Source organism: Saccoglossus kowalevskii, chromosome 8 (genome assembly GCF_978046115.1).
Source record: "Saccoglossus kowalevskii chromosome 8, keSacKowa6.1, whole genome shotgun sequence".
Lineage (NCBI taxonomy): Eukaryota > Metazoa > Hemichordata > Enteropneusta > Harrimaniidae > Saccoglossus > Saccoglossus kowalevskii.
Window position 1 is genome coordinate 8,437,624 of NC_140648.1, and position 72,089 is coordinate 8,509,712.

The window sequence follows — 72,089 nt, forward strand, 5'->3', positions numbered from 1 at the left end:
TATCATTTAGAACGTAATAGAGTATAGTATTAATAGTTAGATGAACGCTTGCAGGATATAATAATTGTCATAATGGTTGAGTTTACACCTAAAACTGTATGTTGCCATAATGCAAATTTCATTTTGTTATGTTGATTTGTTTATACTGGACATTTTTCCTTCGGGGTTTGTCTTGAGGTGTACAAAGGTAGGCATTCGTGTATGTCCGTTTCTTTCTCGAGCTGGTATAAGATTGATTTTTATATAACAACAATTAGTGTCCTTATAAGATGTCAACTGGGGGAGTTCAGTATATTAATCCATAAAAACCTCGTCAGACGATAAATACCTCACATTATTACGTCATCATTGACATAAACATAAACAACTTAGAAGGCACGAAGGTGTCTGGCTACGTAATAAACACGGCGAGTCCATATTGCAGCGCAACATTACCCTCACCGCATTTTTTAAACTAATTTTCTAAATACAGCGATTTAAAGTAAGTTTTGTCCTGGCACACCACGTTCCTTATGTTGTCGTATGTTGCACGTCAACGTTGACAGATTCAGAAATATGATTTAAGTAGCGGGTTCACTATATGGAAAAAAAATAAACCTATACTTTGCGTTAAATGCCAGCAGTGTTCTGCCAGTGATGTAAAATATGGTACAACTTTTAATTTCCGATCAATAAATACTAAGAAGAAATTATGGTCAATTAGTAAGTGACTTATTTTGCCTATGTCTAATATATAACAATAACAAGCATGACGTCATTCAATTTTCATGAGTTATTATTTAAAGACTTTCGTTACCTGCCATATGGTAAGGTCGTCATCGTCTTCATCATGCTCGGGTATCGATGTTTCCAGCCCAAGAACAAGATTTTTCAACACGTTTGCTTCGTGTCCCCTCGAGGAACGGCTTGGCTTCTGCTGCTGGGGTCTACGTTTAACGTGAGTGTCATTGCTGGGCACACTGAGACGGGTTTCACCTCCAGGGCCCCCTTCCAGGTTGTTAGTCCTCTCCAAACTTGGATTATTCGATCCGTTGCTTTTTGACATGTCTGGCGTCCGGCGTTCGCTTAATGCAATCATATTTGAGTGTTTCGTACGTAGAGCCGGAGTTTAGTCTCCATTCAGTCACAGTTAGATTAAAACAATGTAAATATGAGTTACTACCTATCGCATTATGCCCGTTGTAAGAATTCAACCACTAGGTGTGCACTTGCATTTATCAACGCGTAATTCCACTACACCTACAGCACTGGCGTGATTATCGCGATACCTTACATGTTTACCTTGTTGCCAACGCAGTAATCAACGGCTCGCGTTGTGTATAGTCATCGGTCCGTGTCTGGTTGAACCGTAGCGTATAAATCATGACCACGAAATGACAAAACCAATAATCATCCTGTCTCACCCTGTTTGTAGTCACTTTGGGTTTCACGCTTATAGACCCCGCAGGGTGTATACCACATATGTTAAGTATGTTGACTTATGATTGCCTCCTGGTACAGCTATTTGCACAAGGACGGCCTTTGTAACATGAATATTCATGAGCCTATTGTACACCATCACACAAGCCTGGACAAGCATTATGTCATATCACTTGTTAGCCTGATAAGTCGGCGTAGGTGGCGCCCTGGGTGGGGAACGCAGCAGTCCAGGGCGCCACCTACGCCAACTTGTTAGGCTATAGTCACTTGTGTACCCCAGAGATATGTACACGGCCGCGCTGTGATAATATAAAGGAGGGCGCATTTCTGGGTCAACTGAATCCCGTGAAGTGAATGAAAGCTAATTCGTCACATTTCTATCTTATTTTCACGATTGAATTTACATGTAAATACACGAATGGTGTGCAAAAACATCTGATAAAGTCATGTGATATTTTCTATATAACCCCCTAATCACACATTACGTCATCGAAGGACAAATTATAGTTTGCAGACTATAATGACTGTTTGAAATTTGGTGAATTCCGCGATATATCGATACATTCAGTCAACCATATTTAAAAACTCCTTTTGTGCTTTTTAGAAATCATGGGTTGACGCATCGTCGTTTTTAATTCTCCCAACCACATCTTGACAACTGTACTGTTTGTCAATCTCACACAAATTGTGCGATGCCACTGATAGAATTAGTACTGAAAATTGCACCAAAAAGTTACTAATATCTTGCTTTACTAGAAATATATCCATACACAAATTATTTTGTAATCGCATGACGGTAAAACTGTTATGGCTTGAAACGTGCACAGAATGTGGGATACAGATACACGTACTGAGTAAAACTATTGATATATTTACCATGTTGTATCGTTTTGGGCATTTTTGAACGTCGATAATTTTCTGTCGCCTTCTTTGGCGCGTGCCGGTAGTTTGCCTACACTGGTTCCTTGTATGATTCGTACGATATTCGTACAATTCTCAATGAATCAGTTTGACCAACAGAAATAATGACAACTTTAAATTGAACATAAACAAGAGGACTATGATGGTGTTTTATTAAAAATAAAAATTATTTTATTACACCTTAGTCAGCTAAATCGGTTAGATACGAAGCATTACTTTTTAGAGATGAACATACATACACTACAGAGGCCGAGAGTCGGTGGCGGTGTTAGCGCACAGAACTGTGATAAATGTCATGAATTTGTTTTTGCGTATCTGTTAACCGACTTAATTAGCTGATTATTAGCTGAATTGCTGTGTTATGTCTGTCATCGTTTAGGTCTATTTGAAGTTTTGGACGGAACTTGGCTCAGTGGTTTGGAACTAATTACAAGATACCGTCGCTATTCTGACATCCGTAGTTATTAATGTAGTGAACGATTAATCAAAAGATATGACGTATTCAGTACTTAGTGTGATTGGCTTTATGATTGAAGTTTACGCCTTAGAGTCTTTTTACTGCTTTGTAATTGGTTAGAGTTTTGAAAATGAATAAAGAGAGTTTGAGTTGGTCTTGGCGAATACTCCACGACAGACGCAGTCCGAGAGAGTCCAGGGGCGAGCCTTGAGGCAGTCCAGTCTTGGGCGAGTCTTGGTTCAGCCTTGTAAGAGTCTTGGGGGCTTTTCCCCAGGGCGCTGTGTCTTATAGAGTGCTCCAAAAGATCGACTAAGACGAGAGCTGAAGCGTATTTCGTTGTGTGTGTCTTATTTGACTGTAAAGTATAAGTGACTTTCCCGATCCCGTACCTCAAGGGGACGAGATAGAGAGACGAGACGAGTTTCCCCCGTGACAGTGTGGAGAACCCTGTGGAGAAGATTTTACCTATCACACGTGGTGTGAGAACCCTGGGCATTGTGTTTAACACACATTGACATCCTGAGAAGAGAAGTGAAATGGCGAAGGTGTGTCTTTCTTGTGAACCGAACTAACAGCTCCATGGCAGAGACGACTCAGAAACCGCGCTCGACGACTAACACCGTTACCAGTATGGCACCGATGTACAACGCTGAAGAGATGAAGATTTCAGAACCCCTTCGGAAGGACCAGTACCGGATAGGACTGTATAATTAAGAATTGAGCGACATTAAAGACAAGAAGATGACAAAGAACGACCCGGAATAACGCGACAAGAGAAGAGACGCTTATAGACTTTGATTCGAACTTTAGCTATCTGTGTATTGCTTAGAGAACTGCTCGCTGGACACTGTAACTGACACTGTGTAACTCAAGGACGTTGAACTCTTTTCCAGAATCCTAACCCTATTGTTCAGTAATGTAATGTATTGCTTGCTTTTTCTATCTTTTTTCTTACCTTTTTTTTGTGATGTCGAATTGTATGTATGTAAGCGCCCAGATTTTTGTTTTGAACTGATATTTAGTGACGTTCGAGGTCCTTTATAACGATTTAAGCGCGCTTCAGTGGACGAGTATTTGCAACACTGTGTTATGAGTTGTGAAGTTTAATGGAGTTTTTATGAGTTTATGAGTACGGAATATGATGGGAGGAATGATGCCCCCACGTGTTTTTTTTAAGAGTTTTAAGATTTGTCGAGTACAGAGATATCGCCGTTTTAAGAGTTGTTTTTGTTTACGTGTTGTTCTGGAATACTTCTGACGCTTTTTTTGAGTTGATAGCACCTTTGTAACGTTTTTTAATGTCTTTTTGAGATGAGAGTTTGGTGCGCTTATATACGTATTGTTTGATAACGCAAGCTTTTGTTCATGATTGACAGGATTATATGTAACTCAGTAGTTTCTATCGTTTTAGTCTTTTTCCCGTCTTTATTGCCAGAGGAGTAATGTGTTATGAAAGCGACTTTGTCTTTGCATTCTGTTTCCACGCCGTATGACTTGTGTTTAGATTAACGACTTTTGAGTTCAGTTGAAGTTTATAAGCGTATATGAAAGGAGTTTGGTTAATAGCTTTTTATTCATTGTTTATTAGTTGCCGCTTTGCAATGCTTTAACCGAAAGACGCATCCCTGGTAATCACGTGATCATGCTGTCGACTGCAGCGATTGGCTGATCGCTTGGTTACACCGCCACGCCTTAGTTTTTTTTTGACCTTTTGATATAGAGTTTGTAACCTTTAGTAACGGAGACAGTGTAGCGAAGGGTTATCTCAGCGAACCGTTTTGAGAAAAGTGAGTCGATTGCTAGCCTTTCCCTTGTGTTTTGATTCATAACCGTTGATATTTGCGACTTTATAACCATTGTATTTAGACTTTATAATCATTGTACTTAACTAGTGTGTTTTACTCTTTTTGATTTATTCCTTTTCTTAGTATTGTATTTAACCCGTATGACGATGAGTGGCTGACGGTATCTTTGATTTATGAACGTGTAATGCCGAGAGGCATATCTCAGTTTGGGTGAAGGGATGTGTCATGAATTTGTTTTCGCGTATCTGTTAACCGACTTAATTAGCTGATTATTAGCTGAATTGCTGTGTTATGTCTGTCATCGTTTAGGTCTATTTGAAGTTTTGGACGGAACTTGGCTCAGTGGTTTGGAACTAATTACAAGATACCGTCGCTATTCTGACATCCGTAGTTATTAATGTAGTGAACGATTAATCAAAAGATATGACGTATTCAGTACTTAGTGTGATTGGCTTTATGATTGAAGTTTACGCCTTAGAGTCTTTTTACTGCTTTGTAATTGGTTAGAGTTTTGAAAATGAATAAAGAGAGTTTGAGTTGGTCTTGGCGAATACTCCACGACAGACGCAGTCCGAGAGAGTCCAGGGGCGAGCCTTGAGGCAGTCCAGTCTTGGGCGAGTCTTGGTTCAGCCTTGTAAGAGTCTTGGGGACTTTTCCCCAGGGCGCTGTGTCTTATAGAGTGCTCCAAAAGATCGACTAAGACGAGAGCTGAAGCGTATTTCGTTGTGTGTGTCTTATTTGACTGTAAAGTATAAGTGACTTTCCCGATCCCGTACCTCAAGGGGACGAGATAGAGAGACGAGACGAGTTTCCCCCGTGACAGTGTGGAGAACCCTGTGGAGAAGATTTTACCCCTGATATAAATTTGAAATATTTGGTCAATGTCTTACAATACTTTGTAAATAAATAATTACATCCAATTGAAATGCATAACACTATAATGGCAGCACGTTTCGTTGAGTTATGTTAAATATTAACAAACCTCTGTAAAATATGGTAAACCCTGACTTAACCGGGAGATACACGACAGTGGCTTTCCACTGCACGTTCCACTGCACGGTGTGCGACGTGACGAGTGGCGGCGTTAGTCAAATATTCAATAACAATCGAACAATTCCTACTAGAAATGTGTCTACGCTTTGTAAGCTGTGTCTACGAATATGATAAAGTAATCCCCGGTATTCCTCACTCATGTAACTATGTAATACCAATCTCATTACAATCCCCTGTAGGTATAGGCTACATTCCATATATATATATATAATATTTATTGTTATTTTTTGTTTAATCACGACTTTTGTTTTGTTTTACTTGCTATCATTGATTTGTAAAGTTGTTATCGTATCCCGGTCGCATTAGTAGTCTTGGAGCCTATACATACATCAGATTTTTAATGAGATTCGATGTTATACTTCACCCATAGACCGTTGCTAGAAAATCAACAAGGTGGACCACATAATACTGAAGAGAAAATAAATATCTAGAGAATGAAACATGATATAAAAAAATACTATAAACTGCATTCTGCTTTCTGGGGGCATTATGATATTTTCCCGGTTTCCCGGCATATATATACATATAGATGGAAATGAAATTCGAAAACAAATTCATAACCAGTGAGTTTTCCAAAGAACCCCAGTATTATATTATATTGTCGTAATAATTTAGAAATGAGTATTATTATAATATATATAGTTACATTGTTACATTTCATAATTAATAGAATAACAACATACACGTGTTCGATGTCTTCAATAAGCCCATGTAGTCAAGGGTTATTCTATCGGTTAAACATCACCATTACAATTACCATTGATGACGAAGAACTTTGAAGTACATTTGTAGTACCGACACGTCATGACGCGCATTATTAGCGCCACCTATGGAGACAGAATTTACTGACTTGGGCTCATTGTAATGACGCCGAAAAACTTGATTTCTTTTATTATGATTGTTCAGACTTAAATTTTAACATCCTGTTTTCTGACTGACTGACTGACTGACTGACTGACTGACTGACTGACTGACTGACTGACTGACTGACTGACTGACTGACTGACTGACTGACTGACTGACTGACTGACTGACTGACTGACTGATTAACTACTGGTTAGTAGTTGCACGAGAAAATTGACATAGAAGTGTTATCTCGCGACAACCTAATTCGACAAATCTTTGGCAGCCCTAAATTGGGCTTCGTCAAATTTAACATCCAGTTTTTCTGCCATCTTCATCAGTACACTGTTGTTTAGCTCCATCATCTGTGTCATTAGTTTCTGCCTCTCAACTACACTGAAATGAAATTAGATATATAATATGAACGATTTGAATGAATAATATGTATTTAACCAAATACATGCAAATAAATGCAAGATTTTCTAAATAACGGAAACACATTAAGCCAAATAATAATAAGGAAGGAGGAGTCTAATAAATTGTATAGAACTAGAAACAGTCCAGTAAATAAATAAATAAATAAATAAATAAATAAATAAATAAATAAAATAAAGATGATAAAAAAGAAGACCATATGGATAATTTTTACACGTGAAAGTTAGCTATTATACAGGTCAGGCGGGGAATTGGGTTGACATAAGATGTGTTAATAAGATGTGTAAAAGTACGATTGATTAATTGATTGACAATACACAAACATGCATAATGCGTTGGCGAATTGTGTCATAAAATTCACCCTGGGGTCACTTTTGGTCAAAGAAATGGGTGTTTTCTTTAAAACATGGCTCGTGATCACCATAACAAAACATACCTAGATCTAAATTCTTCTATGTTTTCTTGCAGACTTTCAGCGTTAAGTCCTCCTGCTTCTTGCATGATTCTTTCCCTCTTCTCCAAGTCTACATTTCTTCTCGAAAAACATTTTTTAATCTGTAAATCAATGCGTTTTTGAGACGTTGTTATGGAAGAACGACTATTTCTAATTTTATTGGATTATAATAGAAAAAACTAAAAAACTCGGATTGCTGATTAGTCTCTACCAATAAAGTTCAAACAAGAAAAATACGCCTATTAACACTCAAATGCATGTTAAAGCGGGAAGGTCGTCACCTGCGCACGCACGGGAATTGAGTCACAAGCGACGACACGCTAAAAACGCAAAGTCTCATAGGTAGATGCTCGTTTGTAAACAATCACGCTATGGCCATCTGACGCATGCGCAGGTGACGACTCCCCCGCTTTAAGTTATACCACATATAATACTGTCTATGATGCCTGCTTGTAAACAGTTTGAAGAAAACAATGACATATAATGTGTTCTTAACCTAGCCACCTTCTATCAGAAACATAACACCCATTATTGCCAGATGCTTACTGTGCATCGTAATATCAAGCGATATCACAGCTCCATCAAAGGACATACCTTGGAGGAACACGATGTGCTGTAGGGTTCATAAGTCAACTGCGGCGTGTATAATCTCCGTTGTAACCAGGTTGGCATGCTGTCTTCCATTTGCTCCAACATGTTTACCTATAAATATATTGAATTAATATCATCACCGTATATTCGCCATGCAGATTCTGAAAATAATCGCAATATGTATGCAGCACGTGACAATGAAACGAGTAGTGGACTGCGAAACAAACGCCAGTTGCATGCCATCTCGGGGATCACTCTATATGCCGTTACTACCCCATGTGCGTTCCAAATTTAACGGGGAAAGGGGGGTGTTTTTCACCTACTAAAGCGGGCCCGCGCGGGAGGCAAATAGGCCTCCATCCCCACTTGATCACACCCCACTTGAGTGAAAAAAAAACGGCAGAGAATGTTCGTAATAGGAGTAGGATGTTCTCAAATATATGTCTGCAATAGGGGGGGGGGGGTTCTTCAATATGTCTGCTCTAGGTGGTACTACATTTACAGTGTGCCCGCAATAGTGGGTACGGTTTGGCAATGTGCTATTATTATTTTTTAGCAAGAGCGCACATGGTGTAAGGTTTTAATATAGAGTGACCCCCGGGCATGCCATTTTCTGATTCAATTGTTTCCCTCAACATCCATAAATTACGCCCTATAGTGACGAAGCGTTTAATAGCGTAAATGACGCAGCCCAAATCTTCGATATCATATCATTTACTCGTACATAAATTATGTTTTTGAAATATTTTACTCTATCTAATGACGAACGCGGTCGGGCTGAACAACCACACAACCAAACACAGTGATCGACAGAGGGGAACGACTTTGCCTTCACCCCTAGTACATCATTCTGACGTCACAGGAACGTTCCACCAATAGAGAGCGCGATTTATAGGACTACTTTATTTGAGTGGATATCGATAAAAAATTATCAGAATGTCTGGAATCCGTGGATAATATGCTTTGGCACGATGTCGTCCCTCAAATATTCAAGAATGCTCCTAAGAAGAGTTATTTTTATTGTTATTCCACATTTGGTCACGTGACCCATTGTTCTGGTTGCACGTTTATTAATGAAGACACTAGTTACCTCCATTTCTATTTTCTCAAGCGTTGCTCTCTTTTGAACTTCGTCGATATCGCCCACAGCAACACCAAGCTGAAAAAAAAAACATGCAAAATACCGCGGACTTTAATTTTCATACACTTGATCAATCGTGCTTATATTCCTGGCTGTGTTTAAAGCGGGAGGGTCATTACCTGCGCACGTGCGGGAATTGAGTCCCAAGCGACAATAACACACGCTAAAAACGCAATGGCTAGACGCTATGGCCATCTGACGCATGCGCAGATGACGACTCCCCCGTTTTAAGTATTACGAATGTAACGTAAATTGCAGCCGACCCAAGGCGAGCCCTAATTCACCAACAGCCATTACGCCCAAGCCATCGACTGGGACGCATCATTGGCGCAACATGAGACTTGTGTATGCGTAACGAAATATAAATAAACATATATTTACCAACAAATTCATGAGGAGTATCGGCATGAGAAATAAAAATAAAATATATAGAGGTGTTGACAAAGGATTAGCTATGAATCCCTCTTTGTGCTCGCGTCCATAGAATAAATCTCCGTAATCCAACTCGCCAACAGACATTACGCAGACTTTCACTAAACTCCTCCAAAATGTACTGAATTCGTCCTGTGAAAAGACAGACATAATTTTGTTAATTCAGAGCCCTCTGAAAGTGGCATTCAATAGTATAAGCTTCCAATTCGTAGATGTATACATAAAAATGCTGTCTATCGCGAGTAAAATATACACCCTCTATTAAACTGGATGGTAACATACAATGGCGTTTTTAGAAGAGACGGTCCCTATTTAAAATCGTTGTTAATCATACACACATATCTATAATCATGCGGCGATTGCGTTATTGTAAAGGTGTCACAACCAAAACCAAAAAATACTGCTTCCGTCCCTGAGACATTGGACGATTTGTGCACCCTTTTCGTACAAACATGAATTCAAAAACATATCGGAATGTTCGTCGTTATGAGTGAATTGTGTTGTGTGAGGACGATTGACCTCTGTGGTTCTCGTTTTAGAGTTGTGGAACAAACACACTTACCATATCAAAATACATCATATGCAATGCAAACGAGAAAGCGATAACGAACATCAGGAAGAGTATAACGATCTGTTGCACAAAGAAAACTCGAATGAACTACTAAAACAATATTCATGAAGTTGGTAAAACCGTGAACATTTGCAGTGTTGATGTTTATATACTGTTTTCAAATTTTATTGAATTAAGTTATAAATGATATTTCTCGAGATAATATGCAATAGTTACCTTTACAAACGACTTGAGGACTTTAAAAAACATGACGACGTATACACCAAACATGCTGATTCTGGTAATTTTGATGAAGAAGGACAGACATTTTCATTATATGTGGAGTTTTGTTGAAAGGGGACAGTGCAACGAAGTTCAACAACAAACACAAATAAAATCACCATATGAATGGTGCTGGTATATCTTCCATTGTAAAATATTGTCAACTCACCGCCTGAAATACAGAATTAAATCTAGCCAAGCACAAAATATAGCAAAGGATCCACTTTTCCATTGGCCGACACACGGACTATGACCCGGTGGGAATATGAAATATAGTGCAGTGCTGTACATGGCCCAATCCACCCAGTTCGATATCTCCATGAAATAATTATACCCCTAAAATGGAAAACACAAATAATTTCTGTCATTACATGTTTGCATTTTTTTTTATTTATCTTCCAAAAACAATGACATTAAAGCGGGAGGGTCGCCACCTGCGCACGCGCGGGAATTGAGTCACAAGCGAGGATAACAACACACGCTAAAACGCAAAGGCTCATTTGTAGACGCTTGTCCGTAAACAATAACACGCTATGGCCATCTGACGCATGCGCAGGTGACGACTCCCCGCTTTAAATGCGATTAGAAATGCATACTCACCGTCTGGATAAGTTCAAAGAACTCCCGTATGACGTTTATCACAACGTACACTGCAATATATAGTTGTAATACGAAAGTGACATCGAATACATAGTTGCCTGTCAGAATTATATTGCCATCCTGAAAAAAATATACAGACACAGTCAGCTGGAAAATAATAGTTGAAGATGCAACCAGTTTATAATCTATGTGTGGCCTTTAAACCACCCAAACAATAATAATAATGATACTGTGTCACGTAAAGTTGAACTAGTCAGGATGATTACGCTATTAAGTAAGATAATTGTGAAAATATGACTTGGAATGATAGTGAATGTTATGCAGTAATACTATACCTGGTCGTAATAAACACTTGTATTGCTGCCAACTGGTAATGGACATCCATACTCGTCAAGCCTCGCCGTGAATATATTAGGCACAACAAAACACAACGCAGTCAGTGCGGACAGGAAGGACAGATATATAATAAAGTCCAGGAAAAACAATCCACGACCAAACTTTTGCCTACAACATTGATTATTCATAATTACAAAGCAACCATTGGAATTGTGGCTTTACCTAAACAAGGGCGTGGACTTGAAATACCCAATCTGAATAAGTTTGTGGACGACACTTGGGGTACCTGATCTGAATAAGTTTGTGGACGACACTTGGAATACCCAATCTGAATAAGTTTGTGGACGACACTTGGGGTACCTGATCTGAATAAGTTTGTGGACGACACTTGTGGAACCTGAGCTGAATAAGTTTGTGGACGACACTTGGAATACCCAATCTGAATAAGTTTGTGGATAACACATGGGGTAACTGATCTGAATAAGTTTGTGGATAACACTTGAGATACCTGATCTGAATAAGTTTGTGGACGACACTTGGGATACCTGATCTGAATATGTGTGTGGATGACACTTGGGGAACCTGAGCTGAATAAGTTTGTGGACGACACTTGGAATACCCAATCTGAATAAGTTTGTGAACGACACTTGGGGTACCTGATCTGAATATGTTTGTGGATGACACTTGGGATACCTAATCTGAATAAGTTTGTGGACGACACTTGGGATACCTGATCTGAATAAGTTTGTGGACGACACTTGGGGTACCTGATCTGAATATGTGTGTGGATAACACTTGGAATACCCAATCTGAATATGTGTGTGGATGACACTCGGGATACCTAATCTGAATAAGTTTGTGGACGACACTTGGGATACCTGATCTAAATAAGTTTGTGGACGACACTTGGGGTACCTGATCTGAATATGTTTGTGGATAACACTTGGGGTAACCGATCTAAATATGTTTGTGGACGACACTTGGCGTACCTGATTTGAATATGTTTGTGGACGACACTTGGGGTAACCGATCTGAATATGTTTGTGGATGACAATTGGGTAACTCATATCAACACTCGTAAAGATGATGGATTGTTAACTCACCATTTTAGATCTAATAGAGTTCTGCAAACATCGTGGGTCAACAGGTCTCTTCGTTTCCATGATATCATAGTCTAAATAGATTATAGGAGGTAAATTTAAATATTGTTTATAACACCAGAAAACGGTCTTGTTGACATCGTGACTTTAGTTCACACATATCACAAACATGTAACACTGAATTGCACATATATCAAATATAATATTGCACATTTCATAAGAAGTAACATTTTATAAATTCCAGAGAGTTTGCTATATTGCTGGAGTAGGGCGTACTAGTAGTACATATGCTTGTACTGAAACAATGTGACTTACTTTGAAGGCAGTCCATTTCTTTCCAATTGCTAGTGATGTGACGGACGCTGGTCCTGGGTCTACATGCCGATAGTTATAGATAATCTTTAAAGATAGAATAATGCACAATGGTAAAACTCTACCAGAAATGTAACTGTAATTCAGGCAAAGCAACTAATTGTAAGATACATAAAATGAAATATTGTTTCCGAGCAGAATGATTAACAATCATAAAAAAACTGTAATCTCAGTGTTGACCCTTGGGTAACTAAAGTTGAAGTTATTGATATATAGTATATAGCAAACGTATTTTACACTGAAGATGAGACAACAGGTTTTACTGACATGTGCAATGACCAAAAAAACAAGATATTGGTAGGGCTTCGTGCAAGTGACTAGCGTGGCTACCATTATTTTAATATGTCTTGTATAACCCTATTTGAGTTAAATGGTTCACTTACTATAAGTATGAGTAATTATGCAAATTACTAACCTTCAGGTTAGGATCCGTGCGGTCACTGTGTGAAAAACGTACACACTTGTCCAGCACGATAGATGCAACATTCGGCAACTTTTCTATCAATCTATTAAATGTGGTAAATCCCTCTTTATCATGCTGCGAAATGATTTCCTGCCATCTAATAGGGATATGTCCAAAATAGACATTATAAGTCAAACTTTTGTCATGAGCTTTGTCATACAGCAATGTATGTGACACATTCACCTTCATGTCATAAAGCTATGTATGTGACACATTCACCATCATGTCATAAAGCGATGTATGTGACATATTCACATCATACCATAAAGCGATGTATGTGACACATTCACTATCATGTCATACAGCGATGTATGTGACACATTCACCATCATGTCATGAAGCGATGTATGTGACACATTCACTATCATGTCGAACAGCGATGTATGTGACACATTCACCATCATGTCTTAAAGCGATGTATGTGACACATTCACCATCATGTCATAAAGCAATGTATGTAACACATTCACCATCATGTCATAAAACGATGTATGTGACACATTCACCATCATGTCATAAAGCGATGTATGTAACACATTCACTATCATGTCATAAAGCGATGTATGTGACACATTCACCATAATGTCATACAGCGATGTATGTGACACATTCACCATCATGTCATAAAACGATGTATGTGACACATTCACCATCATGTCATAAAACGATGTATGTGACACATTCACCATCATGTCATAAAGCGATGTATGTGACACATTCACCATCATGTCATAAAGCGATGCATGTGACACATTCACCATCATGTCATAAAACGATGTATGTGACACATTCACCATCATGTCATAAAGCGATGTATGTGACACATTCACCATCATGTCATAAAGCGATGTATGTGACACATTCACCATCATGTCATAAAGCGATGTATGTGACACATTCACCATCATGTCATAAAACGATGTATGTGACACATTCACCATCATGTCATAAAACGATGTATGTGACACATTCACCATCATGTCATAAAACGATGTATGTGACACATTCACCATCATGTCATAAAACGATGTATGTGACACATTCACCATCATGTCATAAAACGATGTATGTGACACATTAACCATCATGTCATAAAACGATGTATGTGACACATTCACCATCATGTCATAGAACGGTGTATGTGACACATTCACCATCATGTCATAAAACGATGTATGTGACACATTCACCATCGTGTCATAAAACGATGTATGTGACACATTCACCATCATGTCATAAAACGATGTATGTGACACATTCACCATCATGTCATAAAACGATGTATGTGACACATTCACCATCATGTTATAAAGCAATGTATGTGACACATTCATCATAATTTCATAAAGCGATGTATGTGACACATTCACCATCATGTCATAAAACGATGTATGTGACACATTCACCATCATGTCATAAAGCGATGTATGTGACACATTCACCATCATGTCATAAAACGATGTATGTGACACATTCATCATCATGTCATAAAACGATGTATGTGACACATTCACCATCATGTCATAAAGCAATGTATGTGACACATTCATCATAATTTCATAAAGCGATGTATGTGACACATTCACCATCATGTCATGAAGCGATGTATGTGACACATTCACCATCATGTCATAAAGCAATATATATGACACATTCACCATCATGTCATGAAGCGATGTATGTGACACATTCACCATCATGTCATAAAACGATGTATGTGACACATTCACCATCATGTCATAAAACGATGTATGTGACACATTCACCATCATGTCATAAAACGATGTATGTGACACATTCACCATCATGTCATAAAACGATGTATGTGACACATTCACCATCATGTCATAAAACGATGTATGTGACACATTCACCATCATGTCATAAAACGATGTATGTGACACATTCATCATCATGTCATAAAACGATGTATGTGACACATTCACCATCATGTCATAAAGCAATGTATGTGACACATTCATCATAATTTCATAAAGCGATGTATGTGACACATTCACCATCATGTCATGAAGCGATGTATGTGACACATTCACCATCATGTCATAAAGCAATATATATGACACATTCACCATCATGTCATGAAGCGATGTATGTGACACATTCACCATCATGTCATAAAACGATGTATGTGACACATTCACCATCATGTCATAAAACGATGTATGTGACACATTCACCATCATGTCATAAAACGATGTATGTAACACATTCACTATCATGTCATAAAGCGATGTATGTGACACATTCACCATAATGTCATACAGCGATGTATGTAACACATTTACTATCATGTCATAAAGCGATGTATGTGACATATTCACCATCATGTCATAAAACGATGTATGTGACACATTCACTATCGTGCCATAAAGCAATGTATGTGACACATTCACCATCATGTCATAAAGCGATGTATGTGACACATTCACTATCATGTCATAAAGCGATGTATGTGACACATTCACCATCATGTCATAAAGCGATGTATGTGGCACATTCACTATCATGTCATAAAGCGATGTATGTGACACATTCACCATCATGTCATAAAGCGATGTATGTGACACATTCACTACCATGTCGTAAAGCGATGTATGTGACACATTCACCATCATGTCATAAAACGATGTATGTGACACATTCACCGTCATGTCATAAAGCGATGTATGTGACACATTCACCATCATGTCATAAAGCGATGTATGTGACATATTCACACATCACTGTATTTGTAACATGATCGCTGTCATGACATTCTTTCCATTTATTCCACGCCTCCATCATCATGTACCTTCACAGCTCGGTCAAATATAATAACCCTCTCACCGTTTATTTAACACCAAGACAGTTGCTGTCTCGTCCTGTAATTGCTCTGTTGCTGAGTCCAGGCAGTTTTCTCCTTTGCTGTTCTTCAACAATGGGTTAGCAGCCTCATAGAGCAGTAGTTCAGTGACGTCAGAGTGTCCGTGTGAAGCGCTTAGATGCAGTGGTGTATTCTGCAGAGGTAATGTTCATATCGAACAATTGAAAACTGTATACATGCGTTGCACTTCCAGAAATGTATTGATAAAAACTTATTTGAAAAAATAGTGTTTCGCATTCATAGTTCGGTGCTTACTCTGTTTTTGTCGACAGTATCAATATCTGCGTGGTTCTTCAGCAATATCTTTACTATGTCTGCATGACCGTTCTTGGCAGCCAGGGCAAGTGAAGTCCTCCTCGACTCATCTCTGTGGAATGAGTGAAGAAATTTATTGGGCAGACTTAAATTTGCATGAAAATTAATCATTGACTGGTGATATATCGTATTTATACATAACCATACCTGCTGGCTACGTCAGCCCCAACTCTCAGCAAATGCGTGACCGCCTTAGAATGCCCCATTTTACTGGCCAATAACAGCGGAGTATTGCCGTCTATGTCGTCATCGTTGATGTGTGTACTGTCAGTCTCAGCTAGCACTTGGAGAGACTCGTAGTGTCCTTTACTGAAAACAAACATTGTATTATATTCAATGAATACACTCTGTATCTGCCATTGTCTGTCCGTTTCTACTTTGAATGAGAGTGATAATATTTTTTTGTCAAAATAGGCATTAACTTCAGTCACAGAGATATCACGTATTTAGACGCTTACTAGGCCATTACAAAATTTGCTTTACGCAACAAACTACTACTAGAAAAGACCACTCCTAAATATTTGAAATACGACATACTTGTGCTAATTTATCTCTATAAAACCATAATTTCTATATAATATAATCTTCGTTTTGTCAAAATTGACGATACGGTTTTACACATTTCGAGCTGATCGACACATATTTGTTATCTGTCCTCGATTAGACAATCTTTTTAACTAAGTCGAGCGAACTGGTCCTTATATATATATATTATCGATATTACATAAATGCTTCTACGTACTTTGCTGCTAGATGAAGTGGTGTCCGCTCGTTCTGGTCTTTCCTTAATATATTGCAGCCATGTTTTATTAGTAACCTCAAAATCTGATAAAAACAATCATCCACTAGTAAATTAATTTAATATATGACATTTCGTGAAATCGAACAATAGATAATAATTTCCGCATGATTAGTTCATAGAAATGTTGTAGTTAGTAGATTACCCTTCTGTTTCCGAATGCGAGATTATGAAAAAGGAGTTTGATGGTCGATTTCAGTTACTAATAAACTAGTAACTCGTGAAATGTCAACTAAGGTGATAGATCACGCATAGATCAGTGTATTACACATATATATAGTTTCCGAATGGGATTTACATAAAGTTGACATCAACATTTCACAAAACGTTTTTTTTTTTAATTTGTTTTTAAAATTGTTAGCCAAGATGTGTAGGCATGAACAGTTATGTCCATTTGATCCAAAATTAACAAAGAAATTGTAGACAAATACAGCAAAAAATGTAAATATGCTGCAACAAAATTTTGGCGCAAAAAAATGACGGCGTTGACATTCGAACACGCGCTGCGCGACGACCATCGCGCTTTAAATATGCTCATACCTTGACATTTCCAGTTTCAGCCGCTATATGAGTGGGAGTCATCTCATTTTTATCCTTTTCATTCATGAGAACACATCCACCATTCTCCAGTAGCATTTCCGCCAAGTCTAAATGATTTCCATAGGCCGCCCAGTGAAGACAGTTCTTGGATTCACTGTCTTTGACGTCTATTTTAGCGCCCTCTTCGATTAAATACTTGGCCGCGGCAGTTTGCCCTTTCCATGCTGCTGACAACAGAGGTGTAAAACGTTCGATATCCCTGCCTTCCAGAACTGTGCCCTAATTATATATACATATATTCACATTCGAACACAGTAAAAACGACAATAATGAGCTACGAATGCAAAAAATGCTACGAAAACCCAAACTTGAGATTTCAAAACATTCTCCCGTGTTAATTTTAATTCAATATTTATTCAAAACTGTGATTATCCACTGCAAAAACACAGATGGGTTAGAAAATATAAATAGGCATTCAGTACTCAGCCAACAGTTTTAAAATATGCTTAGAACAAGTGCTAAACTATTATGCAAATTGACTAATTTTATTGATAGATTGACATATCGCAGTTTGCCAATTTTAAAAGAAAGAAATTCAAAGGAGGAAGTCAAATTTGCACAATCTTTTTGGTAAACCATTATCGAAGCCACTGGACATTTAATAACATTATTTTTAAACTCACAGAGTTTATTAGGCATTCCATGACTTCGAGTCTGTTGTACATAGCCGCCCTGCAATTGGATAGAAGTTAGCAAAAAATGTGCTTATTATATTTGAGTTGCAGAAGTGGGCGAATCAACAGTTTTTATGTTAGGTATCATTACAGAGTTAATATACTGTTGCATAACCTAATATTTACATTGGGATGGTCTTGCATAGTGTACTTTGCGTTAAAGCGGGAGGGTCGTCACCTGCGCACGCGCGAGAATTGAGTCCCAATCGACGATAATAACACTAACTAAAAACGCAAGGGATCATGGTAAACGCTTGTTTGTAAACAATGACACGCTATGGCGATCTGACGCATGCGTAGGTGACGACACTCCCGCTTTAAACTTTGAACAAACAAGAGTACGGGTTAAACATTGATGAACCACAGAGAAAAACAAGTAAATACAAATATTTCTTATTAATCTCATAATACATTTCAAGGCATTTATGCAGTGTGTGGTACATCGATGTTGCTGCAATGTGTCATACCCATTTTAAAGAGCCATTGCAACTATACAATATAAAATACTGTGTGCACACAGAACACATGCAACGTATATTCTCACCTGTGCAATGGCATCATTCGTTCGTTATCTGTGATAATGACATCGGCATCTCTCTCAATCAACATTTTGGCAAGATTTTCGTTACCAGTTACGGCAACTAAGTGAAGCGGAGTGTAACCATTGTTTTTCTGGGCATTGATGTCTGCTGAACACTTCAGACAATATTTGGTTATCTACAGAGAGGACACATGTATAGAACTCAAGGCATAATGGTTTATGTGAACTTAAACCAGAGATGCAACCATACTAGCCCAAATTGTGATAGTTGAATGCGCAGCGGACGGATAGCCCAAGCTTTTAAGTACAATATAGCATTTTTAAAGCGCGGTGGTCGTCGCGCAGCGCGTGTTCGAATTTCATGTAAATAAACAATGTATTTTACACGCGTTGTATACGTCGCTATGAGTCCCATATCGAACAGGACGCGACACGACGACCACCGTCATTTACACTAGGTATGGTGCAATATTCAAACGCGTCTCATTTAGAGCATTTGGTCATGTATGTGCATTACGATTTAGGTTAATATTAATCAACGATTCACTCACTTCTATATGGCTCCTGGCCACTGCCAAGTGCAAGGCTGTGCTGCCTTCGTCGTCCCTGTCTTCCATACATACTTTAGAACTTATGTCCAATTTCGTGCCTGAAATATAGAATGTATAATCTCAATAACCACATAATATAAATATAGTGACACTTTTGTTGAGGTTCTTTCAGAATAACGACAGCAAAATTTGGGTACAGCTGTAGAAATGTTTCGCTTTTATTCGAGGTTCGTCGTGAATGCATAGAGTAGAATGTGTAACTTACCAGCGTCAATAAGGAACATCATGGTTTGTAAACTGCCGCAAATAGCTGCAAACATTACGGGTGTGATGTTACTAATTTCTTTACATCGCAGTTTAGCACCGTGCATTAACTGTAAGTTAAACACATATATTGTAGAACTGTCTCCGAATTCACACAATCATCAAGAAACCAAAATATTGTAGAACCCGATATGACAACTGCCTGCCAGTCTTGGCGAAAAATGCTCACTCCGATGAGAGATATGATGAGGCATGTTGAAAAACAATGTCCCCTTTGGCAGTGTAATCTTTGAGTATAGCTCAACTTAATTTGGAAAAACTATTTTTAGTATATACTCTCTATCACCAACAGAATAAGCTAAAAGCGGTAAATAATTATGCAAATTACCTAATTAATATTAATATATTGCAGTACTACAAAAATCAAAATGAATCTGTATATAAAAACGGCAACACTTACAAGTAACTCACACATAGCCACATTGCCAACTTGAGCAGCCAAGTGCAATGGAGTCATGACGTCATTATCGCAAATATTAACATCCGCGCCGGAATAGAGCAGCAACTGGACAGGAAAGAAGAACAAATTATAGACGAACTTTATAAAAAAAAGATACAGTAAATTGTCGCCGTTGTTGTTCAACATTATACTGATATATATATCCTCAACTATCTTCAACTATAAACACGAAATACGAGCTGTACATCTGAGTAAGGGGTAGGCCATTTGTAATCATGGGGTGGACGGTAGATTTGTGGACGGTAATTTGCAAGCTAGTGTGAACAGTGCGGGTTCAGTCTATCATGGTTGTTATAGGTGGATGGCTCGTCAGGTTAATGTACGGAAAGTGATTGTATCGGGGAACGGGATCGCTCGACACTTATATGCACCATTCAGTCACAAAGACGCCAGTAGTAAAATATAGCCAGGTATTCATTGTAACTACAGAAGGAAAACTATCACATGCAATGTATTGCAACTACAAATTTTGACATACTAAAAAATAAAATAAAATAAAATAAAATAAAATAAAAATCGCACACTCTTTCAAACCCAGCTGCCCCACCCACACTCCGCCCAGTGATTTCCAATGAACTACCTCTAACTACAAACGCCAGCTCTATTCGTAGTTTTTGTAAAGCACACTGCAACTACCAAGCTTTCTTAGGAATACATCAGAGGCGGCGGCACGAAGTTGTGCACGAAGGGGCGAGATCTGTCACCAACCTTGCGTCAAAGACGCGACCTTACTAGGGGGTCTAGGGGCAGGCTCCCCCTAACAAAATTTTCAATCTAGACTCTCTGATTACCTGCGTTTTGAGGGGCACATTCTGCTGATACAAAAGGTTTCAGCTTGATTTTGGAGGGGCGACGCCCCCCCCCCCACATTTTTCCCGAGGGAGCGCCCCTCATCCCCCCTCTGTGCCGCCGCTACTGTACATGCTATGATTACCACACCTTTAAAGATTCAACGTTTCCCTGATGTGCTGCTACGTGTAGTGGCACTTTTCCATTCTCGTCCTTAGCGCCGATCATCGCACCGTGTCTGATGAGACGTCTTACTATATTAGTGAAGTTGCGTCTTGTCGCCATATGCAGGGCTGTTATCTTTTTACCTAGAATTACTCTGTTGGGATCTGCGCATCAAAACAAAAAAACTGATATGTCTTTGATGGCGTATTTATGCCGTCGTAGGTATGATGTGGACTACGAAATAAACGTTCTGTGACTACACAATTCAGGTAGTGTAGTTCAACTGGAATGACCAGAATGATCAAGTATAGTGGGCACTCGTCTCCTGCGCATGCGTCAGATGGCCATAGCGCTTCATTGTCTACAAACAAGCGTCTAGCCATGAGTCTTTGCGTTTTTAGCGCGTGTTCTTATCGTCGCTTGGGACTCAATTCCCGCGCGTGCGCAGGTGACGACCCTCCCGCTTTAGTGTCGTCGGTCGACACTCGCTGCTCGTATATTCCCGAATGCTTTCCAATCAACCAACTTAGTTGTACTATAAAATATTTTTTTGTGAAAGTTGAGAAATGCTCAAATATACGTTGACGTTAATCTTGGCACAAGAAAAACATTTATCTTTAAATATTTATAGTACATTTTAATATATAAATTTTACAATTCAAACTGAAAAGATGGGTTTCTATTGGCCGGTTGAATAACATCAGAGCGTTTTCAAATGATGTCGTAGTGCACTGTTCACGCTGATTGGTTTGTTTGATTCACCAATTTTGCACCTATCGTGAGATTTTCTTATCATCGCCACACTTTATATGAATCAGAATGTCTGTATGTATATATTATAATGAGAGGGGGCAAGGGTTATTTTCGTTCAACGTAATTGGAATATTTTTTTTGTTCGTACAACGTAAATTGAAAAAATAAATTCCGTAATTCTGTAATCACAGGCTAGACGTACAACGTAATCAATCAAATATTTGTTTCGTACACTGTAAAAATGTGTCATTTTTCTCGGTACGTACAAGAATTTCGTCCAAATAAAAAAAGTCGTAAAGAATAATCCAGGGAAATTACAGTTTCGAAACTGTAAAACGACTAGATGACACAATTGACTGCAAAATTCAATATTCATTGTAAACCGTAAAAACGTCTTTTTTATTTCCCCTAAACTGTACCAGCTACCCCCTTGCCCCCCTCTATAATGTACTCATTCGCAAAGGAACTTTATGAATCTTACCTGATCCTCGTTCTAACAGTTCTTGGACCACATCTTTCCTATTGTACCTAACAGCGTAATGTAGAGGCGTGGCTCCAAGAATGTCTCGTGAATTCAATAAAAATGGATCATTGTCAAGCAACTTTTTTGTCTCGTTCGTATTCCCCAGCATAGCAGCCTATCATGCAATGAAATATTAATATTACACGAATATTTACTTATTGTGGGTTGAACGTGTATGCATGATTGCTAGATGACAAGTGATGTGCTATAGTTTACAATTAATTCTAATCCAATATAGCAGATCGACACGTTATATCAATTATTCATGTTTTCGTATTGTATCTGTATCAAAAAACGAATATTATAACACTTGTTTTCGCAATTGTTCTGCATCAGAATATGTTCTACTCTATACTACTTTTACTAAGACAGTCGTCTGTGTTATCACATATTCTAGTACGGCGTCAACAATATTTTAAACAAGAAAACACATTTTCTGGTTTCTCTACTAGTCTTTAGTTGTCTGTTATTTTGCATATTCATATAGGTGATTTCCCGTTCACCGTGAAATCTCGCGTTTTTATAGTTGAATGTCGAAATGCCTATCTTTCAAGGAGGAATAGGGCGTTGGAGTACCCTTTTTGCATCAAAATTAACCATCATTATGTGTATAGCACATCGATCATTATTGCCATTAATGTCATTAATCCAGTGCGATGTGTTGACGCCATTACGACGCTATGATCTTTTTTTGTAATGTGTTTACATTCGATTTCACACTTAACGCGGGATCTCGCAGTAAACAGAAAATAGTCTATTGGTTAGTAGGTAATTTATAAATTCATCGAATCCAACTTATATTAAAATTTCCGGCCATTAAATCTCGTTTGAGTTTTTTACACATTACTAAATGTGGGTGGATGTTTAAATTCGTTTCCAAGGAAACGTAAATGCCACGGAAGCAGCCTTTGTTAAATTATAATCGACACATGAAAAGAAGTCGTTTCATAGACTGTAATACGAACAAATACTAAGTAGCCATATGGTTAGCTATATGGTTAACCGTATTAGTTGTTTTGTTCCACAGACTTAAAACTATTGAATGGTTTGGCATACTTCCCAATGTTACGGACTGTTAAACTTTCTATTGTTACTGACTACTATTGTTATATTTAGTTTATGTTGCCATGTTCGAGTAAATAAATAAATAAATTGTACTCTTTGATTTATACACGCAACATAATTGATTGCTGTGGTCAGCCAAGAAAGAGATAGCCAACATTCCATAATATATCCCAAACATAGATAGAACAAGCTTACCCCGCACCAAACATAGATAGATCATGGTTACCCCGCACCAAACATAGATAGATCATGGTTACCCCGCACCAAAACATGTATAGATCAAGGTTACCCCGCACCAAAACATAGATAGATCACGGTTACCCCGCACCAAAACATGGATAGATCATGGTTACCCCGCACCAAAACATGGATAGATCAAGGTTACCCCCGCACCAAAACATAGATAGATCAAGGTTACCCAGCACCAAACATAGATAGATCAATGTTACCCCGGACCAATCATAGATAGATCAAGGTTACCCCGCACTACCCTACATTGATTCGTCATTATACACACCTGCCAAATAGTCAGATTAGTTTCGTCTTCTTGTAAGTTCGGGACGACAACTTCCACACCAGATATAAGGTTCTTCATAGCATCGTCAAGGCGTGCTCGAGCAGACCTTAAGGTACGCGAGGGCTTTGACGATTGATTTTCAGTATCCTTCGTCTTGGTCACAGCCAATGTGGTCCATTTTTCAGTTATAGTGTTTTTAAGTTTCGGGTCAGAATTCACCGGATGAATCTTTCGGTTCCGTCGACCAAGTTTATTGGTCGCCATCTTTGTTGACATCGAGTGGGTCAGGTGATTTCAATTGTAAATTCACTCCGTCTTTTTTTGGCATTTGACAATTGTGAACAATGGCACAATGGACGTATTTTGAATATAATTACCTGTCAGGGACGCTTGCGTACAGACTTGCTGTCATTCGATCTACTCCTGCATGAATGTATAGGCAATAGGCATGTCTAACGAGGTATCGAATATGTTCTGGTTGTTTTATTACGCACAACGTTCACGCACTTTACATTACAACAAAGTTGTACCTGGATTCATATAAATCCAACTCACTAACGTACTATGCCCTGGGGAATGGGGGAGGGGGCTTTATGAATGTATTGATGCATATATTGTAATGAATATATGCATAACTAAGTTTTCATGAATTTGTATTTGAATATACACACTATGTCATGCTTTATTATAATATACTAGTATATGAACACTGTGTCCCTCATGTACAACATAGCAATCGTTTGATGAAATAAGGAAGTAGGTAATGCGCATGCGTTCGTTCGTTCGTACTGGTACAAACTAATAATTAGAAAACGTATTTGACAGTGTAGGTCTATACACTAACGCACTGATACAAATTGTTCATTCCAAGTCCGCGGGAAAGGGACTTCGTGTAATAAGTGGTGCCCTCTAGCTACGAAAGCTGTTGTGAAGTCATTGGATGTTAAAACACATTGTTCTTGTAAATTTATTTTATTCTGAATGACGAACGACTACGTAACAAAGTACAGTCGTCTGTTTCAACTACAATGAATACACTAATCTATGTTTTTAGGGTGCAGCTTTCAGAAAGGGTGATTTCCCAGTTGCTGTGGGAGTTGTGGCTCCTTATTTTGTTCTTCCCACGACGAAGTTGATTGAATTGCCTTCTATGGGAAGACCAATCACGATGTTATTTCTCAGCAAACAAATACATATAACTTAAGCAACCAACATTAATAATTAACATTGAGAAAATATGCATAATGATTTTTCAATTCAACGATAGAAACGTAGTAACAAGTACACGAACGTGGAGCATTGTGGGTAATGTACGGTTAGCAACTTTGACGAACAGAATACTTACAACTCTTTCCAAACATGTAAATAAATTACACCGTCCCAAATTTGATACAATTTCCAAAATCTGATCTTTTTAATACAAATGGCATCACATCTAAATATGGATAAATACATCGCGATAGAAGATAATTTTAGCATATTACATTATGATTCTTGTGAGCTAACGCATAAACATACATGTATAACACTTGTTCTAACTTCTATTAACGTGTCACTCTTGAAATAAATAAACGGTGAATTGTCAAATAAGTTTCCAGAAAAGAATTCTAATTATACATGTTTCTTTCAGGAAATGACATCGTCTAGTACAAAGAAGAATATACCTTCTCTATATGTCACGCCCTCTGACGTCAGTCACTGACCGATGGGGTAAATGATTGCTATGTTTGTTTGTTTGTTTTATCTCTAAAATACACACCTGGTCCATTGGGTTTACTTCAATTACGAGAAACCGACAACTTAAGATAAACTGTCATGTTCTGTGGCATTACATAGGGGCAATACAGACACGTTCTCTACCATGATAGTTCATTGCCACCAATTTGACGTCAATGTCCTTTGTTCAAAAGATTCCAACACGATATCTTTCCAAGATGTTCTGAAATGAACACAGACACGACCTACAGCGCTTTTGTTGCATATATCCACATTATTGGCGGTGAAACAGTGTCATTACAATTTTTTCCATGGAAAATGTTTCTTGAATTTGGAAGACGTTAACGTGTATATTATAGGGTTTATCACGCTGCCAGCACAGGTAATTGCAAAAAATAAATTAGTCACGCGTTGATTTCTCTCAACAAGCTCGTTTGTTACCAACATGCCAAGTACACACAGTGGCACGTAGAACAAGATGAAACATACAGCAAGAAGAATTGATGTAGTAATAGATGCACGGTTTTTAGACGTTTTACATCCTCCACCATTGACTAATAAAGGTTTAACAGCATTTTGAATTTTTATAATATTGTGGCAGATGTAACTATATGATGTGCTTATTATAATTAACAATACAAACACTATACCAACAGCTACTTTCGATACGTCTTTTACTTGCTGATCGACAGGAGTACTTTGGCATTGACGAATAAAATGCCAATGTTTGCAGTACACATTCATCATGATTTATATTAATATCAGTCTCAGAGTTTATAAGACGTTTTACAGTCAGGTACAATTTTAGAAGTGAAGTGATGACACAAACTATTAAATCCGCTACAGCTAATGATACCAGTTGAATATTCGTAGATTCTTATTGGAGTATACAATATAACACACAATACCGTTACCAGATGTACCAACTAGAAACACGATGCCGTAGATAACGCTGGAAATGATATCAAATGTAGTGTCAGACATGGTGATATAAGCGCTAACACTGACTCACTGCTACTTGTCAGTTCTCCAATCCTCAGTTTGCATCATTTTATCCCATCATAACCACAGATTCACCCATGGCAACTGAATAAATTTGCATCATTAACATGTGACTCGGTACCTACTTTTCCACATATGATGCACTGTGACAAGAAAGTGAATTAGTTCTAAAATTATATATTATTAATTGTTTATTTTATTCGCATTTCACGGTTTAATTTTGACAATAGTAGCATATACGTCTAAAACGTGTAAAGGAGTGGTGATGTGAGGTGGGTTAGATAATGGAAATGATAATTTGTAATAATGACGTAAAACGATCACGTGTTTAAAGGATGTATATCACAGTATTGCAATAATTAGTTTCAAGGGTTTAACAGAAGAGTATCATTCTCCAGTTCCGTAACTATTGTCTACTAATATTTTCAAAAAATAATCGAATATTAAACTTTGAGGTTGAAAATATGTTGTGGCTACAAGGTGTATCGAGTAAATCAATCAATTAAAATATCACTGTGTGCTTCACTGGATGAGTGAGTTTTGAATAAGTTTTTTGTTTTACTGTCGATCAACATACCGGTGAAAAAAATTGCTAGAAGCCATGCTCTATACAAATATGATGGTGCAAATTCACACGTGGTAACTTAATCCTAGTAACTATATTTTTAAAGCGCGGTGGTCGTCGCGTAGCGCGTGTCCAAATTTCATGTAAATAAACAGTGTATTTTACACGCGTTGTATACGTCGCCATGAGTCCCATATCGAACAGGACGCGGCACGACGACCACCGGCCTTTGATCTATGATTTTGTTTATTGTGTGCTTACGAGAAACGCAAGCCTTTATTACACGATAAACTTGAACATACCTCAAACACTATAAAAAACGATTCTCGTAGCGTGTACGGCTAGTTCAAAAACGAACCCAAGAACAAATATAATTACTAGTACATACTTCAAATACTACTACAGTACCTTTTATAGTTGCATAGCAGACTTTGATCTCATTAATGAAATAAAATGTATTCTCGATTGGAAATATTCATAGTGAGTTTAAAATACTATGTTTCTTAATAAAAGTGAAAATCATCTTAAATTTGATTTGTAGGAACTTTTCCCACATCTGGCGTTGTGTCTGAATCTTTCAGTTTTAATTTGTGAATTGTAAATAGAAATTCTGAATTTGTATGAAGCCATCTTCAATTGTCCACCAATAATGTGCATTGGCTTCTGTCCAAATCAAACTTGGATAAATATGTATACTGCTATGCACTCTTGAATTGATGTCATGATATCTCTCTTTCAATGTTAGCATAACATTCTCCGTATTTTTCCAACTTCCTGATTTATGCAAGCCAGATACAGTATTATTTCCTGTCATTTGCTTCTCTTTTCTCATAGAGATAGCATAGGTGGGCCAAGCGATTTAGTCAACGCATGAAGGCAAAATATTCACGATGCAAGATAATCTGCACGATTCGTGAAAATAGCCACGCCAAACAAATTATAACGTTCAAATAGAAAATTTGTTTGCAATGAATTGTAACTGTTATGAAGCCACTGTACATCGGTCCCATGCTAAACATGAAATAGAGTTTGCAATCAAAAAGTTTAAATACTATTTTCACAACAATCAGTATCTTATTGCCTTTGTCGCAATTGTTTTTCTGCGCCTGAAACCACAACCCGGATTTTCGTTAAATTATCCGATAATTAGGAATAGTACGAGGGAGGTGCTCGTTTTCTCAATTCACACCTTTATTTTTTAATTAAAATAGCCTAGCGTCGATAGTACAGTAGAGTAGAAATGAATCTAGATGTACACCGATAATTTATGAAATCAATTTACTATGATATTGCGAACTATTTTTTTTTTTTTGTTCCAAGGTTTGAATGAAATGTACGTTACCATATAGTTATGGTCTGTTGATGAAACACGTTATGCTCTATAGATATAACTAATGTCCCAAGTCATAATGTGGTATTATCCAACACTTTATCGCATAAGATATACATGCGTGTTAGAAAAAATTGCTCCAGAAAATAACCTGATTTATAATGATTAGATAGAGAACCGTAACTGTTGTGCTGAAATGTATTCTCGGGGGCGGAGCTACGTCACAAGACGTTCCACGTTGCTAAGACGCGCACCACTGTACATGCATTTCTATGGGCGCTGTGCGCGCTGCTGTGGAACGCCGGTCGAGCCGGTGAAAATTCGAGAAAACATCACAAACTCAACTTTGAAGTAATCCTGAACAACCAAATTTATATATGTTACACACGTAGGGCTAATCTTGTTACACTGTTCAGATGAGTCTCAACAGTCATCCCAAAGTACCGTTTTCTGAGAGTTTTTGGCCTTTGTTTTCACCGCTAGGGTTGCCAAGCGGTGAAAATGCCCGGATGTCCGCCCCCGAGGATACTATCCTACAAATATGTTTACAAGTAGCAAACCATATATATTCAAATTTATTAAGGAAGAATACGAGTACAATTCTGCAGCGTGGAAATGACGTACTAATACATGAACAGAAGCATTATCGTTCAAATCCACCACGTGTTAATTTTGTTGTCGTTCGTATCCTGGAATACCGTAAAATCTTTCAAAAACTCAATTTTCATTGATAGACCACTGAGGTATAAACAAGAAATTAAAGTACCAAATCAAATCATTCGATTTGAAATCCACCACGTGTTAATTTTGTAGTCGTTCGTCGCCTAGAATACCATATTAATAGAAATCGTGTTATTTTTCACAATGTTTGCTGAGAAGCGAGTCGCAATCTAAAGTATTCTGTGAGGAACATTTGGTCTAGAACAGAAAAGCATACTTTGGTGCAATTAACGTCTGGTTTAAAATGTTATAATGACTACTGCCTGGTAATAAGTTTTAAAATGTCACGAAGTAAATCAGATCTCTGTATATGAAAGAGACAAGTATTAGGGTTGAAGTGATGACGTATTTCAGAATATAATTAATGCTTAGTTTCCATTGTTACAGAGAGTATTCTACTATTACGTAACTAATTACTGATCTGTCGCATCCTGTGTGTCTTGAGTAAAAAAGGAATAAAAGCACGATTTATATTGTCTCATTGTTGCTCTATTTGTTCATTTATGCTTTGAAACGGTGTCATTCTGTTTGAAAACCGGGTAGGAGAAAATTTCTGTATTGCGCCGTATTGTATTTTTATTTTTTTTTTTATTTATCAGAAATTTGCTTCAAGTAATAATTTAACAACTTAAATCCGGGCAGAGTTTCTGCAATAGCTGTACAATATTTGACAACACATACGAGGATAACAACATATGCTTGCATACTAGATGGCGGTCAATATATCTATGTTTTCAGAGATGTAAGATATATTATTACGACTTTTGTGTCAATTCAAACGTGGCTTTCAGAAATGTCATGAGGAATTTCCAATCAACATCATGGTAGGAGAACAAATGTATGTGCGCAAACGATTTTGAGAAATAGAGTGTTGATGTCTAGTCAATTCACGTCATAATGCCTCCAGTACGAGTACGAAATTTAGAATTACTGTATCTATATTACATATTATGGATATATCAAAAATTATAATATCACATGAAAGTGTAGTGACGTATTTAGCAAAACTCATTATCACCTGCAATATTGTATGACCTTTGACCTGAATGACTTTCCGTAGTGTAGAGAAATACAGCCTGATACGCAGCCGGATTGTGCCGTATGATATGCAAGGTTGTTCTGAGGTTGTTCCTAACGATCCTAGTGACACTTGATATGAATACAATTTGACATATATGTTCAGATAAATCGGTGATATTTGCGATTGGACACCGAAATAGGGATAGATCCCGACACTGGGCGAGTGTGCAGATTTAATGGAAGGTCCAAACAAGTCAGTCTATCCGAGCTGGTGCACTCGCATTTCTTCAATACCGATACACGATGAAATTGCGTTTTCCCAGGTGCACAACAAATTCATTAGTTCCAATCAATGACATATTTAAACCAAATTGGTAAGATCGTTTCCCTAATGAGCCTATTCGCAAACAAATGTGGGATGTTGGAAATGAAAAAATGCAGGCGTATGTATGCTATTGCGCCCTCTATCAAGGCAAGGCATTTGAGAGACGAGTGTGTTGCTGTTTTAGTGTTACTAATAAGTACTATTTATTTAAAATACAGTTTAATACACTCATTACGCATATTTACGTAACACGTAATCAACATTACTAGTAATATATTGTATCAACATCTCTAACTTCTTGATTTTTGTTTCGAACATTTTCACACTGCAACTGACATATTTGTCACAGTTTATCAGTTTACATGTGAGTATATATCGTGACAGAAGTCTTGTGCGCTCAAATGTATCATGTCTACGGATTCTCACCGAGGGATTCATGTTTGATAAATCGCGCCCTCTTGTGGCAGAGCGTTTCTGCAGCTTGGAATGACGTACTAATACAATGGACATGGACGGAAGCACGTTCAAATCCACCAAATGAATTTTGTAGTTGTTCGTCGCCTAGAATATCTTTCAAAAACTCAATCTTCATTGACAGACCACTGAGATATAAAAAAGAAATTAAATTACACAATTAAATCATTCGATATTTGTGACAGACGTCACGGTTCAGTCCTGGCCTTTCACGCAAAATGCGAGATCTCGTAATGAACGAAAAATCATACATTGTTGCAGGCCAAATATTTTCACGGACCCTTTCAGCGCAAATAAAATCATCGTGTACTGGTACATTTAGAGCATGGAACTACAAATATTGCTAGATATTGCTAGATAGACGCTGATGAACTGACACATAGTCCATCTATTGCTAGATAGACGCTGCTGAACTGACACATATTCCCTCTATTGCTAGATAGACCCTGCTGAACTGACACATAGTCCATCTATTGCTAGATAGACGCTGCTGAACTGACACATATTCCCTCTATTTCTAGATAGACTCTGCTGAACTGACACATAGTCCCTCTATTGCTAGATAGACGCTGCTGAACTGACACATAGTCCCTCTATTGCTAGATAGACGCTGATGAACTGACACATAGTCGCTCTATTGATGGATAGACCGTGCTGAACTGACACAGATTCCCGCTATTCTAGATAGACGCTGCCAAACTGACATACAGTCCCTCAATTTTTAGATAGTCGCTGCTGAACTGACACATAGTCCCTCTATTGCTAGATAGACGCTGACGAACTGACACATATACCCTCTATTGCTAGATAGACCCTGCTGAACAGACACATAGTCCCTCTATTGCTAGATAGACGCTGCTGAACTGACACATATTCCCTCTATTTCTAGATAGACTCTGCTGAACTGACACATAGTCCCTCTATTGCTAGATAGACCCTGCTGAACAGACACATAGTCCCTCTATTGCTAGATAGACGCTGCTCAACTGACACATATTCCCTCTATTGCTAGATAGACTCTGCTGAACTGACACATAGTCCCTCTATTGCTAGATAGACGCCACTGAACTGACATATAGTCCCTCTATTGCCAGATAGACGCTGCTGAACTGACACATATTCCCTCTATTGCTAGATAGTGGCTGATGAACTGACACATAGTCCCTCTATTGCTAGATATACGCTGCTGAACTGACACATGGTCCCTCTATTGCTAGATAGACGCTGCTGAACTGACACGTAGTCCTTCTAGTGCTAGACAGACTCTGCTGAACTGACACATAGTCCATCTATTGCTAGATAGACGCTGATGAACTGACACATAGTCTTTCTATTGCTAAATATACGCTGCTGAACTGACACATAGTCCCTCTATTGCTAGATACTACTCTGCTGAACTGACACATAGTCTCTCTATTGCTAAATATACGCTGCTGAACTGACACATAGTACCTATATTGCTAGATAGACGCTACTGAACTGACATATAGTCCCTCTATTGCCAGATAGACGCTGCTGAACTGACACATAGTCCATCTATTGCTAGATAGACGCTGATGAACTGACACATAGTACCTATATTGCCAGATAGACGCTACTGAACTGACATATAGTCCCTCTATTGCCAGATAGACGCTGCTGAACTGTCACATATTCCCTCTATTGTTAGATAGACGCTGATGAACTGACACACAGTTCCTTTATTGCTAAATGACGCTGCTGAACTGACAGACGTTGTTACTATGACAATCATTGTGCTGCTCAAGATTACCAATAAATAAGCAAGTTATTGGAGTCGAGTGGCGGGACATGGAGCAAAATGAAACATGTTGTGATGGAACCGATCCCAGTGACATGTGAAATAAACCGGCAAATCATACTTTGTCACTTTATGTTGGCAGTTGAGGTCCTAATGATGGGTAGTACATTTGGCGTAGTGAAACAATGATTCCGTTGATTTGGTTCACTCTGATCAAATATGACTTGCCGATCGCGAACTGACATTCGTGTACCATTCACTAAATACGATTTAAACAAAGTTTACTTCATTAGTTTATTCAATATGTTTATCACATATATAATACATAACAATTCATAATAATCATTCTCCCCTAACATGTGATGCAATGTGTAGAATAGCCGGCGATAGTATTAATTCCTTATTGCCAGTTAGCCGGTTCTCATAATACATTACACACATTTCGAGGCGATATCAAATCCGAAAACATTTAAATCGTTAATTTATTTACATGTCTACATACATTCATTCAACATAGCGTTAGATTGCATTATTACAGTAATATCATTCAACATATTTATTTAACAATAATTATAAAAATGTTGTTGATAAGTATAAAATAACAGTCAATTAAAAAAATGAGCACAGTGAATTTCTTCCGTCGATTTTAACATATCATAAAAAGGTGTTTCCGCGAACATTCAGTGTCGCTAGTCCAAGAGGCAGGATGTAAAATGCGTGTGACAATTAAATGTTAAAGCATACTTATGTTTGCTACACGTGTCTATCATACTTTGACACAATTTACTGTGGTATACGAGACAATACAGTGACACACTCGTTTAGGGGTTGACAGTTAGAAACACTCGGGGAACAATAACCTGCATCGGGGAATTACAGAAAAAAAGTATATTTATTAAAAAAAACAATTGATAGAAAAAAATAGAAAGAACCACCACGGTCAAAACTAAGTGATGAAAACAAATTTAAAGTTTCTAATGGTCAATTCCCTTTTCAAATCCAATTAATTTATATATTTTTCGATGACAGCATGCTTTTAATGTAATTATCTATTGTACTTTAGGTAAATTGTCCCCAGATGACAATTGTGTTGCTCTGAAATCAATGGAAACTACATAAACCATTGCCTAAGTGATAAATTGCAACCCTCTTAACAAACGGTTCAGACATCGCTGGCAGCATGTAACACTTCAAAACAAAGGCAGTACACCGATAATCCGTGGAATAGTGTTGCCATTCACATATTCTATTGTAGAATGTAACAAAGAACATGCCAAGACTTAAATTTCAGATTTTCAAAACCGTACGAAGGTTTTCCGAAACACCAACATTTATCGTTTAAATTGTTAAAACATTTACATTTTTTAGTCTAAGAATACAATACCACCTGAGATGCATTTCGTGGGCATGAATTTATTAATCAAATTATTGAAAATGAAAATCTTACGACCGTAACTTGTGTTATCATGAATGGATGTGTTCATCTCGGAAAATTAAATTTGTTTCCAGGCTACAATTTTGCGGCATGTCATAAATTACACGACGATGATATAATAAATTAAAAATAAGTGTGTGCATTAAATAAACAAGGAAATGATAATAATAAATAAATAACCAAGTTCCGCTTTGTTGCTAACCAATCTTTCGTTTCTCCGATCGAATTGCCAACCTCCTGAACATTTCTATACTGCATATAGCAACAAGGCCGTGACGTCACCAGTCACTGATCATGATTGCACGCCACTGACATACGAAAACCTTGCACAGTCGCGATAAATACTGACGATAAATATGTATTTATAAATGTGTGTTCAAGAATGAAATAAATATCGAAGGCTCAGTGAAGGTAAAGTTCTATTATTAAACTAAACGCTGTGAAATACAGTTTGGCGCCCTCTAGTGTACGGATCCTTCATTTTCATATGTCGATTATCTTATTCTTGAAGAATAATCTTATTATTTTTTTTTACTCTTGAAACAATTTTCGTCAAACAAGTGATATTATTATGAAACATAGGATGATACACGACTATGCAATTGGTGGTGTTGGAGAAAATACGTTCGTAGCTATTCAACCGGAAAAGAAAATTGTTCTTCTTGAGTTCCAATGGTGTGTCTTTTGGGGTCGCCGCTATTACTGCTTTTCACATATGAGTGGTGATAGGGAAGTAAGCGTTCTAGGACCATGAAACTTACAATGAGTAATTCTTTTCTACATAGCCTCCTGTCATATTAAGTGTGTATGTGTGAAGGGGGATAAATCCATATCAAATGGGGGGGTCTGATGATTTTGGAAATAAACTTGATTCGACGGGCAATAGTAAGAACATTTTTTAAACAATTTAAAAAAAATAAAGTTCAGACGTGCTTTCAGAAAAAAAAAACAGTCGCAGTAATATAAAAACTTTGCAATTTAATAATTTCATCCAACACTCCAGATTTCAAATGGGTTCTTTTATAATTATTTTTTTTAGAACATGTCAGACTGTTGTTGAATCCAAAACTGCATTGTAAAATGTAATCCGCGTAAATACGATTTCGGCATTAGAAAGACGAAAAAATTGGAGATTGTAATCAGTCGGATGCCATATGGCAGCACATACCCACAAATTGCTGCAAATTTGCAAATGTATATCACCAACCAGTACCTACAGATGTGTATATTATATATATAGCGCCCTCATCATGGGGGTGAAGTGCATTAAAGGAAACAGCGCAAAGCGATTTGTTTTGATTGTTCAGCCCACCTGTCACTGTTGAACAGCTGTTATCTGGCATTGAGACAATAAACTCACCAAGATGACAAGCCCCACGTGGCTGACGGTTAGCTACCCAATATAAAGCTGTGAAAGCAGTCACGTGGATGGCAATGGCGTAACTAAAATAAAACTCTCAGTCTAGCAAATATATTTGCATATTCTTGATATCTGGCCAATGAAATCAGGCGTTACAGGCGACTGAAAGCAGCTTTCCACCCGCGCGGTTCATAGTAAGAGATGCTACAAGCTTCGATGTGTAAATTCTAATCTCGTCCCACTTTCAGTAGTTACTTTAGCGTGCTGGTTTCTCGCTTTCATTTATTGGATTTCTACGATCCCGATGGTGTGAACCCGGGGAGAGCACTCGTTGACAGCAACGGCCGCTCAGTATATAATGCTGTAACGAGTTCATTGTTTTGGCCGTGTTAGCTTCACCGTAGGAAACGCTACTATACTCTGTATGTATGTATGGACTTTACTACTGACGAATTGGCCTGTGTACGCAGGCATGACCCCATTGGAGGCATGAATTTTCTTAACATCGCTCGGAGAAAGCGAAAATTTGTCGCGTTTACGGCCATCGTCAGCGTGTGTGGATATTTGGTTTACTCAATGTTGATCTGCTGTCCGGCCATTTCACATTCGAGCGGGGTACGGTTAAGACAGAACCTCCATATACTCGGTTCAGAAGACGATCTCCGGCAGCCCGGTGGTGGTGATGGTGGTCTGCACGTTTACGGCGTCGATGGTGTGGACATCCATGGGTTTTACGGAGGTGTCAAACCAGACGATCCCGTTAAGCGAGAGAATATCTGGGAGGACGAGGACGACGAAACTGATACGGACAGAGATTTCGAGCGTTACGACGATGAGGACACGGACGATACAAATCATACCCGCCTTGGTGGAAAGAGCGTTGATTCCATCGCCGCTAACAAAACAAACGCAACTCGCAAACTTCCACAAGCTGTAATCATCGGGGTGAAAAAATGTGGAACAAGAGCTTTATTAGAATTCATTCGCATGCACCCTGATGTGCGTGCTCCGGGACCTGAAGTTCATTTTTTTGACAGGTTTTACACTTTGGGTGAAGACTGGTACAGGTGAGTGTTTTATCAGGTGCCGATCGAGACACGTCGATGTGTGCGATCGCATTTATAATCGATCCATTGCCATATATAGCACCTCACTGCCTTTCACACCAACGTTTTCCAGAACACATTGGTGGCTAGCGCATTACTGTTGTTTATCAGTTAACGGGCACGTAATTATTGTCTTAGTTCCCTGTATAATGGTCCAATTGTTACTTTGTAAGTAGTTTTTAATTAAAAAGTACACACGCCCAAGCTAACGGTCCGTAATCCTCGATAACTCCCTGTTTATGCAGATACAACAGCCCATAAAACTACCATAACATGTTTGCGGTGAAAATAAATCTTATATTGCCTTCGTTCTTGTTGTCGACAGTTTCGACTTTGTTCGATTTTGTTCGATTTGCTTGTGTTTGGAAGTACCAGTCACCGTCGTTGTTATCGTATGGGTGATGACTAGCGTCATGTGGGTCTTGTTGGTGTTTAAGTCGTATCCATATCAGGACCGCAAAACATTGTTGAGAAGATTTTGTTTTTCACACTTTGATCTCATCTTATCTATTGTTAATTAATTAATTAATTAATTAATTAAATCTCTATAATTTATTTTGATATCAGCGGGAGAAACGTACTGTTTACTTTTTGAAGCTTGGGTGTACCGTTACGACGGAAAATCAAGACGTCACTGACTGTGTTCAAACTCATAAAACGTTGCTGGTTGGTTTAAAATGGTTCAATTATATGACTTTATTTGATCTAAATTGTCTTTAAAAAGTATTTATTAGAATTTGAGTCAGACTTGTTTGGCAAGACCATTGAACTACAAACCAAGTAATTCCAAGTTGAGACTGCCAGTGGGTCCAGTCTAAATATTGTCTCTCTAGAGAAATAAAATAAATAGGGGGCTATGAACCTATCTTAAAAATTAATCCAAATATACCAGCAGACATTTGCAAAGATTTTGCTCTGTTTTGTAAAATTGTTTTGTTTTGTAAAGTTTTCTTACCTGCAAGCTATACATTAACCTGCCTTAATACTGTGGCGAACCACAACTGCTACCAATTGCTTAGTGAAAACAAATGTTTCCAGCTTCCTAAACATGGTGTCATGTGTGACTCATTTCGCAAAATTTACTGTGTATGGTTGGTTCACAGTCTAATTGTCACAACCATGTCACAACAGACCTATCTTAATAAATAAATGTGGTAATGTCTGAAATGCACAGAGTACATGTTCCCAATTAGTTAGTTTGATTTGAAATATGAGGATTTATTTACCATACAATTTATTTTTTATGCAGTGTTTAGAAAGATTTGAATGACCCTCCTTACCCCAAGTATTTAAACGTGAAAACTTAAAGTAAGAAATAAAACCAGTGTGTGTGTGTTGAGCCATGTGATTTAGCTGTGTATTTTGACAGTCGAGGTGAGTCCAGATTGCATGGTAATGGCATTTTTATGAAGCTAAACATGTGTGTACAGCTTCCTAGTGTACACAGAGCTAAATACATAAATCCCCACTTACAAACTCTGACTGACTCTTTTAACAGTATGTTCAAACAAGTCAGTCAGGTTTGTGTGTTTACCCCACGACCAGTGCAACTCTTGGTATACCAGAATTGTATCCTGACATTATAGTGTAAAAAAAGGCATGGATCCAGTGTAGGCCCAAATTGAGAAATATCTTCAGTAAAAGATACTGTTGTTAGAATTAAAATAAGTGTGCACTTTTGCTGGATATGGTCGAATAATTAAAGTTCCACACATTCATATTTATACACTTAAAGTAATAAAAAAAACTTCTATCTCCCTATAAACCTTATGTATTGGAATCCAGAAATGCCAATCTTTCACCCGGGTCATTTTGGTATGACACTATTAATGACCCACAACAAAATTAATATAAAGCATCCACCGCTACCCTAACATTGCTATCTGGAACTGTCTTTAGATATGCCTGTCCTGTTAGAGAAATAGTTGGTGGATTGGTAAAGAAGTGTTTTTGTGCCTTACCAGCATGTGAAAACCCTCAAGAATCTTGTCTTTTGTAGACTATTCAATAGATTTGAATAGCTTGGCACAAAGCAATGGGGATAAACCACCTCAAGATATATTCAAGTGAATTCTTTTCAAAAGATTCCAACTTTATTTTCATTTATTTCCAATGTTGTCTTGTTTACATAGAGTCGCATATAAGGCCGAAATCGACCAGCTGTCTAAGTAGCGCCCAATGATTACTGAATACTCCTTTAATTTGTCCAATCCTTGTGCACACTTGTTTTTATCTATTAGACCACTTACAAGTCATTGATAAAGCTAAGTGTCGTCAATATGCTCTCACCCAGGTTCTCACAACATTTGCCATTGTTGTTGTTCAGTGTGGACAGTACCTACTCAATATTAACATAGGGGTGAATCTAACACATGACAACGACTTTCCTGTCAAATCATGACAAAACAAATCACAGATGCAATGTATACTGTATGCTGTATCCCAGCACATGTACTATAATGCAGTTTTTTTGACCGGAAATCCCGGTGAAAAGATAGTACCAAGAAAGGAAGAGGGTCCACTTTCCTCTGCATACATATAGGTTATATGTCAGAGGAAAGGTCCTATGAAAGAAAAGTATTATTATTTGGTAGCGGAAAGGCTTGCAGAAATTCTTGCATGCCAATCATTCTTACTATTCTAAGGCAAACACTAGACATAATTGTCCTGTTATTTGGCAGTGGTAGATTTCCAACATATTATTGTTCTTAATTCCTTGCATACACATAAACCTAGGCAAGGTCATTATATATATTGATGTTTATGAGGGAATGTATAGCTTTATGGCCATTATTTGCATTACATCTGTTGTTATTAGGTTCATACAGTCCATCCATCCATCTTCAATTATTTTATCTATTATTAAAATGATCATTTAATTAAAGATAAAAAAAATTACAAATTCCTGTATCAACACAACTTTTGTCAGTCCTTAATGGTGGTATCTGGAAAGAAAGCTGCTATTGACATCCGGTCAATATTTTATTGAAAAACATCCCCTGAACTGCTACGAACTTGAACGTGTATGAACGATTCTGTCAGAATTTGAATTTGTGTGTTGAAGTCACAGCATGCATTGTTGCTTTAAGATGCCTAGTGTTTCCTACAACAGACTAACATCGTGAATATAATAGCGACTAAAGCACTGCAATCCATTGCTTAAACTAGCCGCACTGAAATATATATCCTTAACAATCTCAAGTTTGATCTCATGACTTTATATTTTTCCTTGTGTAACGCCAACATCATTCTATTGTAGGCCAGGTTAGAACTGATTAGTTCGAAGCATTTGAGTCAAATAGGAACTGACTGCCTTGTATTACGATGATCGACCGGGGCAGTTATGGTTGTAGCAGGGGCTCGGATAACCTTACTTGTGTAAAGTTAGCTGGACTTTTGAGTGCTCTGACATCCCGTAGAACATATTTCAGTGGATATTACCATTCTAGATTTCATTGTTTTGAGAAGCCTCAGCAGGACATTGAATCAACTGCCATTCTCAGCTAGCTAGAAAAATGAACTGAAAACATGTGGTTCACTAGTGTTGATTTCCAGCTAAGGGGCTTGACATGTGATATGGCTGTTTTTTCTCTAATAAAGACAATACTACATAAGGAATAGCCAGCCTGACGATTTCATATCTGTGGTTTTCCTGCATTAAACTGTAGGGCCTCGAATTTTAGCTGCAACAGAAATTGTATTTTCTGCATATTTTTAGTATAATCTGCACTATGGTCATGCCCCAGATATTTTAAAAATAATGTGTTAATCATCCCCACCCAATAGGGCGCATGATTTAAAGCTCCGTCTCTCTGCTTTTCCAATTGTACTGATCACACTGCATCATTTGCATACTGCCTTTGATGGTACCCTCTTCATTGTATGCAATGCATTATGGGAATGCTATGGGTGTGGTCTCCATACATGCCAGATCACATTTTCTTTTTTTTACGATATTGAAATTATTCAGCAGTAACATTAATGGAAGTATATAAATATAACCATATAATCCTCCCTTGTAATATACTCTACATTAAAGGTACATTTCCATTTTTAGGATTACGTTGCTTTTTTATTCAGAAATATTTCTTGCAGTACTCCAATCCTATCTTTATTACCAATATAGTTTTGTGCTAACTGACCTTTTGATGAAAGGTCAACCCAAAAAACGCCCTTGGGCGATAGCTTGGAACTTCAGTATTTTATTGTCACTACATAGATACCAGATTGTGCACATAACATATATGTTTATCACACATGTAAAAACTATACCCACAAATATAATATGCTTTGTTGTGGCGAGAATTAACGAAAAAAACAAGAAAACCATAAAGGTCTTTATTGAATGCTCCCAATAACAGATTTGTATTTCATTTATTTCAATTTTTTAAAAGGTGAAAATTTGTGAACGTATATTTAGAAATTTATTCTTAAATTTGTAAACTTATATTTAGAAATTCATTCTGAAATTTGTAAACGTATATTTAGAAATTCATTCTGAAATTTGTAAACGTATATTTAGAAATTCATTCTGAAATTTGTAAACGTATATTTAGAAATTCATTCTGAAATTTGTAAACATATATTTAGAAATTTATTCTGAGTTGCTGACTAATAATGCAACAATGACTTTTTTTAAGGACTGTGCCATCAACAATAAAATTGGTTTATGATAAATTAATATTAATAACTGACATTTATGAACTTAATACATAATTGAATTGATATTAAACACTATTAATGAAATTCTTATAACTGAAATATTTTTTATAAAGTAAATTTATTTACCAAATAACTGATAACATTTTGAAATCATTTTCTGTGTGATATATTTATTTGTAGTGCTGCCGATACTTGAACTGGTTAGTCATCCTTAGTCAGTAAATAAAAGTATTTACTTTATAAAAATAAATCACTCAAATTTGCAGTATGTTGAAGAGAATACAATGACTATTGAAATCACATTTGTAAGTCATTCTACTGCAATCTGTTAAATAAAGGTGTCAGTTGATTGGAGCTGTGAACTGTATTGACTTGTATCGCACACTTTTATATATTATTTATAATGCTGTCTTTTTGGGTTGTCTCTGACTGCAAAGACATGGTGAGTTCATAAACCAGTAAATGTTGACAGACGCTTTGTGCACTGTGATTGAGCGAGTACTAAGGTCAGCCTGCTGTGGTCAAATATTAATGTGTGGTTAATAATGTTTATATTGAATTGGGTTATTCCTTGACTCCATTCAATTACCATTAAAATAACACTGGTTACTACTACCAGTGCTCTATGGGTGTTGGTTTCGCTGGTTCATGTCTTGGTGATATTGTAATCTTTCCCTTGGTTACATCCACGTGAATCACCATCAGTTCATAGTCCCACATTTTTATATCAGCATTTCCTGTATATTTCCAAAATACTCCTAAAATTGCTCCTATATTCCAATAACAAACGACCTTTGTAGCGAGTAATTTGTGAGAGAAGTCTAGTGTAAAAAGTGCTAATTAAATGTCTAATTTTCTTGCAATTGTTTAGACTATTTCTCATTATTTTGACTGTTTTCTACATGGGTCTGATTATTTTGTGCCATTATATACCCTCCTTGCTATCACTATTGTTCAAATTGGTTTCTAGTTTCACCTTCCTGTAACCCAATATAAGTGTACCAACAACACTGTTATCCTTTCTGTACCTGACAACACTGTTATCATTTCTGTACCCGACAACACTGTATTTCTGTTACTTTTAGAAACTAGATCAATCTAGATGGATCAAGTACGATGATGTACATTACTTTCAAATCTTAGTTTTTTGGGAATATCATATTCTTACCATTCGCTCATCATTGCTTATGCCAATATTCCCCATCATTAAGAGGTTTATCAACAATAGATTGATGGAAACATCATATGTAAATTAGCAGCCCTGATATCAGTTCTTTAAGAGGCACAGATTTATCTGTAATTTCCACTATTGAGTTTCATCACCGACATCTTATATTTTACGTGCTGTGTCTGTGTATAAGTCTGTGCATGCAAATTGCACCTAAATATTATGTAGGGAATGGATACATTGATATGTTTACACCTATTTCATTTCATAGCAGCAGAATATCTAGATAAACAATTTTAGGAACATTTTGAAAATTATTATACTGAACTAATAAAAATTTCATAAAAATTTGTGTTCATGTTGATATTAAAAATACTGGTATTGTTCAATGTTAGATATTTTGTAAAATGATGCATTCACATTTTCAATGAGTGTTGATTATTCTCATGAAATTGAGAATAATGTTGGCATTGTGTTCGCAATCTTGTCTTGTTTATTATCCCTACAAATAAACAGTGGCATTTTGATACATAAGGGTGTTGCAATTCAATACTCGCTTTGAATGGTACTATTATAATGGCAGCCATTTTGAATTTTTAAAAATTTAATGGTTGTAAATTTACTCCTTCTGATGTAAAGTCAATGCCTGAATTGAATTGAATAATTATCTAAAAACAGTAATTTTGTATTTATTCATACAGCTAAAGTAAATAATTGCAGCACTTATGCAGTACTTTTTGGAAAATTACCTTGAGAATAAAAAAAACTTATTTGAAGATATGTTGAGGTCATGACTTTCATTTGCAGTGTATAAACTATTCTGACTTGATCTAATCATGGAATTATGCCTGTGAGGAAGAGGGTAAAAAAAATGGCTCCTAAAATAATGTCTGTTGATTGCAATTGTTGTCTTGGGTGTTGTTAGGCCTCAGTGAACAAGCAGTCTGTGAGAGACATTTTGTTTTGTTTTCATGCGTGGGGAAATTTCACAGTGATGAACTGCTCCATTGAAAACTTTCAACCTCATGAACCCCGTAAAATTTTAAAACCAAGAAGCAATTTCTAACTGTGAAATTGTCATGGTTTCAGTATCTACAATATTGACATGCTGTGATAACGTTTTGTATTTTGTGAAGACAGTCTTGTTTTTCCTGAGTTGGTCATGATGAATAGACCAGGGTATGTATTGTGTTAGTAAACATGACAGTCAGTGCCCTGAAGTGCTTAACGAGAACAATATCGTTTGTCTCTGCTACCTTCTTCAGATGTTTATAACTAAAGCATAAATTCCTACGATTCACTCATCGTACATGTATGTTCATGAAACAATGATCAAGAAAAAAATCTCACAGCCATTTTTGACTGCATCACCAATTTGGTTTGTAAAGCAGGTCATGGCAAATTATGTGTGTTTATGAAATGAATAAATGTCTGGTGACTGGGGAGTTACAATTATTCTGGCAAATGATTGGCTGAAAGTTTGGATGGCCAGGGACATATTGTTGCAATGTAATGAAAGCTTAAAGTCAGTGTGTGTAATGGTACAAAGCTGATGTGTTTGACAGAAGGGACGCACATGCAATGTAATATAAGAATGGATTTCAGATTCTGTGATGGAGGTCTGAATGAGTGAATAATTGGCTTGCATGTTCAGAACATATGGGTGGGTGTTGAAATGAATCAATGTATTGAGTCTGTTTGTAGCTATCTTGAGATGAAGAGCTTGCAGTCACATAAATTCACTTGGATGCACTTCAAAATGAAGAATGTTCTGTATTTAAATTTACATTTTCTATAAAGCAGTGAAATATCGACACTGGGAAAGATCAGGCGTAAGGTCATCCAATGTGATGGAGTGAGTGAGCTCATTTGCATAAGAGTGATTTCCAAGGGGAGAGATGGGTCACACAGGTCTGCAAAAAACGCTATGCCAGCTTATAGTATATACATGTAGGTCCTAGAGTCAGCAAAAAGTAATTGAAACTGAGCTGAAGTGAACAAAATCTCCGGAGGGAACTTTTCGGTCAATTTTATTTTATGTCTCACATTGTGAAAAGATTTGTGATACTTTAGTCCAACATCAAGTTTGATTTGTTGTACATATTTGCATAAAATGTACACAAAAAACGCCAACAATATCTTTAGCTGTTATGTGTATTCAGACTTAATTTATGTTATGGTAGTGTGTTCATTTCAGCTAAAATAAGTCCCAGAACTCCTAACTGGACTTTATATATAAACCTACAATTAATCAAAACCTGGACTTGATATATAAACCTACAATTAATCAAAACCTGGACTTTATATATAAACCTACAATTAATCAAAACCTGGACTTGATATATAAACCTACAATTAATCAAAACCTGGACTTTATATATAAACCTACAATTAATCAAAACCTGGACTTGATATATAAACCTACAATTATTCAAAACCTGGACTTGATATATAAATCTACAATTAATCAAAACCTGGACTTAATATAAAAACCTACAATTAATCAAAACCTGGACTTCATATATAAACCTACAATTAATAAAAAACCTGGACTTGATATATAAACCTACAACTAATTAAAAAAACATTCTTCTCCAGTCCCAAATATAGTCGGTGATATCTCCCATATTTGTATTGCCATGCCATAATTGTGTATTTGTACTGTCACAATTATTACTGAAGCACAATAAACTTGCAGAGCCAAAAAACAATGTTATAATGGATAACAAACGCATACTAAATAAAGTGATCAATATGAGGTTATTGTGAGAAGAATGTACATGTACCATGAACAGAAATGTCTGACTATGTGTCGATCGATTACCTACTGTCACTATGCATTATAACTTTGGGTACTATTTTTGTAATGACTTCATGAGTACTGCTTCATGCATACTTTGTGGTATTCCCCTGATAACATAATTTACATATTTAAATAGGCTTCAACATATTTTCAAGCAGTCCCTGTTGATGATATAGTTTTCACCAAATAACTATTTTTTTTGGAACCTTATTGGTCTTATATTTATTAATTGACAGATATTTGGCCACTTTATTAGACTTTAATTTTTTTTCATATCCATTTTGTACAAAATAAATTTTAAAAAAAATTGAAAGATATAGCATTTAATAAGTTAAACCAAACTATCCGTAGACACTTTTAGCAGACAGTGTGCTAGGAAAAATAATTAAATACTATGAAGAAATGACTTAATCCATTTTAGTTTGAAATTGCAATAAATATAATGAATACCATTTCCTGCAGGCCTCATCTGACATACTTAAGAAGTGAACCTGACAGTCAAGTATATTTCTTTTCCCATGGTAAAAACTAAAACTGCATGTTCATAAATGTTTGGGGGGGATTTTCATTGATCTTTCGGGAAATCCACAGAATATATCAATCTCCTCAAGAAAGCTTTACAACTAAGTATGTATGTAACATTAAATTGGATCTACTATTTAATTAACCTCACAAATGTTCCTGCTCACATTTTGGTTCAATATTTTTCACATGTTTGTGTACTTTTCTATAATTAAATTGTTAATATTTGAGTAAATGGAGCACATTGTCTTGATCAAAAAGTTTAAAAACATATAATCTGGAAAAAATTAGGCATGTTTAATTTATGAATGTTGTGACGTGAGTTAACTGTCACACTTAAATTGGTGATGATCTTCCTTTGTTTTGATGACACTCGCCCAGTAAAATGAAATTGTCATTAATTATAATGTTTTTCATATTTTGTTTATACTTTTTTCTACTTTCTGGATGAATGTTTTTCTTCTTCATATATTGGAGTGTTTATGTTGCTCAAATAATGTAGCTGTTCCACCATTCTATTCTTTTAATAGAAAAGTTTATTTTTCATTTTTCACCCACTATTCAGCAGATCATTATTAATGTACTATCAGATTTAGTTTTGTTTGGCATAGTGAATTGATATTTGTGTTCACATACTCTCCCTAGTACATGGATGTTTTGAACATTGGAATATCAGAATTTGAGTGTATTAGCATTTCAGTATTGTCAACAGTTTGTTTGGCGATTCATCTCAGGGATAAGTCATTTGATGATAGGGAGGGGGCTATGAATAATGGGCATAAATGCATGACTCTTTAACTGTAGTGACTCCCTCTTTACTGCATTTACCCATAAATGTAATTGTTGCCCTTAAAAGAGGTGTCGTAACCATGCACACATGCACTGCATGTTTTGTGATTACATGGTAGCAATGTTATATATTTCAATAAATTTGTTCTACATTGATATACTAGCTAATGACATTTTTTTTTATAAATGTTTGTACTTTTTATCAGTGGGATACCTTTATTGCTTCATAGTAAATCAAAATGATTATAAATTGACACAGGCTCAGTCAATTATTACTGATTTCATAATTTTAAAACAAAATCAAACTTAAAAAACATGATAAAGACTTTTTGGGAGCATGGGGAGAACAGTCCACACAGTCTGTAGTGTATCAGTCTTCAGCAATTCATTTAGTTTAGCTGTGACCCAGATTACCTTGCAACGAGTGATAAATAGCTTGTGAATTCAGTATGCGTGTGCTTGCAGCTCCCATGAAGTTTTTAACAGGTCAGAGTATGACAGCTGTAGTCTATACATTCCAATGCATTCCTCATCACCAAAATGAGCACAAACTATATACATTTTAACTTTTGGCTTTAAAACATGGCATAAAATATGACAACAATTTAATTAATTTTGTTGGGCGTTTTCCCCCCTCAAGGCTGAGTTAAAGTTCACTATGGCAACAATGTGACTGTATTCAGTTTTGTATCTGAACCATGTTGTTTATTCCCCCTAGAGTGGACCTTGAACTACACCTTTTAATCTTGACAGATATGTACTAGGCGCCAATGTGAAGTGATGAAATTAACATAATAAGCATCATATGACTCTTATTTTGGCACAGTATTCTGATATCTTCCTATATCAGCTCATAGTTTATTCAGTGTAATCGTCGCCCAGTATCAATCGTACAATTGCATTACAACTCTACATACTTAACATTATTTTTCCCGATTTTGTTTTGTAAAAACTATTGAAATTACACGCATAACCACAATATCTGCATCTAAAGAATGCATACCCCCTACCCCCCTAACTACCCCATAAAGGGTCTACAATTCCCTTGTTGTCAGTATTCATTCTCATCCATGTATAAAGGTGAATAACATAGGGTCGAGTGGTCGTTGAAATTTAGTGGTATCTTGGCATTTCTATTTTTCAATACCCAAAAAAAAAAAAGTTTAAAAATAGCACCATATAACGAGCCCAGGTGTGCAGTTTGCCCATTGTTGTGTCACCAAGCAAACCATGCATGAGACTTGACCTATGAACTCATCTTGTGTAAAGTTGTGCACACACCTGTATGGGTGTTTTCAATCTTTGTAGTGCTGACAGGCAAACTTACAGCATTACATCTGACACTTCCTCTGAGCGTCATACGATATCCTTTACAGAACACCTACTTCTACAAAGCCTAATCGCTGTGTACCATTTTGGTATTTTCATGCTTACTGGGCATACCGAACATACATGTAATGGGGCATTTCAAGCTAGCAAGGAAATCAATAAGTATTAGGCCAAGCCCCTAGTTTTACATTCATAATGGCTTTAAACACCACAGATGCATGACTTGTTCACCATGCTTGTTAAGATCTTAATAAACAAGACTCCTTTAATAAGTTCTTTTTAATTGTTTTTTCTAAGGACATACAGCTCTGGTATTATTGGTCAGTATTGAGAACGCCTGCCATGAAAACACTTAAAACATACAATCGATGAAAAAAAGACTGTTTAGTTAAATACGATTGCGGTACTCAAGTAGTCATGGGTTTGGATTGCAGTATGAATGACTGCTTGTCTGAATAACATGTACACCTGGGATGAGTGCAGCTTTGGTTTTTTATGAATTTCTCAAGAGCGGCTTTTGTGTAGTAGAGGAATTTCTTACATATAGAAAGCTTGACTACCATATTTTCTCTATTAGAAAGACATCTCTTTAAAAAAATCATTTATTGATACTGGGTCATTAAAACTTTTTTAAAGCCATAACCACACTTCTGCAAATAAAGCAAATACTTTAAATCTTGACTGCACTGTACAGGTAGAATACAGATGCCTAAAATTACAACTGTATATATTACCACTCAAAATTTCATGTCATGTTAAAGCAAGTTCAGTGTAGTTTACTTTTATGACCATGACCCTACATGTTCCTGTCTGTCTGTTTTAAGCAGTTTATTTGATCCAGTACGGTTATACTAGAACATTTTTGCGGGAGCTGGTTCAACAATAGGGTTAACACACCAGTTGCTGTGAAGCATTTCAGAGAAATAAATTAGTCTGAAGTGGTTGCAAATAACTACTATGTCTACACAGACTGGCATGTGCTGTGTACATCAAAGGTCACTAGTGTATACAGGGGATTAAAATTGCGTTATTCACTGATGGGAAAACACTCGGAAACTTAAACCAAGGCTCTGGTCTATTAAAGTTGCAAGCCCACCTCTTTATACATGTACCGTAGATCGACTTTAATCCATAAATGCCATGTACTGTATTTACACTTGATCTTGACAAGTATCATTTAAAAATTCCTCTCATTGGTCGGTGCTGCACATGTGATTAAATCAAGAAGCCAATCAGAGTTAATAAATCTCTTGACTTGATGGTACCCAGTCTTTGTATCTTATCTCATCTGATAGTACACAGTAAAATAGTGTAGTTGTACTGTATCACCTACTTAGTATATAATCATGTGTTGAATAATGTGATGAAAATACACAGCACCAAAACTTTGACCTGTGACTTGTTAGTCTATCTATTATATTGACAGACCTGCATATTGACAGCAAGCAAAGGCTTGATACACACCATGATTGGATTGACGCAATTTGTACAGAAATACAGTGTCCATTGTCATGGAATAATTATACTTACTATTATTATTATTTTTTTCCTTTTAAAAAAAAGGAGAGCAAAATATTAATTTATTATTTTTTTGATTCCTGGCATGGTATATAGAGGTGGGTTATATTATGAACAACATGCTATAATGCAAGCAACCATAAACTACCATTAGAAACAGGTCGCTATACAAAAACAAAAATGCCATTTGAACAGAGACTATACGCACACTGCAATGAAGTAGGAGATGAAATACATCATTTTAATGGGCTGTAAATTTTACACAAAACATATAAATACAATAAACAACAAGGTACCAACAAATCAGCCTAGACAGAAATAAGAAGTAACAGTTTAAGTACATTATTTAAACATCAAATATCAAAATATTATTAGCACTTTGATTGGGCACTATTTAGTCAGCTGCAGTAAACAGCATTCAGTTCAATTATTATTTTTATATGCAATATTTGAAGAGAACATGTTATTGTATGGGGAATAGAGATAGAAAATGTTATCCATTTACAATATGGATAATCTCTCACAAAGCCACGTTCTACTAATCAGGATAAATCACAAGAGTAAGAGAGCTGTGACTCAGCTCACCCTGCTTATTGTTTTAATTGCATGGAAATTAGTCATTTGATTTGAATACCGTGTAGTTGCATAATATGACATACATACTGTAGGGTGTGAACATGTACTGTGTAATGACTGGGTGAGGGGGGTGTGTTACCATCAGCTGTAAAACATGTCAGTACTCAATATCGTAAATGTCTGACTTTGTATTCAACACATTCTAGTATGTTATCAATTGCAGCAAAGTGTCTAGCTTAATAATGACTATATCATGTTTCCTGCCCAGAATGAATGAAATAGGATTCATATGGAATTGTATTTTAATACAGGTTTTGGTTTATTTGTCTATTATAGGCAGCAGATGCCCCCTACTATAGAAGGTCAGATTACTATGGAGAAGTCACCTAGTTACTTTGTTACTCATGATGTTCCCAGACGTATGCACAACATGTCAAAGGATACCAAACTGTTAGTAGTGGTACGCGACCCAATTACCAGGGCAATATCAGACTATACACAGACAGCTAGTAAAAGAAAAATCAAAAGTTTTGAAAAACTGGCTTTTGTGAATAATTCTGGCGTGGTGGATACCTCCTGGGGTGCAATACGTATAGGCGTTTACGCCAAACACTTTGAGAAATGGCTCAAGTATTTCCCGTTGTCCTCATTCTTATTTGTGAGTGGGGAAGAACTCATCCGCAACCCACTTGGAGAATTGACAAAAGTGCAACAGTTCCTTGGATTGAAGGAGGTCATTCAAGAGGACCATTTCTACTTTAATCAAACCAAGGGTTTTCCCTGCTTGATCAGAGGAGTGAACAATGACAACCCTCACTGTTTGGGCAAGACGAAAGGACGGGCGCATCCAGATGTAGATCCTGTGGTGGTGAATCGGCTGAGGGAATTCTATCGTCCATTTAATGCCAAATTTTACCATATGGTTGGAACCAACTTTCACTGGGATGATGGTCAGTACTACAAAAGGTGAGACCACGCACTGTGTTGCCATGGAGACTATACACTGTGGAACTCCGGGATATTTACTGCCAAATATTATAGAACATGTACATATTTATTATGAGGTTTTGCACGGAGTTTACACTAAAGATGCAAACTTTATAACGAACATCTCACATGTCAGTGACATTTATTAAAGAAAAAACTTTATTTACGGGTGGAGATATTTACTTTTTTTTTTGCTGTTAACTAATTTTAAAAATGCTGTTTCTTTGCTTTAAAAACTCATCAGTTGTTATTACACAAAATTGCCATGTTCTATGTGTATGCCAAAAAAGCATTCTTACCAAGAGCTCATGGAGAGTTTTTACTCCAATATCTGTCCACATAATATGATTTATCAAATCCACCAAAACAATTCAATACATGACTGTACATAAATGCAGGTTTTTGTCCTTTAGAAAATTTGGCATTTTTCATGAAAATCAAATTTCATAATGATATGTTTAACCATTATAAGGATGGAATTAAGGGAAAGGTTCTTCAAATGATGAGATTTAACTCAACAAAAATGGTGATGTCTTTGAGTAAATCACTCGCAAATGAGGCTTAGGGGGAGCACTGAATAGTCTGACATGATATCTGTTGCCATGGTGACAACTTTACTGAAGAGACTTTTAATGGAGACATTACAGTATTTGTACATATCTTTGCATACTATTTTAAGTGTTCTGTACTAGGATTGTTATTTTGAAATGCTTTGGGGGTATCTTAAACCTTATTATTTCTAGCTCATACCTCACTGAAATATCATCATAAGGGTCAACAAAAGGTCATTTATCTGATCTACCAGGGAAGAAGGGGGGTCATATCAGAATTGAGTTCAAAGGGATAGTTTTCATTACTGGAATGTACTCAGTTCTGATCTGATAATATATGACAAACAATTATATGCATGGTGGTATTGAAAACTAAACCCTCCTCTCATCCGACGCCGCCACCACCACCACCACCACCCTCCAACTAATCCTTGATCTGGCCAACTTTCCCATCATTTTAAGTGTAATTTTAATCATCCTAGAAGATGAATGTGAAGCGTTTTAATTTCGTAATTCCAATTTACGCACATTTTGTGAGTAATGAAAACAAAATTGTCCTCAACGAATGCCTTTGAATCATTCAAACTGGTGAAAATGGAATAGTTTTAATACCATACACTTTGATTACCAAGGTTACCTGTAGTCATAGTTAGGATTATTCCTGTTGCTATAGTGACAGCTATGCAGTACATAAATGTCAATAATGTATGTATCAACTACAAGTACCTATCATCTTGATGGTCCTACAAGTATCAGTTCTTTGAGTCATGTACTCGGAATAACAATAGCATAATAGTAATTTATAAAATACTTTCACAGTTTATAATTGACCCAAAATGTTGCCCATGAGAAATGTATATACACATATCTTTTTTATTAATATTAAAATTGCAGAGTTTAAACGACAATTGTTCCCTCCAGCAGAGTTCAGCAGAGTTTTGGCACATAGTTCTAAAGTTTCTAAAGCTTATTCCGAGACTAAACATAAACGTAATATCCTATTGGCTAAACGTTTTGAACAAAATTGTTGAAAAAAAAAATGATGCAAGTTTAATTCATGAAAGGTAACAAAATTTAGACACAGTTGAATAGTTTGATAGTTCAGATTTTATCTTAACACAACTTGATATTCAATAGCGCCTGCAAAACTACAACTACATGTAAGTGGCTTTCATATTGTGAATAGTTGAATGACAACTGATGAGTTTTTGTTAAGATTTTTTGTTTTTAAATCCTTAAAATCGTTTTGGGGGTTTGGAGCAGGTTCCTTATGAATTGATAGTAAGTTGTATAGCTGTAACCAGATTGTGCCTTGTCCATAGGCTTCCATATTGACTGTTATACATGTATCTCCAATTTCTTCAATAATACAGCTCTACTTTTCACACTGTATCTGCCTACTGATGCCCTAATCAAAACTGTTGTTTTATACTGTTCTCGTTTCAGCCTTTTTTGTTGTTGTTTTAGCAGTTCTGTGTTGATAAGAATAATTTACAATATTTTAGTCTGAATAAAAAAACATGACCAGAAGTTATTGGTAATGCAAGATAACTAAGTGTTGCATGCTTGCAATGTAAAGTGTGTGCTGTGTTGGTGATGTACAAATTATATCAGTCTCATTGTTGAGTGAAACACGTTTTATTCATGTTTGCTGACATATGTACTACTTTCCAGTTAAGCTTCTGCTTAATTTACAGCGAAGTACCACTTTGTGTAATGTTCGACTTTAATTATACTACTGTAAAATGACTAATTTTCACTGGGTTAAAATTTCGTTGATTCACCATTTCAGGCATATTCAGTGGGTTTTAAATTCACGGTTTTATAATTTAGATAATGTGTTAAATTTTACATATTCATTGGGTTTTAATTTAGCGCATTTTCCAGTCAGTGAAATAAGCAAAATTAAAACCCAGCGAATAATTATATATAACTCCTTTTACAGTATCTTCTAGCACATCACATGCAGATAGCTTAAACGGATATTCAAAATGAATTGGGACAAACAGTGTCTGTAGACAATGTGTTAATCTCAAATTTTTTAACAAATTTTATTCAATACAATTGCTTTACCATGAACAAATCAATGGTAAGATCATCACAACCTTAATCAAAATGGCCATCATTATCTATGTATAATTCCAAACTTATTTTTGTCCTGAAAATTCATGTTGCGACTTCAGTTGAATTCTGTGCATTTTTGTAGTCTTGTACTGCCATGAAAGAAATACAAACTTCCATCTTACCAATGTTTAATACACTTTGTAGAAAACCCAGTATACAAAGTACAAATAGCCAAACAAAATATACCCACTGTAAAGAATGTCTCTCGATGTTTGATTTTGAACAACCTGTGCACATTGAATGCAAATATTTAATTAAGAAATGTTGTACAATTTTGTGAAGACGATATTTGAAAGAACCAGAGAAATAATACACTGGATAGATCAGAAACGTCACCGCTTACAATGCTGATATGACCCTCCAACCTTTCTTTTTAAACTGAGAGAAATTTTACCGATACGCAAATAATTATGTAGTTATCCATTGTGATGTTTTCAAATTGAGTTAGTATCAGTAAGACACTTCTTGATTGGTCAGAATGTAGATTTTACAGTTGTGTGCTCCAATTAGAGGCAGGCTTGTATGTAATGCAATAGCAAATTATTAATGTAAGGGTTTTTGTGCTAGACTTATGCAAACAGCAGCTAAAAAAAATATTAATTTCTTAATTTGCATGTCACTAGACGTTTACTCAGATTTACATGGATAAAAAATGTCAAAAGACACAGCTCTTTTATTATCACAAAATTTACCGTGCTAAGTCACCAATAATTTCTATCCCGTATAAATATGATAATTTAATAAAAAAAATCGGACAACTTTAGGATTTCCATGTACGAGACAAATGTTTTTACAATTGTTAAAAATTGGATTGCTGGATCGTATATAAAATGAACAATTTGATGAAAGACTTGTAGAGTTTCCACACAAAAATCCTGCTGTAAGGCGAAATCATTTACTTGCAAAGTTTTTCACTCCCATACTTTAATAATGCAGATTATTTAAAGGCAATAAAAAATGTTAACTTTGAATGAGAAAATAACATAGGGGGCAACCTGATTTTGTTGCTATAGAAACAATGATTTAATACGATATTAAACTGAAAACTGACACCATAAGCTTTAAAAATTATAATAATTTTTTTTTAATTTTAACTTGCAAAATTGTGTTGCTACATCCATCATGATTTCAGGATCTGAAATCTGAACAATTTGCACAAAAGAGAACTCAGCTCAGATGTCGGTATGATACTTTGATGTTAAATACAACAATGAATACACACAGTGTAAGCAATCTATCCACACCAGTAATACATCCAACATTCAAAGCCCATTCAAAGCCTGCATCTAGTTTTGTCAGCAAGATTATTTGAAAGTATCAAAAAGCTTTCACAAATGCAACCAAGAATTAATGGGCATTTCCACTATCCAGAAATATTAATCTTGTATGCACCACATACTGTTGTACATATCTAAGATATTACTAAACACTTATTAATTTTCGCCTTTTCTGTACCGCTTTAATGGAGGAGGCTGTAATTCTATATGTATCGATGCAAAAATCAAAATAAATTTATAAGAATTCTAATTTGATAATAAATATGAAGGTAGAATAAGATTAAATTTTCGTATCACTCCAAAATGGTTCCTTGGAATAATTTTTCATAAATTTTAGTATGCATAGCTTGTGTATACAGCGACTTTTATTGAAACTAATGGCACTGGTTCATATTTTTTCAGTAACTAAATTACACAGAACAAAAGTATTATCCTGGTAAGATGGGATTAGTGTAAAGGACTTTTTAATAAATCTTGTACTGAACAACATCAGTGAATATTACTCAATTTAGTTGTAGTCTAATCACATTTCGAGAAAAAAATAATAAGGTAAGCCACTCTCCTGAATTAACGCCTGATCTTTGATAAAACTGGAAATTATCATTCTACTCTGTCATTTGAATTGACTTGTGATGGCAGACATTATTGTCAGAAGCTTTTTGTACATGTACGTCTTTATAGTAAAACCAGATACTGGCGAGTCTCATTGATAATATTGTTATTGTATAGTTTTGATTATGATAACTGGCTGTACATTATGTGTAACTGTAGCACTGGACAAGAATATTTATAAATAACAGTTTATGATGGCTTTAGTTTTGTGAGTCTCAGGCTGCACAGTTAAACAGACACTTAAATAGTTGTATACCATACTTGCTACATTACATTATAATAACACACACATACAAACAATAACTTGCTTGTTCAGTACATGTGCTGCTAATAAAGCAAATATTTCAAGTTAATGAAAAAAAAAAAAAACATAGCCACAAAGTTTTCATTTTATTTAAATAGTTGAATAATTTATTACGTGTACAGCAATCTGAATAGCATTTATACATAACCATAATACATGACTTGCTGAAACCTTTTATTTATTCTTATTAGTTTTACACTTCTAACATTTAATTTATGTGTACTGGTTTTATAACCAGTACTAGATTGGAATCTAAACAGTACAAAGTTCAATTTGTTGTTCTTTTCTTGATGGTGGACATTATTGATCTGTAAGGGCATAGGAAGGGGGCAGGGTCACCTGGCATGCGTGATAGGTGATGAGAATAAATAAAGTTTTTTCATTTCACTGGTGTAAATAAATGAATTGAGGGCAGAGTAGTTGTGCCTGGGTGTTGTATTTATGCATTCCTTTAAATGCAAACTTGCTTGCCTATCTATGCATATTTAAGTCAAGTACCTCCATGGTATCCATGGGTCTATGCATATTTAAGTCAAGTACCTCCATGGTATCCATGGGATCAACAGAGTACATCTAATGCACAACTATAGTTTGAAACTGTATCAATGCGTTATTTCTTCAATGTACACTAGATTAATGTGTGTAAGTTTGTACCGTTTTGTAGTTACCGGTGTACATCAAAATCCTAACATGCTGATTTTCAGGTTATTAACCTTGACAACTTTGGTTTCGAGGCAACCATTTTATTATTGGCATAATTTCTGTCGCCAAACTCTGTGAGACTAATTCTTCTTTGCCAAACTAATTGTAATATATTTTGTCAGTTTACAGCTAAAGAAAAAACTGTTCTTGTAATATAAGTCTTTATTATAAGTTCCTACTATTACTTGTAAATTAAATATTTTGTGTTTGTAAGAATACTTTCACAAATCTGAATAAAACTGTACTGTATTTTCCTCATCAAAGTGAAAGAATGACTGCTGTGTGTTTTTATGCTATTCATCAACAGACACAGGAACTGGCTGCTGTATCTAACACACATAGAGTAAATTTGTGTGGCTTGCAAAATAAAGCTGCTCCTTGAGATCATTCAAAACTTTAATATTTAAAGCATGAATATGAAATATTTTAGAAGTGTCCTGTATTATGGTAGAAACCTACTCCTAATTATTGAAAATAAATCGCATGAGTGTTCATTGGTTTATCATGTAAAATCCTGGATCTACTATCACATGGCACCATGGAATAGCATGAATAAGTGTTACAGTGACATATTTTGAGAAACTTGTCCTAATATTTTCCCAAAATCGCTGTATTTGGAACAATTCCATGGAGCTCAATGAAAAATTGCATTTTTTAAAACCCAGATTTTTTTAAATAATTAACAAAAAGTACCCCATTATTCACAATATATAATTTTTTCAGCCTACATATGTATGTCAGCAGGTACAATTAGAAATATTACATAATACCTCTGCCATAGAAACCTATGGTAATAGTGTTATTATTATACTGTCGAAATGGCCACTATATCCACTAAAATTCAATCACAATTTTCTCGAAAATTAAGCTGGTGACTCCCCAACGTTTTTTTTATCTCAATATCTTTTTATTGCCCAGAAGTACAATTTATTTGAAAATAATTAAATTCTGGGTGTTTTTGTTTATGAGTAGGCTTCTACCTTAACTCTTGTTCCAGATTACTGTGGCCAAAGTTAAAAGCATTTAGCAAATAAATTGGAACCAAATTTAACTTACAAATCATAATACATGTTTTGCATGCACTATCAAGTATACTGTACAATATAGTCCTAAAAAAGCTTTAGAACTGATATTGGAGTTCAGCCCTGAATACCCATACTCTGTTAGAAACAACTGTCTGCAATGGAAAGTCCAAAATGTTTGTATTGATCACATTGTACCTATCCCAACACTGGTAACTGTTTGAATAGTAATTTATGTAAGCACAGTTGAGCACTTCTAATACAGAACATATGTTTTGAGAGCTGGAGCATAGTGTTCAGTATCAATGCATTCACATGATTGCCTGCTGAATTATTTAATTGTCAGTGAACAACAGGTCACATATATCACTATATTTTGACTCCCATTAAGGTCCTGGAATACATAAAATTACAAATAGGAATAATTGTTTTAGAAGAAGTTAACAAATAAGAAAGCTTAGAGGAGCAATTTAAATTATACATTTTCTGAAAATATACATGTACCCCCCCCCTCTCTGAAAAAACGCAACTCAACATAACACAAGTATTCCTAACTAGAAAAAAACCCATATGAACCCATCATTAAATATGTCTAAGATATGTCAGCGAATGTCTACACTAAAGAAGAATACATGTCAAAAATAATTGAATAGATTTGTAGCAATTATTTCATTGAGTATATAGTTAGTGGCTTGTTTATATTAACGTGATGTGCTGCAGCCAACACTCCTTTATTATGCCTAAGTGAACTGAACAGAATGGATATTAAGTAGAGTGGCCTGCCGCCGCCGCTGTCAACACTGCCTAAATGGTTATAACTCTGCTGCTTATCACAATCATTTATTGGAGAGTTGCTGTGTGTGTGCAAATAATAATGCTGAGTTCATTAATACAGGGTGAAAACCCTCGATTGTGACACACACCCATCACTGTACCAGCACGGCTGCTACCACAATGTCCTTCTGATTCATACTGTTTGATTGTTTATTGAGATGATGTTCTATACTAATCACTGGCTCAACAAAACCACCAATAGTCTATTAACATGTCTTCATGTTGTTCTCGGTAAATAGCTTAATTCACCGCTTTAAAGCTAATGGTCAATACGCTAATCACGAATATGGTAGTCCCAGTCACGGACTACACACATATTTGTTATTCAAAAGTGGCATTTTTATTGACTTTACACACAAAACAAGATTAGAGTCAGCGTTCTATATGGACTATGTTCTACAGGAACATGTTCTGTGCTTGTCACCTACATAGTTTTGTTGTCTTTATTTTAGCATTTGTTAACACCTAAGTTGCACGTCATCTCAATATAGTATAAATGTATTTGTTGTGGATTATATTATTATAGGTCTGGTCATAAATAGTATATAATTTCTGACTGATCTACAAAGTTTTCATCTTGGTTTTAAACGCCTTGTGAATGGTCTCTCTGTATATTGTACACACAGCAGCTATGGTAGCATCCAAAATTTGTTTTCTTGAGTGCAATTCTATCTTTCTAAGCAAATAACACTCTTTTCTCACATGGTTTTCAAAATATGCAGTTTAGCAAAGTAGGAAAACATTGATAGTAAAACACTGCAGTCCCTGGACAAAACACAACAGGTGATGTGATTGCTTTCTGTACACAAACACTCTACCACTAATGAGTAGTCCCTCTGGGTTTGCTTTAATGAGATGGTTGGTCTATTGTGATGCAAATGACAAAGGAGTAATTCAATTTACCAAACTATTGAAATAGCGTAGTGAAAGAAGCAAAGGTGGAAGAAATCACCCAGGTTTTTCAGACAACCCACATTATCAGAATGATACAAGTTGGTCTGTTGGGATGTAGACGTGCCCTATGAGGTTATTTCATAGACATTAAGTCTCTGGGATGACGAAATTTGATAAAAAAAAAATGTGTTTCTTGCAGAGTATACTGAAAATAAAAGTGGCCTGGGGGTTTGAGGAACAGAAAGTTTAAATTATGTGCAGTCTCTCTCACTCTCTCCAACTTAATTAAGTGGATCTGAAGAGTATATCACAAACCCCTTCAACTCAAAATTCTAACATGCGTGCAATATACGTGACAAGAATGGGAATTTAATCAAAAACAAAATTGGGATTTGGAATTGGTGTTTTGTCTGTTAAGTCTTGATAATGATTACTTTCATTATGAAAAATACCCACATCAAGCTTTTTGCAGGTTATTATAAAATACGAGAGAAATATTTTTTGATGGACACACAATCACCTGCTGTACCAAGAAATTATATGGTAATGATCGAGAGACAATTTATTATCTTTAAAGGGCAGTGGTCGCCGTGCTACGCATGCGCAAGATGTGGGACACATACGGTGGCTTTGTTGTGCAGACCAACAAGCACAAACTAAGACATTTTTTGTTTGGAAGGCATTTGAAGGATTCACTGGTGGCAATTAGTTCACATTCCAGCCAGGTCAATACTCATACTTGTGATTTTCATTAGAAGAGTAACCCTGGTACATTGAATTGTGGGCAAATCAATGTTTATCAACACAAATGTCACATATGCATGGCACAGTGACCACTGCCCTTTAAAATGTGGACAAACTCATGGTAAGTCCATAGTTGCTGGGTGGATGCACGTGTCAACATCGCAATCACATTGACTATAAATGGCTGCTCTGATATATTCTGCTTGTTCTAATTTGTTCTAATTTCTAATTTGTTTGCTCTAATAGAAGGGTTTTTCAAATATTATGAGGTTCACAGAATACTGCAAAGTATGCACAAACAATGACAGTATGGTAATTGTATGAACCAATGCGTATACATTATTTTCCTGTAGAGAAATTTAATGAGAGATAACCACCCAATATGGCTGAAAAATATTTTTCGCTGTGCTGTCACTTGCATACAGTGACAGGATTCTATTTCTATGACATGCTGTAGTACTTCCACATGTAATGTAAACAAAGAAAAGTACTTGAATGTGACAATGTTTGATATAAGGACAAATTTGAATGTTTGAAATGGTCCAGATACTTTTGAAAGGAATACAGAAGCAGCTTTTTACGGAATGGTGAATTGTTTTCGCGACTAGTCTAATTGATAATAATAATTAATTTAATCCTAATAGCATACCACCGATGCATCTAATATGGTTGTACAAAAACACAACCAGAAAAAAATAACAAATAACAGAAAAATAACACAGTAATTTATTGTATACTGGATTATTAAAATATGACTTGTTTTAACAATAAAGCAGATATAGTACATTGGCTTTCACCCTGTCACATATGGACAATATTGAATTTGACGCTAAGTACAAGGACTTCAGTACAGCCCCACTGTTTTGGGTTATGTATTTATTTCCCGATAATACTAGTAGGTCATCAATTATTTCAGGAAATGATACTGTGTTTGCATTCACACCATTAATATGTAGTATATGTTGACTGGTAGAAATTGCAGCAATTGAGAAAACCAAGGTAAGTTGATCTTGTTTTTTACTACCAAATGAGACACAATATCATTACAGACTCACTTAAATTGTTATTTTCTCCATAGAATTTATGATGTCACGTAAAACTTTATGATTACCAGTTTACACCACATCTCCATGAGCAGTAAAGCAAGGTCAAAACATGCTTTTATATATATATATATAGCATAAATACTGCGAATAACTTTTCATGTATGTGCTTCAATGCTGTGACCAAAGTCAACATTTTCTTTGACGCTTGAAAACTTGCTGGTTAAACATGTCCATATGGAAAGCCGTTGTGACACTCTTAGTAAAGAACTTCATTTGCAATTGTTAGCTGCTCACTGTAAAACTTGATTACAGTTAGGGTATGGTTTATCGTGATAGTGAATGTTAGGAACTCTATAAATCACAATAGCCGCAGAGAATCTTGTGTCTCCAGGCAGTAATTGCACTTGCCTTTGCACAACAAACATGGCTCAATTGTGTGAAAACATCTAGAGAATGTATGAACCTGTAATTACCTAAGATAATGAGTACACATCCTTAAACAGCAATTATGCAGATGAAGTCACTTATCAATGATAGTGTATTGAGAGGAAAGAGAAGCTTTGTATGTATTTTCAAGAGTAGGTTAAACTTTTCACAGTCAACTCAGCTTTGAGATGTTTATAAGTTTTCATACTCAAATGTACATAACTCTGAAGACTGTTTGCCTTCGATTTCATGTTTGAGAAACTAATAACAACAGTCCTTTGAGCAACAAAGCTTGAAAAGGAATCATTTCTAATACCTCACACTGATTGAGTCGGCAACGCCTGCAACCATCAACCTGATTGAAATTTGCTATAGTACATTGGTATTTCAGGTCTTGTTTTGCTGTTATATCCAGAGTTTGTTTGGAACTGTGACTCAATCAAAGTGATGAATAAAAATACTGCAGGATGTCTCAGATCCAACTCATTTTGTTCCAACATTTTATAATTAAATTGGAGAACACCATATTTCTCTGCATATGAAAAACAAATCCATATTTTATTACCAATCCAACACATCATTTCATTTCCACTACACCACTCCAGTCCAACACATCATTTCATTTCCACTACACCACTCCAGTCCAACACATCATTTCATTTCCACTACACCACTCTAGTCCAACACATCATTTCATTTCCACTACACCACTCCAGTCCAACACATCATTTCATTTCCACTACACCACTCCAGTCCAACACATCATTTCATTTCCACTACACCACTCTAGTCCAACACATCATTTCATTTCCACTACACCACTCCAGTCCAACACATCATTTCATTTTCACTACACCACTCCAGTCCAACACATCATTTCATTTTCACTACACCACTCCAGTCCAACACATCATTTCATTTCCACTACACTACACCACTCCAGTCTAACCCATCATTTCATTTCTACTACACCACTCCAGTCCAACACATCAGTTCATTTCTACTACATCACTCTAGTCCAACACATCATTTCATTTCCACTACACCACTCTAGTCCAACACATCATTTCATTTCCACTACACTACACCACTCCAGTCTAACCCATCATTTCATTTCTACTACACCACTCCAGTCCAACACATCAGTTCATTTCTACTACATCACTCTAGTCCAACACATCATTTCATTTCCACTACACCACTCTAGTCCAACACATCAGTTCATTTCTACTACATCACTCTAGTCCAACACATCATTTCATTTCCACTACACCACTCCAGTCCAACACATCATTTCATTTCCACTACACCACTCCAGTCCAACACATCATTTCATTTCCACTACACCACTCTAGTCCAACACATCATTTCATTTCCACTACACCACTCCAGTCCAACACATCATTTCATTTTCACTACACCACTCCAGTCCAACACATCATTTCATTTTCACTACACCACTCCAGTCCAACACATCATTTCATTTCCACTACACTACACCACTCCAGTCTAACCCATCATTTCATTTCTACTACACCACTCCAGTCCAACACATCAGTTCATTTCTACTACATCACTCTAGTCCAACACATCATTTCATTTCCACTACACCACTCCAGTCCAACACATCATTTCATTTCCACTACACCACTCATATCCAACACATCATTTCATTTCCACTACACCACTCCAGTCCAACACATCATTTCATTTCCACTACACCACTCCAGTCCAACACATCATTTCATTTCCACTACACCACTCCAGTCCAACACATCATTTCATTTCCACTACACCACTCCAGTCCAACACATCATTTCATTTCCACTACATCACTGCAGTCCAACACATCATTTCATTTCCACTACACCACTCCATTCCAACACATAATTTCATTTCCACTACATCACTGCAGTCCAACACATCATTTCATTTCCACTACACCACTCCAATCCATCATTTCATTTCCACTACACCACTCCAGTCCAACACATCATTTCATTTCCACTACACCACTCCAGTCCAACACATCATTTCATTTCCACTACATCACTGCAGTCCAACACATCATTTCATTTCCACTACACCACTCCATTCCAACACATAATTTCATTTCCACTACATCACTGCAGTCCAACACATCATTTCATTTCCACTACACCACTCCAATCCATCATTTCATTTCCACTACACCACTCCAGTCCAACACATCATTTCATTTCTTCTACACCACTCCAATCCAACACATCATTTCATTTCTACTACACCACTCTAGTCCAACACATCATTTAATTTCCATTACGCCACTCCAGTCCAACACATCATTTCATTTCCACTACACCACTGCAGTCCAACACATCATTTCATTTCAACTACACCACTCCAATCCAACACATCATTTCATTTCCACTACATAACTCTAGTCCAACACATCATTTCATTTCCACTACATCACTCCAGTCCAACACATCATTTCATTTCCACTACACCACTGCAGTCCAACACATCATTTCATTTCCACTACACCACTCCAGTCCAGTCCTACACATCATTTCATTTCCACTACACAACTTCAGTCCAACACATCATTTCATTTCCACTACACCACTCCAGTCCAGTCCTACACATCATTTCATTTCCACTACACAACTTCAGTCCAACACATCATTTCATTTTCACTACACCACCCCAATCCAACCCATCATTTCATTTCGACTACACCACTCCAGTCCTACACAGCATTTCATTTCGACTACACCACCACAATCCAACCCATCATTTCATTTCCACTACACCACTCCAATCCAACACAACATTTCATTTCCACTACATAACTCTAGTCCAACACATCATTTCATTTCCACTACATCACTCCAGTCCAACACATCATTTCATTTCCACTACACCACTGCAGTCCAACACATCATTTCATTTCCACTACACCACTCCAGTCCTACACATCATTTCATTTCCACTACACAACTTCAGTCCAACACATCATTTCATTTTCACTACACCACCCCAATCCAACCCATCATTTCATTTCGACTACACCACTCCAGTCCTACACAGCATTTCATTTCGACTACACCACCCCAATCCAACCCATCATTTCATTTCCACTACACCACTCATATCCAACACATCATTTCATTTGCACTACACCACTCCAGTCCAACCCATCATTTCATTTCGACTACACCACTCATATCCAACACATCATTTCATTTCCACTACACCACTCTAGTCCTACACAGCATTTCATTTCGACTACACCACTCCAGTCCAACACATCATTTCATTTTCACTACACCACTCATATCCAACACATCATTTCATTTCCACTACACCACTCCAGTCCAACACATCATTTCATTTCCACTACACCACTCATATCCAACACATCATTTCATTTCCACTACACCACTCTAGTCCAACACATCATTTCATTTCCACTACACCACTCCAGTCCAACACATCATTTCATTTCCACTACATCACTCCAGTCCAACACATCATTTCATTTCCACTACATCACTCCAGTCCAACACATCATTTCATTTCCACTACACCACTCCAGTCCAACACATCATTTCATTTCCACTACACCACTCATATCCTACACATCATTTCATTTCCACTACACCACTCATATCCAACACATCATTTCATTTCCACTACATCACTCTAGTCCTACACATCATTTCATTTCCACTACACCACTCTAGTCCAACACATCATTTCATTTCCACTACATCACTCCAGTCCAACACATCATTTCATTTCCTCTACACCACTCCAGTCCAACACATCATTTCATTTCGACTACATCACTCCAGTCCAACACATCATTTCATTTCCACTACATCACTCCAATCCAACACATCATTTCATTTCCACTACACCACTCCAGTCCAACACATCATTTCATTTCCACTACACCACTCATATCCAACACATCATTTCATTTCTACTACACCACTCTAGTCCAACACATCATTTCATTTCCACTACACCACTCATATCCAACACATCATTTCATTTCTACTACACCACTCATATCCAACACATCATTTCATTTCCACTACACCACTCATATCCAACACATCATTTCATTTCCACTACACCACTCTAGTCCAACACATCATTTCATTTCCACTACACCACTCCAGTCCAACACATCATTTCATTTCCACTACACCACTCCAGTCCAACACATCATTTCATTTCGACTACATCACTCCAGTCCAACACATCATTTCATTTCCACTACATCACTCCAATCCAACACATCATTTCATTTCCACTACACCACTCCAGTCCAACACATCATTTCATTTCTACTACACCACTCTAGTCCAACACATCATTTCATTTCGACTACATCACTCCAGTCCAACACATCATTTCATTTCCACTACATCACTCCAGTCCAACACATCATTTCATTTCCACTACACCACTCTAGTCCAACACATCATTTCATTTCCACTACATCACTCCAGTCCAACACATCATTTCATTTCCACTACACCACTCCAGTCCAACACATCATTTCATTTCGACTACATCACTCCAGTCCAACACATCATTTCATTTCCACTACATCACTCCAATCCAACACATCATTTCATTTCCACTACACCACTCCAGTCCAACACATCATTTCATTTCTACTACACCACTCTAGTCCAACACATCATTTCATTTCGACTACATCACTCCAGTCCAACACATCATTTCATTTCGACTACATCACTCCAGTCCAACACATCATTTCATTTCCACTACACCACTCTAGTCCAACACATCATTTCATTTCCACTACACCACTCCAGTCCAACCCATCATTTCATTTCGACTACACCACTCATATCCAACACATCATTTCATTTCCACTACACCACTCTAGTCCTACACAGCATTTCATTTCGACTACACCACTCTAGTCCAACACATCATTTCATTTTCACTACACCACTCATATCCAACACATCATTTCATTTCCACTACACCACTCCAGTCCAACACATCATTTCATTTCCACTACACTACACCACTCCAGTCCAACACATCATTTCATTTCCACTACACCACTCATATCCAACACATCATTTCATTTCCACTACACCACTCTAGTCCAACACATCATTTCATTTCCACTACACCACTCCAGTCCAACACATCATTTCATTTCCACTACATCACTCCAGTCCAACACATCATTTCATTTCCACTACACCACTCATATCCAACACATCATTTCATTTCCACTACATCACTCTAGTCCTACACATCATTTCATTTCCACTACACCACTCTAGTCCAACACATCATTTCATTTCCACTACATCACTCCAGTCCAACACATCATTTCATTTCCACTACACCACTCCAGTCCAACACATCATTTCATTTCGACTACATCACTCCAGTCCAACACATCATTTCATTTCCACTACATCACTCCAATCCAACACATCATTTCATTTCCACTACACCACTCCAGTCCAACACATCATTTCATTTCCACTACACCACTCATATCCAACACATCATTTCATTTCTACTACACCACTCATATCCAACACATCATTTCATTTCTACTACATCACTCCAGTCCAACACATCATTTCATTTCCACTACACCACTCCAGTCCAACACATCATTTCATTTCCACTACACCACTCATATCCAACACATCATTTCATTTCCACTACACCACTCATATCCAACACATCATTTCATTTCCACTACACCACTCTAGTCCAACACATCATTTCATTTCCACTACACCACTCCAGTCCAACACATCATTTCATTTCCACTACACCACTCATATCCAACACATCATTTCATTTCCACTACATCACTCCAGTCCAACACATCATTTCATTTCCACTACACCACTCCAGTCCAACACATCATTTCATTTCGACTACATCACTCCAGTCCAACACATCATTTCATTTCCACTACATCACTCCAATCCAACACATCATTTCATTTCCACTACACCACTCCAGTCCAACACATCATTTCATTTCCACTACACCACTCATATCCAACACATCATTTCATTTCTACTACACCACTCATATCCAACACATCATTTCATTTCTACTACATCACTCCAGTCCAACACATCATTTCATTTCCACTACACCACTCCAGTCCAACACATCATTTCATTTCCACTACACCACTCATATCCAACACATCATTTCATTTCCACTACACCACTCATATCCAACACATCATTTCATTTCCACTACACCACTCTAGTCCAACACATCATTTCATTTCCACTACACCACTCCAGTCCAACACATCATTTCATTTCCACTACACCACTCATATCCAACACATCATTTCATTTCCACTACACCACTCCAGTCCAACACATCATTTCATTTCCACTACACCACTCCAGTCCAACACATCATTTCATTTCGACTACATCACTCCAGTCCAACACATCATTTCATTTCCACTACATCACTCCAATCCAACACATCATTTCATTTCCACTACACCACTCCAGTCCAACACATCATTTCATTTCTACTACACCACTCTAGTCCAACACATCATTTCATTTCGACTACATCACTCCAGTCCAACACATCATTTCATTTCCACTACATCACTCCAGTCCAACACATCATTTCATTTCCACTACACCACTCTAGTCCAACACATCATTTCATTTCCACTACATCACTCCAGTCCAACACATCATTTCATTTCCACTACACCACTCCAGTCCAACACATCATTTCATTTCGACTACATCACTCCAGTCCAACACATCATTTCATTTCCACTACATCACTCCAATCCAACACATCATTTCATTTCCACTACACCACTCCAGTCCAACACATCATTTCATTTCTACTACACCACTCTAGTCCAACACATCATTTCATTTCGACTACATCACTCCAGTCCAACACATCATTTCATTTCGACTACATCACTCCAGTCCAACACATCATTTCATTTCCACTACACCACTCTAGTCCAACACATCATTTCATTTCCACTACATCACTCCAGTCCAACACATCATTTCATTTCCACTACACCACTCCAGTCCAACACATCATTTCATTTCGACTACATCACTCCAGTCCAACACATCATTTCATTTCCACTACATCACTCCAATCCAACACATCATTTCATTTCCACTACACCACTCCAGTCCAACACATCATTTCATTTCCACTACATCACTCCAGTCCAACACATCATTTCATTTCCACTACACCACTCTAGTCCAACACATCATTTCATTTCCACTACACCACTCTAGTCCAACACATCATTTCATTTCCACTACACCACTCCAGTCCAACACATCATTTCATTTCTACTACACCACTCCAGTCCAACACATCATTTCATTTCCACTACACCACTCCAGCCCAACACATCATTTCATTTCCACTACACCACTCATATCCAACACATCATTTCATTTCCACTACACCACTCATATCCAACACATCATTTCATTTCCACTACATCACTCTAGTCCAACACATCATTTCATTTCCACTACACCACTCTAGTCCAACACATCATTTCATTTCCACTACACCACTCATATCCAACACATCATTTCATTTCCACTACATCACTCCAGTCCAACACATCATTTCATTTCCACTACACCACTCCAGTCCAACACATCATTTCATTTCCACTACACCACTCCAGCCCAACACATCATTTCATTTCCACTACACCACTCATATCCAACACATCATTTCATTTCCACTACACCACTCATATCCAACACATCATTTCATTTCCACTACATCACTCCAGTCCAACACATCATTTCATTTCCACTACACCACTCCAGCCCAACACATCATTTCATTTCCACTACACCACTCATATCCAACACATCATTTCATTTCCACTACACCACTCATATCCAACACATCATTTCATTTCCACTACATCACTCCAGTCCAACACATCATTTCATTTCCACTACACCACTCCAGTCCTACACATCATTTCATTTCCACTACACCACTCTAGTCCAACACATCATTTCATTTCCACTACACCACTCATATCCAACACATCATTTCATTTCCACTACATCACTCTAGTCCTACACATCATTTCATTTCCACTACACCACTCCAGTCCAACACATCATTTCATTTCCACTACATCACTCCAATCCAACACATCATTTCATTTCCACTACACCACTCCAGCCCAACACATCATTTCATTTCGACTACACCACCCCAATCCAACACATCATTTCATTTCCACTACACCACTCATATCCAACACATCATTTCATTTCCACTACACCACTCTAGTCCAACACATCATTTCATTTCCACTACACCACTCCAGCCCAACACATCATTTCATTTCGACTACACCACCCCAATCCAACCCATCATTTCATTTCCACTACACCACTCATATCCAACACATCATTTCATTTCCACTACACCACTCCAGTCCAACACATCATTTCATTTCCACTACACCACTCCAATCCAACACATCATTTCATTTCCACTACACCACTCCAGCCCAACACATCATTTCATTTCGACTACACCACCCCAATCCAACACATCATTTCATTTCCACTACACCACTCATATCCAACACATCATTTCATTTCCACTACACCACTCTAGTCCAACACATCATTTCATTTCCACTACACCACTCCAGCCCAACACATCATTTCATTTCGACTACACCACCCCAATCCAACCCATCATTTCATTTCCACTACACCACTCATATCCAACACATCATTTCATTTCCACTACACCACTCCAGTCCAACACATCATTTCATTTCCACTACACCACTCATATCCAACACATCATTTCATTTCCACTACATCACTCCAGTCCAACCCATCATTTCATTTCCACTACATCACTCCAGTCCAACACATCATTTCATTTCCACTACACCACTCTAGTCCAACACATCATTTCATTTCCACTACACCACTCCAGTCCAACACATCATTTCATTTTCACTACATCACTCCAGTCCAACACATCATTTCATTTCCACTACATCACTCCAGTCCAACACATCATTTCATTTTCACTACATCACTCCAGTCCAACACATCATTTCATTTCCACTACATCACTCCAGTCCAACACATCATTTCATTTCCACTACACCACTCCAGTCCAACACATCATTTCATTTCCACTACACCACTCCAGTCCAACACATCATTTCATTTCCACTACACCACTCCAGTCCAACACATCATTTCATTTTCACTACATCACTCCAGTCCAACACATCATTTCATTTCCACTACATCACTCCAGTCCAACACATCATTTCATTTCCACTACATCACTCCAGTCCAACACATCATTTCATTTCCACTACACCACTCCAGTCCAACACATCATTTCATTTCCACTACACCACTCATATCCAACACATCATTTCATTTCCACTACACCACTCCAGTCCAACACATCATTTCATTTTCACTACATCACTCCAGTCCAACACATCATTTCATTTCCACTACATCACTCCAGTCCAACACATCATTTCATTTTCACTACATCACTCCAGTCCAACACATCATTTCATTTCCACTACATCACTCCAGTCCAACACATCATTTCATTTCCACTACACCACTCCAGTCCAACACATCATTTCATTTCCACTACATCACTCCAGTCCAACACATCATTTCATTTCCACTACATCACTCCAGTCCAACACATCATTTCATTTCCACTACACCACTCCAGTCCAACACATCATTTCATTTCCACTACACCACTCCAATCCAACACATCATTTCATTTCCACTACACCACTCCAGTCCAACACATCATTTCATTTCGACTACATCACTCCAGTCCAACACATCATTTCATTTCCACTACATCACTCCAGTCCAACACATCATTTCATTTCCACTACACCACTCTAGTCCAACACATCATTTCATTTCCACTACACCACTCTAGTCCAACACATCATTTCATTTCCACTACACCACTCATATCCAACACATCATTTCATTTCCACTACACCACTCCAGTCCAACACATCATTTCATTTCCACTACACCACTCCAGTCCAACACATCATTTCATTTCCACTACACCACTCATATC

The 72,089-nt window shown here is 36.8% G+C and overlaps 3 protein-coding genes across 4 annotated transcripts in view; 1 reads left to right on the forward strand and 2 right to left on the reverse strand.

Moving 5' to 3' along the window:
- Positions 1–1,441, reverse strand: part of LOC100374514 (transient receptor potential cation channel subfamily A member 1-like) — a 17,676-nt gene extending 16,235 nt beyond the window's left edge. The window contains exon 1 of the mRNA XM_085502671.1: positions 797–1,441. Coding sequence (XP_085358797.1) covers positions 797–1,078 — 282 coding nt within the window. The 5' untranslated portion in view covers positions 1,079–1,441. The remainder of the gene's footprint in view (positions 1–796) is intronic.
- A 5,079-nt stretch (positions 1,442–6,520) lies between these two features.
- LOC102805478 (uncharacterized) lies at positions 6,521–24,679 on the reverse strand. 2 transcript variants are annotated; one of them, XM_085502884.1, is made up of 26 exons: positions 24,215–24,679; positions 22,591–22,747; positions 21,342–21,520; positions 20,343–20,447; positions 19,884–19,992; positions 19,619–19,716; positions 19,071–19,243; positions 18,476–18,524; positions 17,793–18,071; positions 17,196–17,278; positions 16,601–16,762; positions 16,394–16,505; positions 16,102–16,271; positions 13,207–13,351; positions 12,735–12,818; positions 12,423–12,493; positions 11,319–11,487; positions 10,984–11,103; positions 10,553–10,719; positions 10,339–10,399; positions 10,114–10,182; positions 9,501–9,683; positions 9,069–9,137; positions 7,982–8,089; positions 7,370–7,488; positions 6,521–6,894 (listed from the first exon to the last, which is right to left on the reverse strand). In XM_085502884.1, exons 1-26 carry the CDS (start codon positions 24,488–24,490, stop codon positions 6,762–6,764), a joined length of 3,450 nt encoding a protein of 1,149 aa, XP_085359010.1. In that variant the 5' UTR covers positions 24,491–24,679; the 3' UTR covers positions 6,521–6,761. The 2 variants fall into 2 exon arrangements, with proteins under 2 accessions (XP_085359010.1, XP_085359011.1); XM_085502885.1 differs by lacking the exons at positions 21,342–21,520; positions 24,215–24,679 and having other exon boundaries at positions 22,591–22,630.
- Positions 24,680–36,103: 11,424 nt separating this feature from the next.
- Positions 36,104–53,482, forward strand: LOC102800708 (heparan sulfate glucosamine 3-O-sulfotransferase 6-like). The gene is made up of 2 exons (XM_085502129.1): positions 36,104–36,987; positions 50,730–53,482. Exons 1-2 carry the CDS (start codon positions 36,353–36,355, stop codon positions 51,361–51,363), a joined length of 1,269 nt encoding a protein of 422 aa, XP_085358255.1. The 5' UTR covers positions 36,104–36,352; the 3' UTR covers positions 51,364–53,482.
- Positions 53,483–72,089: the final 18,607 nt, after the last annotated feature.

What these genes read in the sequence shown, in the direction of transcription:
- LOC102805478 (XM_085502884.1), bottom strand. Translation starts at nt 24,490, where the DNA reads ATGTCAACAAAGATGGCGACCAATAAACTTGGTCGACGGAACCGAAAG. An exon ending in ATATGATGTATTTTGATATG is followed by an intron (nt 9,684 to 10,113) that starts GTAAGTGTGTTT and finishes GTCTTTTCACAG; the next exon opens with GACGAATTCAGTACATTTTG. An exon ending in GCACATCGTGTTCCTCCAAG is followed by an intron (nt 7,489 to 7,981) that starts GTATGTCCTTTG and finishes ATTGATTTACAG; the next exon opens with ATTAAAAAATGTTTTTCGAG.
- LOC102800708 (XM_085502129.1), top strand. Translation starts at nt 36,353, where the DNA reads ATGGACTTTACTACTGACGAATTGGCCTGTGTACGCAGGCATGACCCC. An exon ending in TTGGGTGAAGACTGGTACAG is followed by an intron (nt 36,988 to 50,729) that starts GTGAGTGTTTTA and finishes TGTCTATTATAG; the next exon opens with GCAGCAGATGCCCCCTACTA.